Below are 72,089 nucleotides of genomic sequence, written 5' to 3'. Positions count from 1 at the left end.
GTGGCCTATGGGTCTTGTAACAAGCGTAATGCCCAGCGATGACGGAAAGGTTCGAAAGGTTGAAATTAAGATAACTAAAGGAGGTTCTGCTCGGACTTTCTCACGACCAATCACGGAATTGGTGCTTCTTCTCCCAAGTGAGTGACTTAGGCAGGAGTACCGGCTATACCTGCTATGGCGGGGAGAATATCACTATCACTATTGACTGTGCTACTGTTGAAGTCCCACGATTATAAACGATAGACTGCAGGACTCAAGCCATCTGTTTTTTGGACGTCATGTTTCATTGTTCATTTACTGCATACCTTCTTGTGTTTGCGGGTATCTCGTATCTATGGTTTACACACCAGTTTTACCTTTAACGTTTCTTCCCCTACAGGTTCAAGTTGGACTTATCTTTATATATGTAATAGACTTTGAAATCTAAAGATTTCAGGCGGGGAGTGTCATGTTACATGATATTATTTTATTATGTACTGTCTCTTTAATGTCTATCTATTTTGTCTCTTGTGGCATTCCGTAGTTTCCATGCTGCTCAGTCTCCTCCCCCTCTTTTCTGTATCAGTCATTTTAATGCTGTAATTCATGTGACCTGTGTGTTTCTTCTACCTGCATGGAAGAATCGTTCTTTTACCTGTTGTAACTTGCATTCTACGGATCATACGACGAATAAACATCGCCAGATCTTCTTTCATGTGAGTTGTGACTGAGTAAGCTATCTGGAAAGGTGATTTGGGATGGATAATCTCTTCAGGGCAATGAGCTCCATGTGCTACTGAAACCCACATTCATAGCCTTTGTAGCCGATTCAGAATAACCTCAATGTCCAGGGTAATGCATAAGAGTAGAGAAAGTTCAATATCCACACTTTACACTTCCTTTTTAAAGATTTATTTGCTGAACTTGGTAAAATAATAAAATAAGTGGTTGAAGCGGTGGAAGGGTAACGGGTAAATAGGTTCAGGTGTATTAAATCAATCCGGAAACACTCCTGCTTCCAGCTACACAGCTTTTGTCGCCACTCTAGCCAGAGTGGGTATTGCGCACCCGGATAGGTTTCTCTCACTAGCCTAGCAGCCGGAATGGCGCACGGAATATGGTACAGTCTCTGCCACAGACCTTCCCACAAATGGAGACACTTTCGGTCCAAAATCCTTGTAGCACATGATTCAGCACCCAGATCTCTCCAGATTAACTTCTTGCAGAACTTGGAACTGAAAGGCGATCACCATCAAGCCTTTCAGTAAACAGTGCATCCTTCGAGGAAGTTCAAGGCCTCTCTTGAGACACCAGCCTCGTGCTTGGTCCTCTCCAAGATAGGTCCTTCATCAAGCAGCTTCCTCCCTCCAGGACGGACAGCACAAGATCATTCTTCAAAACGTAGACCCAATCTGCTTACTTACCAACAATGTAACTATATGATTACCTGTCTCAGTTGCCACAGTATTCAAGCTACTATGTTAGTTCTTGTTATAATCAGATATGTTTGCATAGGAAAAGCGATACCAGACGTGGATTGAAGCGCTGCACACCCCTGAATAGATTCATGAAAAAGGAAACCCCTAGGGGCTTAGAGTTGCAGCAATGAGTATTAATGAGGTCAATAAAGAATATAAAAAAAAGGGGTACCTTTTCCCTAGGGGTACCTTTTCCTTTTTCATACTAGGGGTACCTTTTCCTTTTTCATAATCAGATATGTAACTCAGATCTCCATAAAGAACATACTCCTTGACAAGCTGGTTCTTGCTGCCTACCAGAAAAGAAGGAAACCATGGCTTGTGTTCGACTAGCATGACTTTCCTTTTTCTTGGGGGGAGAGGGGTGGGGGGGACTGCCGGGTGGGGGGGGGGACTCCCAAAGTTGGAGGAATTGGAGAAAATTAATACTAAATATTAGGGTTGCACCAATACCACTTTTTAAAGACCGAATACAAGTACCAATACTTTTTTTCAAGTGCTCGCCGATACCGATTACCGATACTATTTTTTTTGGGGGGGGGGGGGCGGTGTCAGTGTGTTTTTTATCTTATTTTTTATTATTTTTACAATTTAACCTTTTCAATATTTATTACAATTCGTTCTTATTATTATTATTTTTTAGCACTGTTGGGGGGGGGGGGGGCTTTAGTGAGATATCAGGGAACTCCCTTTTGAGACAGCGAATGGGACTGAGGACACAGATTCCCCAGTTCCTTTCTCTGCAGCCTCAGCTGCACTGAAGATATATGGACAGGAGACAGCAGCTCCTCTTCATACATAAACTGAAGCATCGTAAACATAGTTTACAATGCTCAGGGACACTTATGAACGAACAGAGTCAGTGTTCATTCCGAAAAAGAAAGAGCCAGTAAATTACATATTTATCGGCTCCTTTCTTCGCTCTCCATCCTGACAGATCGAGGACAGAGGGGGCGGAGGAGCACGGAGGGGGACCGGAGCAAGGAGGGGGACCAGAGCACAGAGGGGGACCGAGGAGCATGGAGGCAGACTAGAGGAGTATAGGGATGATTCATGCAGCGCTGGGGGGGGGGAGTTAAATCACAGATCTCCCTCTATAAATTTCAATAAAGCAGCTGGAAGCTTCAGGGGGGAGAGGAGGAGAAGCGGCTTTGATTGTAACCTATTTAGATTAGTGAGTCACACTATCACATGGCAAAATATGCATTATACCACATCATGTGGAACTAAGTGCAGTACATTGCAGTACCATTAATTTGTATTGGCACTCCAATGCACACACATAACTCACCAGCATCTTGCATCAGTGCATCGCAGTCCACTTTTTTTATTGTGCCAAGGTATGGTCTATCCTTTTTACTCCTATTGTGTATTGTTACAGGTGTATAGAGTGGCTGTCTAAACATGTCAGGGGCTGCACCTGAGGCTCTCCAATATTAGAAAAGTTGTCCACCACTGATCTAAGATGCTTTCTATTTGGACTTTCACCCCCAAAACACAGTCTTTCATCAAAAAGGATAGATATTTTCAGTCTTCTGGGTTCATTGCATATGTTCTGTCTGTGAATCTTAGGGTAGCTTTCTCTATAGGGCTTGCAAACAAGGACTTACCGTCAGAAGGTATAGAGGTATGCAACAGAGGCACTGCAAGAAGAAGCCTTTGATCTTTTATCTACAACAGTTTAAACAGGCCATTTAATATTCTCCACCAAACTTCACAACTTCTGGTTACAGAGATCAAGGATATGAATGGTTTCAGGACACCCTACTGAGTAGTTGTTTAAATCCTTATCTATGTGTCTTTCCATCAGGTCTTCAAAAGTCAAGCTATTATCTAGAAGCAGGTCTTGCTAACTTTATAAGTTAGGTGTTCACTTTAGAGGTTACTAAAGGGCCGTATACCCCAGGTTGAGGTTTTCAGGCTCGTTTTGTGGTTTTCGAACAAGCATTTTTTTCTCTTTAACAAACTGTGTATAGCTGGTTGTTAAGGAGTGGGCCAGGAAGCCCTCCATAGGAGTGTAGACCTGGCCAAAATAATAATTGAAGCTGTGCAGCACATGCGAATAGAAAAGATGGGTCTTTTTTGATGCACGGCTGTACAGTAAAACTCTTGGGCGGTAGGCAAACTTTGGGGGTTACACTATGGAGAAAGTTTTGGAGCTGTGAAGTTGTCCTTTAATCATTCGTGTAGGCTGCACTTGAAGGCCACCAACTTACCCTTTCATGGTTGTTTGTTCCCCTTTACTTACAAGACTGGAATCGTAGAAAAAAAATAGAAGAGATTTTAGCAGTTGTGCACGTGGGTCAAATATCGAACGGTTTAGCAGTGAGTCGGCCAGTCTGTTGTACACATGGGCTGAATGTGTACTTTTCTGGTTACAACCCCAGCCTGTCCATTGGTTCCTGTTTGTCCTATGAATTAAACTTAGCTATTGATTTGACTTCACCTAAAGCCCATTTGCCCTGACCCTTTCCTGTCATCAGATTCTGTCTGAACACTGCCTGCCCCAACCAGCCTATGTTTTTGGTTGACAATTTAGTATTTTAGTTGCTTGTGAGCTCATACGTTGTTATCAGAGGGCACACTTGGAAGGTATTAAGCTAGCCATACATGGTCCAGTTTTTTCAGTCAGAAAAAAAAGCTTAACCAATTCCCCCATAAACAAATGGAAGAATCCGCAACGCTGTGTCAATGTATTCTGACAGCAAGGAGACTTCCCTGTTGCCAGAAAACACAGATCAGAGCTGTAAAAGGGTGGATCGACTTCTATTCAACTGCAGCAGCCACACATGGATCAATATTCGGCTGCTCCGTGCTGAACTTTGATCCATCTATGGTCACCTTTCCACAGTAAAATCCATATGTTCTTGCCAATTTGTTTCTCTTTAGACATCGGCATACCTGTTCTGACCAAATCAAAGAGAACTGTGCATAGCCTTGGCTCTCTGTTAGCCATATCCTCCACGGCAATTTTGAAGTATTTCTTCTTACTGTCATACCATATGGGGCTGACACAATATTTGGAGACACACATAGCCACCTATCGACTCGGGAAGATATAGCTATCTCTAGTCCTGTCCTCAACGATGCTCCCTCGTACTGCCCCCTATCATGACGAACATGTTATTGTTACATTGTTGTTTTTGATGTTGTGTTTATATATATGTATTTCCTCTATTGAAATGCATATGTGAATGTAATTTCTTTATATGTTTTCTATTATGTATTTCTTTTGTTGTTTTTTTTTATTTTAGAATATGCTATGGTTAGTCCATCTGGAATACCCCTGATGAAGGGACCCTTAACAATCCCAAAATCCGTTGGATGTAATACTGACTGAATATATCAGCTCAATATTATATATTGTTGTTTTTATGACATTCACATTGTTGGTGTTGTTTACACCGTATAAACCTTTATATCCTTCATTAAATAATATTTATTAGTTAAACATATTGTTCAACTGTCCAAAGATAAAGGAATATTGGCAGGAAATCCTTGAATACATTGAAGTGATAACTGGAAAAAAGGTACCCAATACCATACAAGCTTGCCTGTTTCACGAATCAAAATAATCATATATTAGTTATAAGAAAACATTAATTCCACCATTGTTAAATGCCGCAAAAGTACTGATACCATAAAACTGGCTAAGCACAAGGAAACCAGACATAAAATAATGGTTCGAAAGGGTGGAAAACTACAATAAACTGGAATACCTATGTAGTTGTGACGAGGGCCAACTCAATATACACAATAAGAGATGGAGACAGTGGAAAGATTTTAAATTAACGAACCAATATTTGGGAAAAATAATAGTAGACAGTGGGTAATTAAAGATGACTAAAAGTAAAGCAAGGGACAAACCATTAGGGGATGGGGGTGGGAGGGGGTGGGTACGGTTTATATTTTCAATTAAATTAGATATGTAAAATAAAAAAATAAAAAATAAACATATCGTTCATATTATTTATTATTTGTGTTGCCTAAATAGTCCCTAAATTCACAACTTGGGGATATTTGCTTATGTGTTATGTTCTTGCCAGGGTTCTTCTTTTAAGGACAAATCACTCAACTACTCACTTTGCGACAGCCCATGGTTGTCACTGTAGACACAAAGGGTCCACATAAAGGTGTCATGACCTTGCTTTGAACTTTTTCTTAAATCAGCTGCTTATAGTCATAATGCATTCATCACTTGAATCCGCAAGGGAAGACAAAGGCTTGTCTCTTTCTAGTAACTGCAGCCATGCGTGTTTGAGACCCAATCAATAGCCAAAAGAGAGATTCCAAGTCTCCATTCATTAGACGCTCAAACATTTGTGGATTCTGTATTGTGTTTATGTACAAGCATTGTCCATTATCATTACATTACACATTGTTACCAATCTACAACAAAAGGAATGCAAATACAAAATGCAACAGCTAATTAAATCAAAGAATGTTGACATTGCTGAGACAGGTGGCAATGCACCCCTGATAAATCAAGGGTCTTAAACTGTCAGCCCTCCATCTATTGCAAAACTACAAGTCCCACCACGCCTCTGTCTGTGGGAGTCATGCTTGTAACTGTTAGTGTGTATGTGAATAATATTTGCGCTATCCCCAAAGAAAACAAACAACCAAAAACGAGGGGAGCAGCTACACAAGAATGTGACAAAAATTGGAAAAGAGTGTAAGTGAATATGTAGCGCTACGTATAATGAAGTGAATTTTGAAGAAACACTAAACAATCTACATCCAATTGGGTGTCGTGGTAAAACAATTATGATCTGTCCACACGTGAACTGATGATCAATCCACACAAAAATGAAATACCGTAATAAAAATGTCCATCATAGGTAAATATACATAACACAGTAGAGATGTCATAAGACTATATGGACCATTCCAAAAACAATTCTTCAAGCAAAATGGTGTGGATGGAGTACGCTTACCAGAACTGTTGGACCCGACAACGGATCGATCAAGCATGGGATATCCCAACCGACTGGTGGACAAAACTGTAGGTGGAAATCCAAAGTATAGGATACACCTCACTGGTGTCCCAATAGTGTCAACCAAAGGAAAGACCAATAGACCCGATAATCCTCGACTGAAGGTAGATCCAATATTAGTATCCCAACCATATAGATGGCTAGGACATCGGTAGGAGTCCACAAGGCATCTGGAGATGACTCGGTTCTGATAGGTAAAAACCCTTTCAAGGGTGGTAGAGACCAACTGGAGAGACTCAAAAAGCTTTCATCCACAAAACATGACAGAAAAGAAAAAGTAAGGGCTCCGATGGTGCAGGTCAAAAGGTAGATTTTAATTTAATAAAACTGACATACAGAATAAAGAGCAATATGGGGAGCAGTGTACCTGGCCAAAAAATGGGGAGGAATGTCTGTGTGTCTTATAGAGCGAATACTGACCAGGCACCCCTCCCCCCACAGCCATGTTAGAATACCAGGCGACCGCCTCCCGCAAGCGGAGAGAGAATATTGACCAGGCACCCCTCCCCCCACGCCATGTTAGAATACCAGGCGGCCATCTCCTGCAAGCCTGTAACTCAGCCAGAGACAGAAGATAGAGCAGCCCGAGCAGCCGAATACAGTACTGCAGCGGCGGACGCTCAGGCTGCTCCATCTTCTGAGTGACAGGCGTATGTGATAACGTTCTCCTTCACTCCAATTCCCCTAACTAAAATCTAATGGAACCAATTGCCTTCAGATGTCACCTAATTATTAAATACAGTCCAACTGTGTGTAATTTAATCATAGTATAAATACAGCTGTTCTGTGAAGCCCTCAGAGGTTTGTTAGAGAACGTTAGTAAATCTCCCCAGGGATAGTGCAGCCAGGTAGGGTCCTCCCAGCTCTCGGCTGCTGCAGACACAGCACAAAAAAACAGGACTAAGACCCCCCCCCACACCCCCCTAGCCAATTGATCCAGGGTTGCACCGATCGCCGTTAAGGGGTCAGGAAGGAATTTTTTCCCCTGATCGCTGCAGATTGGCACAGCTCGCCTGGGTTTTTTCGCCTTCCTCTGGACCAATTGGGGAGAGAAGACTCAACGAGTGACGGCTCACTTGGACAGTCTTCCACCCATCACGTCCGGCGTCTCGCGGCTCTTCCCGCATCTGCGCCAGACCAGGCCTCATTCGCGGCCGCCACAATTAGGAAAGACTGACGACAATGTGACTGGCGACAATGGCTAATCTGCGATACTCTGCGGACTCTATTCGGGGTCTGAGACAATTCGCAACAGCATTACCAGCCGTCACCAAAAAGGCCTTAAAAATAGAGCAACTTTTGAGATTCGATCGACGATCGACCATCAAAAATGTAAACTATTTAACCCAGCTCAAGCACATATCATGTGCTTTTCATCAACACAAGATCGGCAGTAAAACACCGATTAGAAATCCACGATTTCTTACTACAAAACGATCTAGACTGCCTCTTTATTACAGAAAGCTGGCTCTCAGACGACTGCAACACCATTCTCGGAGAATTGGTGCCAGAAAACTATGGCGGTGATCCACAAGAATCACATTACAATCACTAAGCCAGCCCTTCAAAATCCTCTTCCATTCATGGAAACCCTTACTCTTCAACTTCAGACTTCCCCCCAGGAGACTGTTCACATTCTCCTCTGCTATAGGCCACCTGGGCCAAAATCGCAGTTTTTGCCATCTTTAACGGAGTTCATATCCACTTATGCCCTTAACAGCAAACATCTTTTGCTGCTCGGGGACTTTAATCTGTGGGCCTACTCCGCACAGGATCCCATTGCGGACGCCTGCATCGATCACCTGGAGGGATTAGGGCTACAGCAACTTATATGCGGGCCAACACATGCTTCAGGTCACACACTCGACCTAATTTTCAGACAAAATCTGAAAATAAGCATTTTAGAAAATGAACCATTGCCATGGACAGACCACCATGCAATCAATTTCATAATCTCCAAAATTCCCCCAGTGATAAAAGCACCCAAGCCGGTGACAATACACTGGGCTAGATCTCAGAAGAAGCTCCATTCGGAACTCTTTAAATCTACCTTGGGAAACAGAATCAAAACAATCCATCCACATCAAACAGCCGCAGATACACTGGATACACTGGATGCCATAAACGCAGCCCTGCTACAGTCAGCCGATTTAGTAGCACCGAAACGCAAAGCCTGCATCCGAAAAAGAAAGTCTGGCTGGTTCAACAACCAGCTGTCGCTTCTGAAGCAAGAGCGCAGAAGGGCGGAAGCCGCCTGGAAAAGAAGCCCTGCAGAGGATAACCTCATCATCTACAAGGCAATAACAACACGATATCATAAAGAAATCTTCAAAGCCAAGAAACATCATTTTTCTATGGCGATTAACAGCGCCCTAAACCGCCCCCGCGAACTCTTCAAGATGGTCACCCAGACCATGAATCCAGGATGTCTTGAAGTCCCCAACTCAGACACCCAAGAGTTCTGTAATGAACTATCGGATTTCTTCATCAACAAAATTGAAAGAATCCGGGAAAGCATCTTGCAAAACAATACCCCCCTCAACCCCACCGTCAATCAACCACAATCAACCATCTTTGCCCTCTCTTTGATATTATCAGTAGCCAAGAACTACTCTATCACTCTTATGCAGACGATACGCAACTGTATTTTCGCATCTGCAACAAAAAGGATCATCATCCCAGTTTAGAGAAATGTCTCTCTTTGATAGAAAACTGGATGACAAAGAGTTATCTTAAACTCAACAGTTCAAAAACAGAACTCCTTATGTTTCACGCCAGCCGAAAGAGTCAACTGGCAAAAACCTGGACACCCCCGCCCATTCTGGGCCAAATCATCACCCCTAGCTCCAAAGTCAAAAGTCTCGGGGTCATCTTCGACACCTTCATGACAATGGACGCACAAATAGGGTCAGTAGTCAGTGGAGCGCACCATCTGTTGCGCCTACTACGCAGACTTATTCCATTTATCCCCAAAGAAGACGTAGCAGTCGTGGTGGGAACAATCGTGAATTCCAGACTGGACTATGCCAACGCCCTTTACCTCGGACTCCCAAAGTACCAAATCTCCCGTCTGCAAGTCGTACAGAATACGGCCGCCAGACTGGTGACTGGGGAAAAAAAATGGGAATCAATCTCACCTTCGTTGAGAACCCTTCACTGGCTGCCAGTAAAAGACAGAATTGCATTTAAAGCACTCTGCCTGACACATAAGTGCATCCATGGGAAGGCTCCGCAATATCTTTGCGACAAGATAGAACCTCACAATTCGAATCGCGTTCTGCGATCCACCGACCAAAATCTGGTCAGGGTACCAAAAACCAAATACAAGTCCAAAGGAGAAAGAAGGTTTGCTTTTCAGGGTCCTAGACTATGGAACGCTTTACCAACCAGCATTCGGTTGGAGGAAAACCACCTGACTTTCAGAAGACAGATCAAAACGCTGCTCTTTTGATGTCATGAGACACGAACAACTAGCGCCCAGAAGCGATTCAGTTCGCATGCGCCGCGCTTTATAAGTTTTTCATTCATTCAAACAAACAGCATCATGAAGGCCAAGGAATACTCCAGAAGTTTAAAGCAGGGTTAGGTTATAAAAAAAATATCCCAAGCTTTGAACATCTCACGGAGCACTGTTCAATCCATCATCTGAAAATGGAAAGAGTATGGTACAACTGAAAACCTATCAAGTCATGGGCGTCAAACTAAACTGACAGGCCGGGCAAGGAGAGCATTAATCAGAGAAGCAGCCAAGAGGCCCATGGTAACTCTGAAGGAGCTGCAGAGATCTACAGCTCAGGTGGGAGAATCTGTCCACAGGACAACTATTAGTCATGCACTCCACAAACCTGGCATTTATGGAAGAGTGGGAAGAAGAAAGCCATTGTTGAAAGAAAGTCATAAGAAGTCCTGTTTGCGAGAAGTCATATGAGGGACACAGTAAACATATGGCAGAAGGTGCTCTGGTCAAATTAGACCAAAATTTAACTTTTTGGCCTAAAAGCAAAACGCTGTGTGAGGAAAAAACTAACACTGCGCATCACCCTGAATAAACAATCCTCACCGTGAAACATGGTGGTGGCAGCATCATGTGAGGATGCTTTTCTTCATTAGGGACAGGGCAATCTTAGAGGAGAACCTGATAGAGTCTGCAAAAGACTTGAGACTGGGGCGGAGGTTCACCTTTCAGCAGGACAACGACCCTAAACATACAATAGGAGCTACAATGGAATGGTTTAGATCAAAGCATTTTCATGTGTTACAATGGCCAAGTCAAAGTCCAGACCCAAATACAAATGAGAATCTGTGGCAAGACACAAAAATTGCTATTCACAGACACTTTCCGTCCAATCTGACAAAATGGGCAAAAATGTCACTCTGTAGATGTGCAAAGCTGGTAGAGACATCCCCAAAAAGACTTGCAGCTGTAATTGCAGTGAAAGGTGGTTCTACAAAGTATTGAAAATATTGACTTTACATTTTTGGTTGTAACATGACAAAAAGTGGAAAATTTCAAGGGGTGTGAATACTTTTTCAAGGTACTGTATTGTAAGCTTTACTGGATACTGCTATTAGGGTAACAATGATTACACAAATTGCTTCTGTAGATCAATGTGATCAAATAATTAACCAAACTGTAAAGGGTATGTAAATCAACCGAACTAAGCAAACGTATCTGATTTAGTCTCAATTAATTTAGTTACAGTAAATAATTTCTTATACAGTATCTGTTCAATAAGGGCAACAGCATGTCGATTTGACATAAGTCGTTAGACCAGCTTCTGTCGGAAAGACGTCGGCCGGTTCCACTGGTCAATATTCGGCCCATGTGTACCTGGCCTTAGTCTCTGCATTATATGCCTCTTTAATTGATTCAAAGAGCTCTAGTACACTTCCCTACCTAACAAAATGGGAAACAGACCTTGGAGGAGCCCCAGACCACACCAACTGGAATAACATTTGTTTTGTTTCATCCAAATGCTCCAGGAAATACGCCAGCCTAAGTCAGAATTTGCGTCGCCGCTAATTTAAGCGTATTCTGGTAACCAGATACGCTTAAATTAGGCTCAGATACGAGCGGCGTAAGTGTCTTACACCCTCGTATCCTAAAGTGTAATTTTTAGGCTGACCGCTAGGTGGCGCTTCCATTGCGGTCGGCGTAGAATATGTAAATCACTAGATACGTCTATTCACGAACGTACGCCTGGCCGACGCAGTACAGATACGCCGTTTACGTAACACATTATCAGGCCTAAAGTTATTCCATCAATTAGCTGTAATAGTAATGTTAAGTATGACCTCCGTTCCCGCGTCGAAATTTGAAAATTTTACGTCGTTTGCGCAAGTCGTCCGTGAATAGGGTTTTACGTCATTTACGTCCACGTTGAAATTAATAGGACTGTGCGGCGTACTTAGCCGCAATGCACACTGGGATATGTACGCGGACGGCGCATGCACCATTCCAAAAAAACGTCAATCACGTCAGGTCAACCCAAATTTGCATAAAACACGCCCCCTCAGCCTATTTTGAATTAGGCGCGCTTACGGCCGCCGCATTTACGCTACGCCGCCGTAACTTAGCAGGTAAGTACTTTGTGAATCATGTACTTGCCTCGCTAACTTATGGCGGCGTAGTGTAAATGCCATACGCTACGCCTTCGCAACTATGCGCTCGCCATCCTGAATCTAGCTAATAGTGTTATTTGACTCCTAGTGCCAACCAGTTCTCAGGCACAGGCTCAGGGGAACAATGGTACAAGAGAAGATTGCTTCTATACTTGACACCCATACCTACCTAAAGTTTGGAATCCTTGGATCACATACAGTACGAGGACCAAATTTATTTATACCACACTTTGCACTCAATGTGATAGCTGACTGTTGCTCACTGACAAACACCCGTATGCACCACACAGGATTTTCCCTCCTCCTCTCTCCCAGGAAAGTTCTCCCCTCTCCCCCCTTTGATCTTTCTGAGTGACAAATCTAGTCACACCTATACTTTCTCTTCCCTGCCCTTGAGCCCTCAATCAGTGCCATTGGACTTTTCTCATTCCCCCTCATAGAGACGCTTGTTACTGCTGGAGGGGAGCACCCTCCCCCCCCTCAAGCTGGCCTTTGATTTACATCCATCTTCAACATTGCATGCAGAACAATTGTTACTCTGATGTGGCATGTAATTTACTCTTGTTTATACAGCATCTCGTCATAATTGGATATCTTCTACCCCTCTGTCAGGTTCTACCTGTTTATTTGCACTATTTTATTGTGCTTTTATTTGCTGTATGTTACTTTTAAAAATGTAATACATCATTTGTGAAACAAATACCATTGTCACTTGCCTGTCCAGTGTACACAGATCTCCTGCACGCAGTTTAGATTGTTATCAGTTAAGGATTCAGTGTCTGTTTCACATTGATCGGTCTGGACCTAAGTTGCCCAAAAGCACTGGAGATATCTATACCCACAAGCTGAATGTGTCACCACAATAGATTATATTCAAGGCATGCTGATACTCTAGAAACAATTGAAATGTGGATTTCCATGGTTGTACAAAACACATGACCACAGGGATAACCTAGGCCAGTGATGGTGAACCTTGGCACCCCAGATGTTTTCGAACTACATTTCCCATGATGCTCTTGCACTCTGCAGTGTAGTGGAGCATCATGGGAAATGTAGTTCCAAAACATCTGGGGTGCCAAGGTTCGCCATCACTGACCTAGGCTGTCAACATGGAACATTTTCCTTTGGCTGATTAATGGCTTATGCATAAGTATTTAAAATGGCCCTTCCACAGATTATAGCTGGCTGGCAATAGATGGGTAGAATATAAAATTATTGGGAAAAAAAGGTCCAAAGAAAGTCTGTTAATTTTTCTAATATTTATAGCGTGTCAAATCAATGTTCATTTTTGACCGCAGGAACAAGAAAATTTTTTTTTTTCTTAAATGGTTGAATTTCTAACAGTGAATGTGGTTTTTGTTAACCACTTCCCGACGGCCGTACGACTATATACGGCCGCAGGGTGGCTCTACTTCTCTGGGACTCCGTCTTTTTACGGCCGCCCTTTCCTCGTTCCCCGTGCACGCTCCCGAGGGCGCAGCGGGGAACTTCTGTGCTGGCTGTCTCCCTTGGACACAGCCAATCACAGATTGCCGTGAACGGCCAATCGGAGTGGCCTTTTGGTAGGCGATCTGTGCGGCCAATGAGAGATGATCTCATATGTAAACATATGAGATCATTTCTCATTGCAGGCTCTCACAATGACAGCGTCCTGTCAGGGAGAGAGGAGACCGATCTGTGTCTCTTGTACATAGGGACACAGATCGGTCACCTCCCCCAGTCACCCCCCTTCCCCCACAGTTAGAACACTATATAGGGTACACATTTAACCCCTTTCTTACCCCCTAGTGTTAATCCCTTCAATGCCAGTCACATTTATACAGTAATTAGTGCATATTTATAGCACTGATCGCAGTACAAATGTGAATGGTGCCAAAAATGTGTCAAAAGTGTCCGATGTGTCCGCCATAATGTCGCAGTCCCAATAAAAATCGCAGATTGCTGCCATTACTAGTAAAAAAAAAATAATAAAAAATAATAACTCTGTCCCCTATTTTCTAGGCTCTATAACTTTTGCGCAAACCAGTCGCTTATTGCGATTTTTTTTTTTTAACCAAAAATATGTAGAAGAATACGTATCGGCCTAGACTGAATTTTTTTTTTTTTAAATTGGGATATTTATTATAGCAACAAGTAAAAAATATTGTATTTTTTTTCAAAATTGTCGTTCTTTTTTGTTTATAGCGCAAAAAATAAAAACCGCAGAGGTGATCAAATACCACCAAAAGAAAGCTCTATTTGTGGGGAAAAAATTTTGTTTGGGAGCCACGTTGCACGACCGCGCAATTGTCAGTTAAAGCGACGCAGTGCCGGAAGCTGAAATTTCACCTGGGCAGGAGGGGGGTATATGTACCCAGTAAGCAAGTGGTTAAAATCCGTTATTTCAAAATCAAATGTTAAAAACAAAAAATCTTTGGAACGATTAATAAAATGATTGTGAGAATTTTTATATGAATTTTCAAAGACTTTTCCTAAGGTCAGACATACATGGAGCAAATTTCTATCCTGCAACCATGGGTTGATGGCAAATGCCGCTGTTTATCGCTCCGGATACAGACTGTCAGACCATGGGCGTCCGCTGAAATTTTTTCAGGGGGGGGCGCTTCAGCAGCGGCTATACACAGTCGCATTTTACCCTTTCATCGACCGCTAGCGGGGGTTAAAAGCTACCCCCCACGTTAAAATTTAAAAACACCCCACTGTGCCCCCTGCATCTTTCAATATCTCTTTGTCCTACTGTGTACCCCCTCTCCACAACTGCACCTCTGGATTTCTTTACATTACACAGCACCCTGGATCAGTGGACCTATTTCTATTATTACATTGTTATACAAAATTAAATGGTTCAACTCACCATAATGCAGAAACAGTTGGAGCCCCGAGTGTGTCACTTGCCACCATCGCCTGCCACGCGTTGCGGATTGTCACTTGCCACGTCGCCTGCCACATGTTTATCACTTGCCACGTTGCCTGTCACACATTGTGGATTGTCACTTGCCACGTCGCCTGTCACATGTTGTGGATTGTCACTTGCCACGTCGCCTGTCACATGTTGTGGATTGTCACTTGCCACTTTGCCTGCTGTCACATGTTGTGGATTGTCACTTGCCACAGCGCCTGTCACACATTTGTGGATTGTCACTTGCCACAGCGCCTGTCACACATTGTGGATTGTCACTTGCCACAGCGCCTGTCACATGTTAATTGTCACTTGCCACAGCGCCTGTCACATGTTGATTGTCACTTGCCACAGCGCCTGTCACATGTTGATTGTCACTTGCCACAGCGCCTGTCACATGTTGATTGTCACTTGCCACAGCGCCTGTCACATGTTGATTGTCACTTGCCTGCTCCAATTGTCCCTCGCTGTGTCAGGACTAGGGTTGTCAGCAATGTCAGGCAGCAGAGAAATTATTTAATCTCTCTGATTCCCGCGCTGCCTACACAGAAAGGAAGGGGGCTGCTGGGCGGGCGGTGAGAGATGATGTAATCTCTCTGCTCCCTCCCGCTTACCAGCTAGCTGATTGGTCAGCACTCGCTCAGGCTCAGACACTCACTAAGCCAAGCCGCCCAGCCCACAAGCTCTCTCACCTGACACCCCTCAGCGGAGCCGCCCGCACTTTTAGCTGGCGGAGCCGCACACTATGTCACTCGCTCCCTCACCAGCCCACCCAGCTGCCCACAGCCTGGCCTGCTCGCTCTCACCCATCCACGGCATTCACCGGCCATCCGCTGTTAGATTTCAGGGGGGCCGTCCCGCTGACAGAGAGGGGGAGGGGGGGCGAACGGGGGAGATATACAGTGCAGACAGCTCACGGCTCTCCTCTCCCTGTCACAGCGCCACGGCTCCATTTACCAGAGAACTCGGCAGCGGCGCTGTGACAGGGAGAGGAGAGCCGTGAGCTGTCTGCACTGTATATCTCCCCCGATCGCCCCCTCCCTATCTCTGTCAGTGGAGCTAGCTCTAATTTAATTTGCCGTGATGCCGCCTTGTTTCCTGCCGAGAATCATGGCATTGGCACTGGGTTCTAGGGGGGGGCAAGAGCCCTCCCTTGCCCTATGGAGCGGACGCCCATGTGTCAGACCACCCCATATAGATGAGCCTGTTTACCACTATTATCCTGTGAGTAGCCCATTATGGGGGCTTAAATAAACTGCTATTAATCTATTACACTTAGTGACGCTTTCTTCTTCTCTCTTTTAGTCTTGATGTGGGAATCCCCCCTGCCGGGCAATTGGCTTCTCCCAGCGGGGAGGCAGTCCCTGTTGAAAGAAGACAGTAATTATTGCTAGCGGCAATAGCAGCTGCTAGCGATAATCGCAGGCATGTTGTTTGTAACCAAGTTGATCAACTTGGTACATTCAGCTTGCCTATACATGGTTCGAATCTCCTGCTGAACCAGGCGAGATTCAAACTGTGTATAGCCTGCCTAAAGCCTTGTACACACGACCGAGGAACTCGACGGGCGAAACACATCGTTTTCCTCGTCAAGTTCCTTGTTAGGCTGTCGAGGAACTCGACAAGGCAAGTTTCTCCATTCCCTTCGAGGAAAAAGAAGACATGCTCTCTTTTTGGCTCGACGGGATCCTCGACAGTTTCCTCGTCTAAAAATGTACACACGACCGGTTTCCTCGGCAAAAAAAAAATCCCAGCAAGTTTCTTGCTGTTTTTTTCCGAGAAACACGGTCGTGTGTACGAGGCCTAAGGCTGGCCATACACTATACAACTTTTTTATTCAATTTCCTTTAGATTTACCTTCAACTATGTAGTGCATGGGCCTGTTTGATTGCATACAAATTGAAGGGGTTTAGGTTTGACCTCATATTATATGGTTTTGGAAAATCTAAAGGAAAGTTGAACAATAAAATTGTATAGTGAATGGCCAGCCTTAAGCCTTGCACACACGGTTCAATTGTTGGAAGGGGATTGTCTGTTGAAAAACTGTTGTCCGAAATTATTACCGTTAGTACGCTCCTTCCGACAACTGTTGTCCAATTTTCGGACAACAAATGTTGGATGACAGGCTAGTAAATTTTCGTCGGACAATGGCTCCACATCTGATTTTCGTATTGGTCAGTACACAAATCTGTCAAACAACAGTCGAAAGTACTCGGAATCAATGCTCACCAAACACGAAAGGAGCTCAAAGGGTGGCGCTCAAAGGCTGAAATTCCTCGTAGTATGTCACTACGTTCGTGTTTGTGGCACGACAATTGTGTACCGTTAGTATGCAAGACAAGATCCTGGCACACGCCCTTTTGACAAAAACCTGTGCCGTGTGTACGAGGCTTTAGACTTTTCATTTGTAATTCTATTAATTTATGGCCAGAGTGCACAGAGGTTAATTTTGTAATGTGTTACAAGGTAGATTGCTGTACATCTAGATCTAGCTACCAAAAGATTGCACTTAGGCCACATACCGCTAAATAAGACCCAAAGCTGTTCTCCAGTTATTAAGAGCTACACGGCCTTACAGAAATGTGTAGCTCATGCTACAGAAAAGGTTTTATGCCCCTTTTTTGGGGGATAAAATATTGTTAGTTGAAATTAAGACAATAATACTAATTACCAAAGTGCTCTAATTTTGGGGGGAATTTTTTTGGGGATTGACATTATGCAGCCCCTCTATTATTTATTCTGTTCTATTCAGCTCAATGTTCTATTTGCATTTCACATACCTCATCTACAATGTCATTTCAGCAAATACTCAACTAAAGCACATCGTTTGTTCTCTTAAGCTTGGGATGAAAATAAATCTGTAAAAGGTGGGAAGAAATAGTAACGGTAAAAAGACTAAAACATATCGGAGATTTCAGCTGTCATGCTAGGAGTCTGGGAATTCCATAGAGACTTGGGACTAAACAGAAGCCCAACTCATTTACCCAACTTTGTATTCTTTCTTTTCGAGGCACGGGCTGTGCCAAGTGACCGGCCATTCTTTACATTCTATTCAGCTCCTGATGTAGGCAATGTCATGTGATTCCATGTTTTCAGACCACATGAATCAGACTGGCCTTGGGAAAAGAGAGACCTCTGACCTACAAAGGGCACTTTAGGCAATTTCTTCGCAAAAAAAAAAAAAAAAAAAACACAAACGTGCATACGGTGTGAGAGGTTATGTGTACCGTCCACAGTCTCTAATCAAAAGTCTGAATATTTTATACAGAATATTAAGACTGGATGCTTGTACATCGCATGCAGACACCTTGTGACAAAATCTGCTTTCTCTACAATGAAATAAAACATATTTCCACCAGCTAAATACAGGTGGTCTAAGGGAACTTCCCTAGAACTTTCCCCAAAAGGACAGGAATACGAATCCCCCAAAACACACACTAATATAACTTTTTGGCTTCTGTGTCTTTCTTCAACATTTATTTTTTCTTGATGATAAATACAGATTTTTGTTACCTTAACCACTTCAATACCGGGCATTTTCACCCCCTTCCTGCCCCATGGCAATTTTTAGTTTTCAGCGCTGTCGCATTTTGAATGACAATTCAAAATGTCATTCAACACTGTACCCAAATGAATTTTTTATTTTTCCCAACAAATAGAGCTTTATTTTGGTGGAATTTGATCACCTCTGAAATTCTTATTTTTTTGCGCTATAAACAAAAGAAGACTGATACCCCCCCCTCTAGTTTAGGGGGGAGGCCCGTCCACATGGACCGAATGTCCGGGTCGGGCCGAGATGGGCAGGGTGCCCCGACGTCCGCACACTGCGGATGGTGGTTCTCCCCTGCGAAATGTGATGGTTGTCTATGCTTGGGCTATACTAAACGTGTCCCCTGATGCCCTCCCCTCCGTACCCTTCCTCTTTCCCCCTTTTTCGCTTGTTCCCTGTTCCCCCCCTGGCCTCTTACCCTTCCCTCCCTCCCTGACTGTTGTGGCTTTGTTGTGAAGTCATACTGTTTTTGTCTTTTAATTTGAAAGTAAAAATAAAGATTATACAAAAAAAAAAGAAGACTGATAAGCTATTTTTTTTTACTTTTTGCTATAATAAATATCTCATTTAAAAAATGTCCTCAGTTTAGGCCGATACGTATTCTTCTACATATTTTTGGTAAAAAAAAATCGCAATAAGTGTATATTGATTGGTTTGCACAAAAGTTATAGCGTCTACAAAATAGGGGATAGATTTACGGCCTTTTTTTTTAAACTACTAATGGCAGCGATATGCGATTTTATCGTGACTGTGACGTTGCGGCGGACATATCGGACAAATTCACTGATTACTGTGTAAATGTCACTGGCAGGGAAGGGGTTAACACTAGGGCGCAATCAAGGGGTTAAATGTGTTACCTAGGGAGTGGTTCTAACTCTAGAGGGAGGGGACTCACAAGGGGAGGAGAACGATTGGTGTTCCTCTGTACTGGAAACACACCATCGGTTTACACACACAGATCCACATCCCTGGCTCCAATACTGGCAATCGCGGCTGCCAAACACGTTCACCTGCTCCCGAGTGGCGCGGCGGGCACGCGCGCGTGCCCTAGGTGGCCGGGAAGCCCAGGACGTCATATGATGCCCACCCAGGATGGTAGATCCCCTCTTCGGACGTCATTTGACACTGGGCAGGTAGGGAAGTGGTTAAAGGGGTTGTAAAGTCTCTTTTTTTTTTCCTTTAAATAACATACATGTCATACTTACCTCCTCTGTGCAAGGTTTTACTACTTCACGCAAATCGCTGTACCTTTATGTCGGTACTTTGACACTAAATACCGGGGTTATGGCAGCAGCTAGTGTGTTTCTCTTTAAGACAAAAGTGGTCTTTGTGGCGGATTTGCCGCAAGATCACTTTTATCGGTGGTGGGAGAGGTGCCAACCCCCCTACCACCACGCTCCGGGGGCGTCTCTGCTGATTTTCGTCTCTGCTGCTTACCGGAGCCAATGGCGTCCGCTCCCCTCACTGCCTGGATGCCGAGTGAGGAAAAGATGGCCCCCACTTGGCTCCATAGCATTGGAGGGCAGAAGTGACGTGAAATGTCAAATTTCTTTCCTTCAACCGATTGAAGGAAAGAAAATTGTATGATGCAAAGAAAATTGCAAAGAAGGCAAGAAAATTGTATAATGCATGGCCTGCTTTAAAGATTTCTCCATCCCCACTATACAACATAGATGGATGAATCTCTCTGATGGGCCATCATATTTTAACAGCCACTGTAGCTGCATCTGATTGGATATGACCACTGTTTGCCAATTTTCAATTTGACTCCTTCAGTTTTTCAAAGGATGTAAGGTCCTATACACACTATTAGATTTTCTGCAGAATTTTAACATCAGATTTATCAAAACCCTATATCAATATAAATGGAGGTCAAATCTTAAAAGTTTCAATTCGTATGCAATCAGGCAGGCCCTTGCACTACATGGCAAAAATCTGCAGAAAAACTAATAGTGTCTATGGGGGTCTAAGACTGGAGGGGGCCAACAGAGTTACCCACTAGGCAAATTCAGCGGTCTCATTAGAAACTGGAAGAAATTCCATCAGTGTATGGCTCACATATCATTCCCTACAACACTAGTCACCTGTGAAACTGATACAGTAGTATCTCACTCGATATCTGTTACGGCTGATTTACAGAATAGCTTCTGTAGCTGCATGTGTCATTCACATGAAATGACATTTTCAAGGCTGTCTACAGAATTGCTGGAGACAAACTCAAGAAAACACCTTTTGAAAACTGTACACGAGTGACAGAACATGGAAATCTAGTACTAGGAGCATTAAGGCTACGTTTACCACTATTGCGATCCCAAAGTCGTGCGATTTAGAGTGCAGCTTTGATCCAACTTTACACTCTCTTGATCAAACTCGCATTAAAGTAGTGCAGGAACCTTTTTAATGTTGTTGATTTTTAAAGTTGCATAGAAGGGAACAGGTTTGTTTACACTACTGACTTGTCATGCGACTATGTGTCCAAGGGTCGCATGACAAGTCAGTAGTGTAAACAAAGCCTTAACCACTTGCCGACCAGCCAACATCATTATACTGCGACAGGTTGGCAAATCGTTGTAGCTTTACGTTGGTCCCTTTAACGGCTATCGGAGGAGCCCACGGCGTGTAGCCGGAGCCGATGTGCGTGACCGCCGGCCACAATGTCCGCCGGCCACCCACGATCGCTCCACAGGGAGCCAGAATGGGGATCTGTCAATGTAAAAAAAAAAAAAAGATCCCCATTCTGACAGGGGAGTAGAGAGAGATTGTCTGTTCCTAGTGTCTCCTCCTCCAGTCATTACACTCCCCCCACAGTTAGAAACACCTCCCAGGGAACACATTTAACCCCTTCATCATCCCCTAGTGTTAACCCCTTCCCTGCCAGTGACAATTATACAGTGTTCAGTGGCTATTTTTAGCTCTGATCGCTGTATGAATGTCAATGGTCCAAAAAAAGTGTCAAAAGTGTGCGATCTGTCCGCTGCAATGTCGCAGTCCTGCTAAAAATTGCTGATCACCACCATTACTAGTATAATTTTTTTTTTAAATGCCATAAATATATCCCCTATTTTGTAGACGCTATAACTTTTGTGCAAACCAATCAATATACGCTACCAAAAATATGTAGAAAAAAACATTGGCCTAAACTGAAGAAGTTTGTTTGTAAAAAAAACTTTTGGGATATTTTTTATAGCAAAAAGTAAAAAAATATTTTTTTTCAACATTTTCGCTCTTTTTTTGTTTATAGCGTAAAAAAAAAAACACCACAGAGGTGATTAAATAGCACCAAAAAAAGGACGTCAATTTTGTTTGTGTACAGCGTCACATGACCCCGCAGTTTAAGTGATGCAGTGCCATATCGCAAAAAATGGCCTGGTCATTAAGGGGGTAAATCCTTCCTGGACTGAAGAGGGTAAAGACAGCATTATATGCAATAGATGACAAATATAAACTACAATAGTACTATACTTCTCTACAGCGGCGGTGCATCCATAGTGGGCGCAGAAGCACCGCCCCCTCTCTCCCCTGCGCCGTCACAGCAATCTGGCGGTTTTTGAGTGAGGGGGAAAACTGGCGGTAATTGATGGCACAGTGGCAACAATTGATGGGCACAGTGACTGCGATTGATGGCATGGCACAGTGGCTGCGTTTGATGGCACAGTGGCGACAATTGATGGCACAGTGGCTGCGTTTGATAGAATGGCAGAGTGGCGACAATTGATGGCATGGCACAGTGGCGACAATTGATGGGCACAGTGGCTGCGTTTGATGGGCACAGTGGTGGCAATTGATGGGCACAGTGAGGCTGCAATTGATTTTTTTTTCCGTTTGTTTGCGCCCCCCATAAAAAAAATGTGAGCACCAGCCACCACTGCTTCTCTAAACACAAAAAAACAAATAAATCCGCGCTATCAAATAAGTGAGCAGCTACAAAAACCAGTGAACAATGGAAAACGACAGACAGAACATACAAATTGCCCCAGACGAAGCAAGTTTTTGTGAAACGCGTCGGGTGACTCCACTGCTGCCACACACATATTAATCCATATGTTCTTTTCTTCCACTTCCATGTAAGTGTTTCTAACCATTATTAAAAGCTCAGTGCCTACGGTATTACGCTATGTACTTCTTCTGTTCTACTTTTCCTTTATACATCAGTGTTTTGGTTTGACCGTTTGACCATCTTTACGTTTTGGACATCTTCCTCTCGTTTGGTGGTGTTGCCATATGAAGATCGGATCTTGCACTGTCACAGCCTTTGTATACATTCAGCTTTGTTGACCCTCTGGGCGAAGGCTCATTAGGGTTCAATACATTTGGTAAGCCTCTGCTTTATTGGTGGCGGGTATATCACTAGTGTGCATCACGTTCAAGAGTGAATCACCGTTGGTCTGGGAACATTCACCCAGCTTATACATCAATTAGGTTTTCTCACCATTTAATATTTGGACTTTTTTTTCAATTAAATTTGTCCTTTTTTGTCTACACATTAGTCACTTGATTTTTTTTCAAACATTTTTAAATCTTTATTATCATTTAGCGTCACCGCTTCTCTACAATGACACCTGTTACCCACAAGAATGTAGATCTTTCACCGAGAGTGAAAAGCAGCACGTCACCTACATTTTGCTACTATTGAGCCTGGTACACACTATCAGGTTTCTGTTGAACCTCTGTGTACCATACAACCACTCTTACAAGAAATCCAATTCAAAACTCTTCAAAGCTTTTGTGAAAACAGCAATTAAAAACAAATAGACAAGAAAAAGGATGGCAATACCAAAGTTTGCATCTATAAAAAGGACAAATTCACTTTACAAAAGGAATCAGTCATTTAAAGCGTGGGTTCACCCCAAAAAAAATAGTTTAACATTAAATCTAGCAGAGCCAGCATAGTAAGGGCATTTACTTTTGGCAGGTAATTTTTTTTTTTTCTCCGTACATACCTTTATATTCTGTTTTTGTCCAGGGCTTCCGGGTTCCGATGACTGCGGGACTGGGCGTTCCTATCCTTCGGTTCGATGATTGACGGCTTGTGAACAGGTGACCTGTCGCCCAACGCGCATCACCAGATGTCGGGAAATAGCCGAGCTGCGAGTCGGCACTATACGGCACCTGCGCAGTCAGCTCTACACGGTGGGCGCAGGCGCCGTATAGTCCCGACTCGCAGCTCGGCTATTTCCCAAAATCTGGTGACGTGCGTTGTGCGACAGGTCACCTGTTTCACAAGCCATCAATCATCGAACCGAAGGATAGGAACGCCCAGTCCCGCAGTCATCGGAAACCCTGAGGCAGGGATAGGAACGCCCAGTCCTGGAGTCATCAGAACGCGGAAGCCCTGGACCAAATCAGAATATAAAGGTAAGTACGGAGAAAAAAAAAAAAAAGACCTGCCGAAAGTAAATGCCCTTACTATGCTTAGTCTAATGTTAAAAAAAGGATTTTTGTACTCACCGTAAAATCCATTTCTCTGAGTTCATAGACGGACACAGCCTTCATTGACCTTAGGGTTATGCTTCTTCCTACCAGGAGATTTAGGCAGAATTCTACAGCACTTAAGGTGTTAAAAACTTTCCTTCATGCTGCTCCTCCCAGGGGGCGTGGCTCCCCCAGGCATAACCCACACCCTGCTTTAGCAGCCTCAGTTCGTAACAAGCAGTACAAACAAAGGAGGGGTGGGTGCTGTGTCCGTCTATGAACTCAGAGAAATGGATTTTACGGTGAGTACAAAAATCCTTTTTTCTCTTTCGTTCATAGACGGACACAGCCTTCATTGACCTTAGGGACGTCCCCAAGCAGTGTCAAAAAAATTCGAGGGGTGGGAAAAATAACACAGCAAAAACAGGTTACACCCCAAACAAAAACCGGAGTTACTCAACGGAGGAACTCCAACCTTAAACTGCCGCCTGTAACACCCTGCGGCCAATGGAGGCATCCGAAGATGCACTCACATCCACCATATAAAACTTTGAAAAAGCGTGGACCGACGACCAGGTCGCAGCCTTACACACCAGTAACACAGAGGCTTGGTGTCGGAAAGCCCAAGAGGCCCCGATCGCCCTGGTCGAATGCGCCATGACCCGAAAGGGGGGCGCCCGCCCTTCAGGGCATAGGCCTGAAGCACAATCCGTCGGATCCACCTGGAAATGGTGGCCGACGAAACTGCCAGGCCCTTACTGGGACCGGACACAGACACGAACAGCGAGTCCGACATCCGGAACGGAGCTGTCGCCGACAAGTAAACTCGAAGGGCCCGAACCACATCCAAAGAATGTAAAGTGGCCTCCTTCGGGTTCTTCTGCTGAGGACACAAGGATGGAAGAACAATGTCCACATCCAAGTGAAAAGCCGAAACGACCTTAGGGAGAAAAACGGCTGCGGCCGCAGCACCACCTCATCCTTACGGATGACCAAGCAGGGAGCCTTGCAAGACAAGGCCACCAGAACAGACAGACACCCGTCTGATCGAGGTAATTGCTACCAGAAATAAAATCACCTTTTGTGACAATAAAACAAAAAACCTCCCGAATGTCCTCAAAGGGAGCATCCCGAAGCACTGAAAGGACTAAATTCAAGTCCCATGGTGGTAATGGAGGGCGCACCGGAGGGGCCACCTGCCAGACCCCCTGACCCAACGCACGCACCCAGGAGTGCTATGCCAAGGGTCGCTGCAAGTAAAAAACAGCCAGAGCAGAAATCTGGCTCCTAACCGTACGTAAGGCGAGAGCCTGAACCACTCCCTGCTGCAAAGACAGCAGAATCCTGTACACAACGCATGTACGAGAGTGCCAGTTCATCTCCCCACACACAGAGAAGTAGGCCTTCCATGTATGAGGAAAAAACCTACGTGAGGTAGACCTCCGTGCAGGCAGCACGGTAGAGACCACCGAGCCCAATAGGCCTCGGTCCTTAAGCCCCTGGCTCTCAACAGCCACGCCGCTAAGGCCGGTGGCTGTGAAACAGGGTGGAAGATTGGACCCTGTAACAGAAAATCAATTCCCAGGGGAAGACGCTAGAGGGCGTCTGCCAGCAGACGCACCTGGTCCGCGTACCAGAAGCGACGCGGCCAATCTGGGGCAATCAGGACCGATAGAATCCCTACAGCTTCTACTCTGCGCAGCAGGCGAGGAAGAAGCTTCCGAGGAGGGAAGGTGTAAAGTAGGCGACAGCGACCCCAAGGAGCCACCAACGCGCCTGACGCGTCCGCCCACGGGTCCTTAAACCTGGCCACGAACCGTGGCACCTACCGATATAGAGACGGGACGCTAGAAGGTCCACGTCCGGAGTGCCCCACTTTCGGCACAGACCCCGAAACACCTGCGGGTGGAGAGACCACTCTCCTTGGCCCAGTGCAGTGCGACTTAGGTAGTCGGCTAGCCAATTCCGTATTCCCGGAATGTACCCGGCCGATAGAGCCGGAACGGACCCTTCGGCCCACCGAAAGGATGCGCGCGACCCCCGTCGCTGCAACAGAACTCCGTGTGCCTCCCTGATGATCAACCTACGCCACGGACGTGGTGTTATCGGACAGGATCCTGACCGGTCGGCCCTGTAGATCCAGGGACCACCTGGTAAGGCAAAGCTTGATTGCTCGGAGCTCCAGAACGTTGATCAGTAGGCAGGACTCCACCTAAATCCAGTGCCCCTGGGCTGACTGGGTGCCCCAAGCGCCCCTCCCCAACCGGAGAGGCTGGCATCCGTCGTGACCACTGTCCAGTGGCCTGCAGAAAAATGACTTTCCGGCCCGAAGCACCGGAAACGCCAGCCACCATACCAGGGGAGACATGATCAGATGACTCAACTGAATCTGGTAATCCAGAGATGACGGAAGCTAGTCCCATCGTGACAGCAGTTCCCTCCGTAGTACCCTGGCGTGGAATTGGGCATACGGAACCGCCTCGAAAGAGGCTACCAACTGACCCAGAACCTTCCTGCAGAATCGCAGAGATGACCGCTTCTGGGTCGGCAACTGCTGCACAGCAGATAGCAGAGTCTGAAGTTTTTCAGCTAGGAGAAAAACACTCCCGCCCCGGAGGAATCCAGGACCAGTCTCAGGTATCCCTGAGACGGAATCAACCCTGATTTCAGGACAATCCAGAAACCAGCCGAACACTCGGAGAGCCTGACACGTGATAGACACGGCTCCACCAATGCAGAGCTCGAAGAAGCTCGTAGGAGAATGTCGTCCAGACATCCCATCATAACAAACCCCCGCCGTCACAGCCGGGCCAGTATCGGTACGAGCACCTTGGCGAAAACCCACCGAATGGGAAGGACACCATTGAAAATGGTCCCCCCCGACCGCAAAGCACAGAATCTCTGGTGGTTTGAGGATATGCAGGTACACGTTCATGACATCCAAGGATGCCAGAAAAACCTGACAAAACAAAACGAGGGACTTGAGGCCCAGGATCGACCGGGCCCCATCCTCCATGGGGACACAAACAGAATGGAGTAAAACCCCGAGACCGTTCCAACGAGGGAACTGGCACAATCACTCCCCTGACCAGAAGATCCTGGACAGCCCCTGACGGAGTCAACCGGCGAACCGTAGGAGGCCAGAAGCCGGAGGGAAAAAACCTGTTTGGCAGACAAGAGAGAAACTCAATCTTGTACCCCAAGGAAAACACTTCGCAATGCGAAGCCAGTCTCCCACCCGAGACACGGGCGGGAGCAGACCTTCAGGCGGAAGCAGGTATGTCCGCAGACTTGTTAGGCATGCGGTATCCGGTGCGCTGCTACCCCGCAGCGGGGATTCAAGCACCATGTAGACCTACCCCCACCGCACAGGGCGAGCGAAAAAACGCTCGGAGGTAGGCAAGGAGGGTCCTTGTACAGGGCGAGGTCCCTAGCCCTTCCCAAACCTTGGGAACAGCATGCGCTTACCACCTGTGGCATCCTCAATGATGCCAGTCAGGGAAGACCCAAAAGGACCGTTCACCCTTAACGGTGATCACCAAGGCCACCTTAGAGGTCCTTCTTCCAGCTCCTGCAGCAGGAGCTTCGCCCTTTTAGTCGGGGCCTGCCAGGGCCCCGGCCAGAGCCGGCCTCACCGCCGAACCCACCACCGTGAATAGGGAGCGGGCCACGGCCTCCACTCTCCTATCAGCGGGATCCTGAAATGCAGGAGCCCCTTCCACAGGCAATGTGGTGGCCTTGCGCAGTCTGGACACAGGGGGGTCCACTGGCGGAGGAGAGACCTACTTTTTTTTTTTTTTAAAGCCCCCCTCAAGGGGGTAACGGGTTGCAAAGTTTTTTGACAAACTTTTTGCGGTGCATCCCATTCCTTGTATAACCTATAGTCCAAATAAGGAACACAAGGAAACACTTCAGCGATGCGTGGTAGTCTGCTGGTACTGACACGGAGGTGTCTCCGCCATATCCTCAATTTTTAGAGCCTCACGCACCGCAGAAACAAGAGCTCCAACAAATTCTTGCCAGCAACTGACTGCAGCAGAGTCATCCTCACTATCCATAAGGGTTAACACCCGCAGCCTCTGACATAACAGAACCAGAAAAAAACAGCGATTCTGTGTCATCCCCAGAAGCAGGCTTCAGGGAGGGGGCGCTTTTTTACCCCCCATCCGGGCACTAGCTGCTTCAAACCTGGCAAGAAACCCAGGACAGCCAACATAACAGATGTGGCAGGGGGAGGGGCGTTAAGGGTTAACTCAGGCATAGCTTGAGTTCCATAGTGTCAGCGCTGAGTCACCCACCCTGCAAGGCAGGACAAAAAAACCCCACTGGTCACCTCCTTGCTGCTATTGCAGAGCATGGGGGCCCCCGGTATTCACCACCCCACCCAGCTGCAGAGGGAGCTGAAAAACCTCAGGTGTGCTCTGATGTGCTGACTGTGATGTGTATTCACCTCATGGAAGATTCACAGCACTAAAACTGTAACAGCACTAAAACTGTAACAGCACTAAAACTGTAACAGCACTAAAACTGACCAGAGGCTGTGCCGAGTCATCTCAGGGAAGAATCACATCGTTACCAAGGAGATTTCCAAGACGGCCGCTGTCTGAGGTAAAAATTACCTCATAGAACACAGCAGCACTGACTGCTTTGTTACCTCAGAAAAGAATCACAGCGTTACCAAGGAGATTTCCAAGACGGCCGCTGTCTGAGGTAAAAATTACCTCATAGAACACAGCAGCACTGACTGCTTTGTTACCTCAGAAAAGAATCACAGCGTTACCAAGGAGATTTCCAAGACGGCCGCTGTCTGAGGTAAAAATTACCTCATAGAACACAGCAGCCCTGACTGCTTTGTCTGTTACCTCAGAAAAGAATCACAGCGTTACCAAGGAGATTTCCAAGACGGCCGCTGTCTGAGGTAAAAATTACCTCATAGAACACAGCAGCACACAGCAGCACCCCCCAGAGTAACAACACAGTCCCCCTAACAACACACGGGCCCCGGTGGTAACAAAGAAAACCCAGGAGGCCCCCCTTCACAGCCACTACCCAGTCAGGGGAAGGAGGGAGAGGAAGGGGAGAGAGGAAAGCAGGGCGGACCCTCAGTCGACCTCCCCAGGGAAACCACCAGCCAGACCACTTACCTGAGTAAGGGGCCACTACTTACCTGTCCTGCGACTACCCGGCTGGAGGTATCCCAGACAGAACCAACGTCCGTAAACGGCATGGCTGTCGGCCAGACACACTGTGACAAGGCCATAGAGACCGGTCATATGTGTGCCCTAGAACCAAAGTTCCCCGGCCGCCCCTGGAGCAATGGGGCCTGTCGTGGACGTCCCAAAGCTGAGCTGAGGGCCGGCACACGCTCGAAGGCCGAACATGGGGGGACTACAAGAGTCGAGGACCCAGCCTGTCACCCAGTCGGCTGTTGATAGAAGAATCGCAGGATTCAAAAATGCAGGAACAAAATAATAAAAAAAGCGAGAAAAATCGCCAGAAAAAAACTCCAGAGTCCAGGAACTCCAGAGATAGCCTTGACCTCCTGTCGTTAGGCAGAAAACAAACTGAGGCTGCTAAAGCAGGGTGTGGGTTATGCCTGGGGGAGCCACGCCCCCTGGGAGGAGCAGCATGAAGGAAAGTTTTTAACACCTTAAGTGCTGTAGAATTCTGCCTAAATCTCCTGGTAGGAAGAAGCATAACCCTAAGGTCAATGAAGGCTGTGTCCGTCTATGAACGAAAGAGAAAATTAGTTTTTAGGGTGAACCTCCACTTTAACTTCGAACCCACCTCCCCCCTCTGCTTGAGTCTCCAGAACAGTGGCAGGTTCCTCTGCCTTTACATCCTCAGTCCAAAATCTTCTCTTGCATAGGCTGCAACTTTATAGTAATTCACCATATGCTTAAAGGGTAAGTTCACCTTTACAGAAAAATCTGTGAAGGTGAACTTACACAGGACACCCTCCTCAACAGCATCAAATGGTGGATTGGCTTGCAGGCCGAGAGTCAGAGAATAGCAGAAACATACAAGCATTATCTAGAAATTGTGTTTAGCAATGTTCCCCAAGATGCTGGGAATCTAATAATAACCTTAACAAAAGTGTGGTGTATAATTTAGCGTATATGTAACATTAAAAAAAAAAAGGCAATTTATTCTTAAAGCGGATCTCCACTCTAAAGTGGAGTCCCGCTGATCGGCACCCTCCCCCCCTCCGGTGTCACATTTGACACCTTTCAGGGGGGAGGGGGGTGCAGATACCTGTCTACAGACAGGTATCTGCACCCACTTCCGGCCCTACGATACGGGCAAAGGACGGGTTTTTCCTCCGCTTCCCGTCGCCCCCCCCGTTGTATGCTGGGAACACTCGGCTCCCAGCACACAGCGGGAGCCAATCGGCGGGCGCAGCGCGACTCGCGCATGCGCCGTAGGGAACCGGGCAGTGAAGCCGGAGCGCTTCACTTCCTGGTTCCCTCACCGTGGATGGAGGGGGGAGCAGCAGGGTGACGAGCGATCGGCTCGTCATCTGCTGCGATCGGCGCGGGACTCCAGGACAGGTAAGTGTCCTTATATTAAAAGTCAGCAGCTGCAGTATTTGTAGCTGCTTGCTTTTAATATAGTTTTTTAGTGGCACATCCGCTTTAATTATCTCTATGCAGTAGTAAATATAAATAACCAACTATATGGTTAGGGAGCAAATCTCTAATCCACTCTGAGAATAACAGACGGAAGAGATATAATGTATATATACTATTAGAGGAGATATACTGTGTGTGTGTGTGTGTGTATATATATATATATATATATATATATATATATATATATACACACACACACACACACACACTATTAGAGGAGATATATTGTATATATAACTACTGTATTAGAGGAGATATACTGTATATATACTATTAGAGGTCGAATCTGGTACATATCAGAGTCAGAGATCCAATTTTTTAGTTAACCACTTGCCTACTGTGCACATACACCCCCTTCCTGCCCAGACTAAATTTTAGCTTCCGGCAATGCGTCACTTTAACTGACAATTGCGCGGTCGTGCGACGTGGCTCCCAAACAAAATTGACGTCCTTTTTTCCCCACAAATAGAGCTTTCTTTTGGTGGTATTTGATCGCCTGTGCGGTTTTTAGTTTTTGCGCTATAAACAAAAAATAAAGCGACAATTTTGAAAAAAAAAACACAATATTTTTTACTTTTTGCTATAATAAAATATTCCATTTTTTTTTTTATATTTTTTCTATCTCCGTTTAGGCCGATATGTAGGAGAATACGTATTTTTGGTAAAAAAAATAAAATAAATTAAATCGCAATAACCGTATAGTGACTGGTTTGTTATATTGTCTACAAATAAGGGGACATAATTATGATTTTTTTTTACTAGGAATGGCGGCGATCTGCGATTTTTTTTTCGGGACTGCGACATTATAGCGGACACATCGGACAGTTTTGACACATTTTTGGGACTATTCACATTTATACAGTGAACAGTGCTATAAATATGCATTGATTACTGTATACATGTGACTTGCAGGGAAGGGGGTTAACCACTAGGAGGCGGGGAAGAGGTTAAATGTGTAGCCTAGTCAGTGTTCTAACTGTGGGGGGTGACCGATCTGTGTCCCTACGTACAAGGGACACAGATCGGTCTCCTCTCCCTGACAGGACGTGGAGGTCTGTGTTTACACACAGAGCTCCACGTCCCTGCTCAGTTACTGGGCAATCGCGGCCGCCGGGCAATGTGTTCCCAGTAACGCGGCGGGAGCGCGCGCGCCCCCCTAGCAGCTTCTAATGACAGGACGTCGTATGACGTCCTGTCAGAACAACAGGGGATGCCGCCCGCCGTCATTTGACAGCGTGCAGTTGTAAGGAGGTTAAAGACAAAAATAACAATAGACTGTTTTGCAGATTTTCAGAGAGAACTGTAATATATTATGTATGACAGACTCCCCTTGTCATAGGCAGGTGGCTTGTAAGGATGAGCCGAACACCCCTCGGTTTGGTTCGCACCAGAAATTGTGAACAGGCAATTTAATTCGGACGAACATCGTTAAAGTCTATGGGACCAGAACATGAAAAACCAAAAGTGTCAATTTCAAAGGCTTATATGCAAGTTATTGCCATAAAAAGTGTTTAGGGACCCGGGTCCTGCCCCAGGGAACATGTACCAATGCAAAAAAAGTTTTAAAAAAACACCAGTTTTTTCGGGAGCAGCGATTTTAATAATGCTTAAAGTGAAACAATAAAAATTAAATATTCCTTTAAATTTTGTGATTTAGAACACGGGAAAAACTGATCGCGGCTGTAATGAATTGTCGGGTCTCGGCAATATAAATACAATTATTTGAAAAAAACTGCATGGCATTCCCGCATCGCACCTATATAAACTGAGCTCCAACTCAATGTTTTTATTTACAAATTAATTTCATCATATTTGTTTTTAAGGCCAGTTGCTGAAAGCTGCTGATAAAAAGACACTAGGATTATTGTACATAATTAAGACAAAGACTGTCACTGTCCCGTTACAGACAGTACACCAGGTATTTGACAAATTGTACGACAAGTTACTGGGACCTCAGAAGAACAGCGAGGTATTATATTGCATTATCGAGTGATAAGTAAGAAATTCCTTCACATTATTTAAATGTAAAGCATTGACCATCTACATAGTTTGAATATTGTTGGTGTGTCTAAACACAGTCCTGAATGAACAGTCCTTGGCAAAATAATTAAATGTGATAAAAGTGGTTTGTGAGGGTAGAAGAAACAAAAAATATTTTATTGCCCAAGTATTATATAAAGTCTTCTAAACTCACTTGGTCAGTTGCTTTTGATTTGCTACTATTTATACTATATTTAACCACTTCAGCCCCGGACCATTTGGCTGCCCAAAGATCAGAGCACTTTTTGCAATACTGCACTGCGTTGCTTTAAAGTGGAGTTCCACCCATAAATATAACATTACATCAGTAGTTTTAAAAAAATGTCATTAGTCCTTTCCGAATTTTTTTTTTTTAGATGCCTTCAAAGTGTTGTTGCTAGGCAGAATAGTTAATCTTCCCACTTCCTGCACCTAGGTGCTTAATGCTTCCTAACCTACACCGCACAGACTCCTGGGAATGTAGTGGGTGTAACTTTCCAGGAGTCTGTGCACTCCCCAGTCTCAAAGAATCATGTGACTTGGACAGCACAGGTGCTGAAATCTGATCTGACACTGCTTGTGCAGCACTGAGCATGTGCGAGATCTGCAAGGCTGAAATCCAGGAAGTCATACAGTCTGGCTTCATGATGCCCACACTTAAGATGGCCCCAGTCAATTTCTATTTTATAAAGTGTCTAAATGCTGTAACAACCTAACAAAACGGACCTTAGTTTACAGACTAACTTTACTAGAATACATTAAGCTTGTGTATTACAGGGGTATTTATATTTAGAAAGTGAAATTGTGGCCGGAACTCCGCTTTAACTGACAATTGCACGGTCGTGTGATGTGGCTCCCAAACAAAATTGACATCCCTTTTTTCCCCCAAATAGAGCTTTCTTTTGGTGGTATTTGATCACCTGCAGTTTTCATTTTTTTGCGCTATAAACAAAAATAGAGCAAGAATTTGGGGGGGAAAAAAAGCAATTTTTTTTACTTTTTGCTATAATAAATATCCCCCAAAAATATATAAAAAACACTTTTTTTTTCCTCAGTTTAGGATGATACGTATTCTACATATTTTTATTTATCTTTTTACCAAAATCGCAATAAGCATTTATGGATTGGTTTGCGCAAAAAAATAGTGTCTACCATGGCATTTTTATTTTTTACTAGTAATGGTGACTGCAACATTATGGAGGACACATCGGACACGTTTGGCGCTATTTTGGGACCATTCACATTTCTACAGCGATCAGTGCTGTAAATGTGACTGGCAGTGAAGGGGTTAACACAATAGAGGGCCAAGTGTCCTAGGGAGTGATTCTGTTAGAGGGCGTGGCTACAAGTGACACGTCACTGATCGCTGCTCCCCATGAGAGGGAGCAGACGATCAGTGTCATTGTCACTAGGCAGAATGGGGAGATGCTTGCTTACACAGGGATTACCCGTTCTGAAGCTCCGTGACACACGATCGCGGGACATCAAGTCTGCGAGTCCCATGGGCGCTATCACGGAGCTTGTGGCCACACGGAGGCAGATTTAAACTGACGTATATTTATGTCAATTTGCCTGTCTGTGCCATTCTGCCGACATAAATCTACAGGAGCCGGTCCTTAAGTGGTTAAAATTTAAACCATTGTGAAAGTTATGGCACATAAAAAAAAAAAAAATCTGTTTATTTTCAGAAATGAGCCAACCTTCTATGCCAACTACAAGATCTTCTGTGAGGACCATCCGCCATAGAATAATTGTAAACCAAGAGGTGCCGACCATGACACAGCTAATGAGGATCCTTTGCTTTGGAAAGAACATTTATCCTCAAAAAGATTATTTTGCACAAAAATGAAATTCATAATAGAACATTTGTGTAGAAGCTAACACAGTGTATTTTACATCAATTGTTTTCAGAGTGAATATATCTTAAGTTACACGGTTGTGATCATCTTTCACTATGTGTTCAGGTTTCAGGCAGGATAAACTCGAGGCGTTTGTCCCGTGATTTCTCCAGCTGGTGTTTCACTCCCCCAACAAACGCAACATCAGCGAGATGGATTTTGTTGAGACACTATCTGGAGATAAGCCGGTAGGCTACATCATCCATCAGGTAAAGAAACAACAGTCAACCAAGATAACTAGCCAAAGTGATGGTGAAAGCACACCAAGTACAACAGTTGTTCCGCAAAGACCAAATTCAAAGGCCTCTATCAATACTGCAGACAACACAAGGACACTTTATAGTGCAGCATTGATATTAAAGATGCTTCTATGTGACTTTCCCGATATGAAATGCCCATGGCCACCCATGTCAGATGATTTAAAGGAGAAGTCCAGCCTGAGCTTTTTAGGCTGGGCTTCTCCTCTGGGTCACAGGAGTGAAATTCGTTTTGCACTCTTGGGACCCGTTTTTAGCAGAGAACGGTCTGAAGTCCGCTCTCCGCTGACATCACTGCCATCAGTCGGGGCAGCGCATCGTCCCGACTTCCAAGTATGGATCCGCCAGGTGCCCTGATTGATGGCAGTCTCAGCGAGTCGCTGAGACGCCCGTTTCCTGCCCATCCACAGCTCATCGCTCCAATGAGCACAGAGAAGTAGAGGAGCAATGAGCTAGGGGAGGAGCGAGAACCGTTGGTGGCTCAGTTCTCAGTGCAGAGCCGCCGGGGGACAGATGCAGCATCAGTCTGATGCTCCATCCACCGAGGTAAGTATGAATTGGCCAAAAAAATAAATAAAAAAAATACTTCCCTTTTAAATGTGAGTGAAGCAAAATCTGTTGTGCCACTTGAACTGTATAATCTGATTTGCTGGATTACTGGTGCAACAATGGCCCATTATGTTGATATTCCTGATGATTTAAACAAAGTGGATGTAAACCTGAAATGTTTTTTTTTTTTGCTGTCACAATGTACAGTATAACATTTTCTATCATCTGTGCCCAGTCTTGCCACACAGTTAATCCAGCTCTGAGCAATCCTCTTATTGTTCAGTGAGATAAAACAGACTAACAGAGAAAAAACTTTTTCCGTTTCGCCCCCTTGCTGTGAGTGACAGGTTATTTACATATCTCATGCACTAGCCTGGAGACAGGCATTATTTTTTAATTCCCACCCCACTCCTTTTCTGAAGTCATGTGGTTACTTTTCTGTATTTTGACTGGATGTTGGTGATCATAGCAGAATTCAGTGTAAGTAATACATTAGTCCTGTCTGTGATTCTGTTCATGGTAACCATGTTTTTATTCACGATTACCTAATTTTTCATATAGTTCACCAACTACTGTAGACGTTTTAAACCTTTTGAGATACATGTATACATACACCTCAAAAGAAATGAAAGGAACACTTTTGAATCAGAACTCCTGGGATATTGATCTGGTCAGTTAAGTAGCAGAGGGGGAGGGGTGTATACAGAGGGGGTTGTTAAATCGGTTTCAGCTGCTTTCAAGTGCACTAAATGGGCAACAATGATACAACCTCCAAAACAGGAATGTTTTTTCAGGTGGAGGTGTCTGACATTTTTTTTTCCCTACTCATCTTTTCTGACTGTTTTTCACTAGTTTTGAACTTGGCTAGGGTCAGTGTTAGGGTTGTCCCGATACCACTTTAAGACCGAGTACAGATACTTTTTTTTCCCCCCCAAGTACTCGCCGATACCGAGTACCGATAGTTTTTTTTAATCTCATGTGACAGCGGCACATGTGTCAGTATGTTTTTTTTTTTTCATCTTTAACAAATTTGTTTTGATTTTTTTACATTTTTTTTTATTTATAATGCTCTTTTTTTTTTTTTTTTAAGGGGGGGGGGGGGGGTGGACCGTGTGTGTTTTTTCTTAAATTTTTTTATTTTCTACAATCATTTTTTTATTCTTTATTTTTTCAGCCCTGTTAGGGGGGGCTTTGGTGAGATATCAGGGGTCTCAACAGACCTCTGACATCTTCCCTTTGAGACAGGGAAGGGGACTAGGGACACATGTTCCCCAGTCCCTTTCTCAGCAGCATCAGCTGCGCTGAAAATGAATGGAGTGAAGACAGCATCTTCTCTTCATTTATAAAAAACTGAAACATTTGTAAACATTGTAAACATGTGTCCATTCGGAGCAGTAAGGAGCTGGATTTATCGGCTCCTACCCCGCTCTCCATCCTGACATTTCTAGGGGGTGGGGGAGGAGCACGGAAGAGGAGAGAAACACGGCGAGATAAACAGGATACACGACGGCATACACAGCGGCTTTCAGCTGCTTTAAAATCAGCGGTGATCGGTGCTTGTAACTTCCCTATGCACTGATCACCGCCGACAGTGCAAGTATCGGGTGAAGCATCGGGAGCATTTGCCCGAGTACAAGTATTTGGGCAAATGCTTGGTATCAGTCCCGATACTAGTATCGGGACAACCCTAGTCAGTGTCACTACTGGTAGCACAAGGCGATACTTGGACCCTATAAAGGTTGCACAGGCAGTCCAACTCCTCCAGGATGGCACATCAATACGTGTCATTGCCAGAAGTTTTGCTATGTCTCCCAGCACAGTTTCAAGAGCATGGAGGAGATTCCAGGAGACAAGCAGTTACTCTAGGAGAGCTGGAGAGAGCCGTAGAAAGTCCTTAACCCATGAGCAGGACCGGTATTTGCTCCTTTGTGCAAGGAGGAACAGGATGAGCACTGCCAGACCCCTACAAAATGACCTCCAGCAGGCCACTGGTGTGAATGTCTCTGACCAAACAATCAGAAACAGACTTTATGGGGGGTGGCCCGACGTCCTCTAGTGTGCTTACTGCCGGACACTGTGGAGCTCAATTTTCCATTGAACACCAGGAATTGGCAGGTCCACCACTGGTGCACACATGCTTTTCACAGATGAGAGCAGGTTCACCCTGAGCATATGTGACAGACGTGAAAGGGTCTGGAGAAGGCGGAGAGAACTTTATGCTGCCTGTAACATCATTCAGCTTGACCAGTTTTGGTGGTGGGCCAGTGGTCTGGGGAGGCATATCTACGGAGGGACGCACAGACCTCTATGGGCTACACAATGGCAACCTGACTGCCATTAGGTATCGGATGAAATCCTTGGACCCATTGTCAGACCCTACGCTGGTACAGTGGGTCCTGGGTTCCTCGTGGTGCATGGCAATGCCCGGCCTCATGTGGCGAGAGCATGCAGCCAGTTCCTGGAGGATGAAGAAATTGATACCATTGAATGGCCCTCACGCTCACCTGACCTAAATCCAAAAGAACACCTCTGGGACATTATGTTTCAGTCCATCCGGTGCCACCAGTTTGCACCTCAGTCTGTTCAGGAGCTCAGTGATGCTCTGGTCCAGATCTGGGAGGAAATAACCCAGGACAGTGGTCATCAACCCTGTCCTCAGGGCCCACCAACAGGCCAGGTTTGCAAGATAAACTGAAATACACCACAGGTGATATCATTTGCTGCTCATTGATTGCAGTATTCTAGTCTGCATCTGCCCAAGGTAATACATAAAACCTGACCTGTTAGTGGGCCCTGAGGACAGAGTTGATGACCACTGCCCCAGGAAACCATCCGTCATGTCATTAGGAGCATGCCTTGAGGTTGTCAGGCATGCATACAAGCACTTGAGGACCATTTTGAGTTGCTGCAATGAAGTTTCAGCAAAATAGACTAGCTTGCTGCATAATTTTCTCACTTTGATTTTTGGGGTGTCTTTCAATTAGGCCCTCTGTAGGTGGATCATTTTAATTTCCATCAAATGATGTGCCATCCTTTCATTGCCAACACATTACCCAGTCCATATCAGTATAGATATCCAGCATTAAAGCTCTGCGCAAACTGTTGGCGCTATATAAATCATGGTTAAATAATAATAATATTTTTGCCTATTGAGATCCGTTTTCAAAAGCATTTAATTTTTGAGAAATATATATATATATATATATATATATATATATATATATCCAGTCTACATATATCTCCAGTCTACATAACAGTTAAGACTCAAAGTGTATATCAATAGGTAGTCACGTGATCTGCAAGAGACCAACACACGCAAATAGCTCAACTATATCAAAGAGACAATATGTGCAATCTGCACCATTTGACACTTTATTACCATTTTACTTTTTAGGCACTGTATTTAATCTAGATTTGAATCACAGGCAGAATTGCTGCGATTCTGCCCTCTGTTCCAAATCATGGCACAACCCAAGATGCATGCTTGGGTGGCATTAATCCTAAATGGTACCCCAAAGGCGGCATGATTTTTGCCACGATACAAATGCTGCATGTAAAATTACACCTGGTTCAGGGCCAACATTTGGTCCCTGAACTTCTTTTGGTGTGACAAACTCATACAGAGCAGCCCATTTTCAAGTAAATAGGCTGACCCATGTGTGACAATCGTTTCTGCATATAAAAAGCCTTTTTTAAATTGCTAGCGGTAGCCCGCATTTCCACTATATATGAACTGGAGCAAAAACAGATTAAAAAAAAGTATGCACAAGACTCTGCGGTGAGTGAAGAGTTTTTATTGAATCAGTCACTATTTACAGTCAGTTCCAGTCACAGAAGTATTTGTTGTTCTAAATGCAGACATTATTAATCAAGAGGGACTGTTAAGCCACTAATGGTTCAATTTACACACCAATCAAGGGAAAAAAATAAGTTTCTACATAATGAACTGTACAATATTAACTTTAAAAAAGTCCTTTAACTTTCCCATTTTAATTCTCTTTCAAGCAAATTGCCAACCAAGTGTGGGCAGTGGAGGCAGACTGGGTCCCTCCTGAATGTAGTGTTGTATCATATGGCAGTGTTTGCTTGAGGTAAGTCACTTTCCAAATTTGCAGTGATGCAGAGCGATTTAGTCTCCCATGAGATTGTAACAGTAGTTTCATTGTAAAACTATATTCTGTACACAATCCAAAACCATTAAAAGGCTAATAAAAGTGGGGTTTACGTCACACGTTATAAATTAACAATTCAGACATACTAATGCTTTACACCTTTGGAGAAGAGATAGAAACAGATATCACGAAAAAGATAATTAATGCTGATAGTTGTTGGTGGAGGTGCACATGCGTGGTATTTGTTTATTAGCAGAACTAGATACCATTGGCTTTTTGGGTGCCACCAGTGATACTTGGAGGGCTTTTATCAAGACAAATCATTCAAGGAAAACTAAGATGTTTTCATTTAATGCATTACAAGGATTAGGCCTTAATCATATCTTAATCTTATTTATCCTGAGACTGACAACTGAAGGTATAAAATTAGGTAGAAAGTAGACAGAGCTCCATTTTCCAAGAGCCTTATATACCATAACCAAACATACCTCAGAAAACGTAGATAATGACATTGGGAGCTTAGAAAATACTGGGCTAGCTTGCTGTATGAGGCCGTTTCCAAGCAGCAGCAAAAGATATAGTGAATAAAAAAACACATCTAGATATTATGACCTTGACAATTTAAAAAGGGAGAAAGTCATGATGCCACACAAAAGCAGCTTGCGCTCAGGAAGCCGCGTTCAGAGCATGGATTCATCACAATGCTGCTTTAACTGACTAATAACCCTATAGCAAAAAAACACCAGTCGCTAATGGTAAAACCTACAAATCAGCACAAAAAAAATTAAAACCTATTAAAGTGACAAGCTGAGGGTAGAGAACAGTCCAGAAGGGCAGTAGTGACCCACTAGGAAATCTCCCCCCCCCCAATTCTTTATATACACTGTAAGATCTTAACTGAGAATCAGCAGTGTAGAAACTACTTCAGTAAAAGGAGAGTCCTATCCTGATGCGACCTCCTTGGGAACAAGGGCTGAAGGATCCAAAGCACAAAGAGCAAATTCAATTCCTTTTACGCATAGGTGCCACCAGTGATGAGGAGTTCATAGGCAGGATCACGGGTTCTTCTGCAGAGGACAATACATGCACACAGCATCCCCAGGAGCTACAAGACAATAGAAAAAAATGCTGAATTTGAGCTCATTAAATGTGAGGGTGGTTAATTATTGCAATCTACTTACTCGCCTAAAACATATACACAAAGCATTTATACAGGGTGACAACGTAGGAACACAATTGGAAGACATTGTCACCCTATAAAAAAGGAACCAGTACAGTACATGTATAATAGTTGCTGGATAATGGAGGTGTTACAAAGCTGAACTCGAGACATTAAAAAAAAAAAAAAAAAACAACACACAACCACCACACACACACACTTCCAGAGGGCTGCAGGATGGCCGTGCATTGTCGCAACCCAAAGCCCAGAAATGTAGGTCCTGCTGAATGTTTGCAGGATCGCAATGCACACTGAAGTTGCAGTACAATAACCCCCAACAGTCAGTGGACTCAACAAAGCCCCCCTCTAACATTTGTCAGTGGCTGCAATATTAGCCCCCAACTTTGCTGGCAGTACTATTAGCGTTAACCTCTCGACACAAAATATGCTCTGCGGTGGGGCTGCATATTTGCACATCTCCCCAAACACTTCCAGCACCAAGACTGGAGTCTCAAAGGCCCTGCAACGCCCGATTCCGGGTCACATGATCGCTGTGGTAGCCTCCGATAGGCTACCACTGAAGCTCACCCTTGTGTTTCTCTCATTGTATATTTGTGTCTCCTTGCAGAGAGAAAAAATAAATAAAAATAGAAAAGTTTTCCACCAAATTCTTTTAAAATTAGTATCAGTGCATTTTAGGTAGGACCAAAAAAAGAAGGAGGGATTCTGGGCTGACACACACACACACGCACCAATCGTTCGGAGCAGAAGAATTTATTTTGGGTTGTTGTTTGGTGGTAGGGTGTGGTTGAAAGAAAATCTCTCAAAAAATAAAAAATTCCCAGTGTATTGGTGGTCATGGTAAAATGTAACCCCTTCCACAGCAGTGACTACTGCTGCAGTAAAAGTCAACTTTAGGGGGTTAACCCCCTATTGGTGGTCATGGCAGCGAGCGTTAACCCTCCCATTCCCTTTCCTGCACTGGTGCCCATGGCAAAGAGCTTCCAGCGGCCAGCACACTGCTGTCACTGACAGGTACCCAATAGCCCACAGGGTGTGGGTGTGTGAGTATATATTATAATATATATAGCCAGCAGGCAGCATGTTGGGCACAAAAATATTTATATTGCACATACTATCTTCTGTATAGTTCTGCCACATTTGTATACGTGATTCTCAGATGTTTGAGTCACGTGTGCTTTGAATCATCCATATACCATGACAGGCTCGGGTGAACTTTGGTGAATGTGAGTATTTCTGTAACCTGTTAGATTACTGACCAGGAAATATGTTGTGGAAAATTACCCACAGCTTTTAGTAAGTTTCCGAAACTTTTCCCACAATTATAAAATGTTTATAACATTTTCAGAAGCCATTTTCATCTGTTCAAAGTAGTAGTAAATGGTTTTATTATTTTTACGTAAAAGGTAAGCATATAATAAAGCTTACTTGTAGGTAACAATTTATATCTCCTTAACGTGCACCATTTAGTCACCGATGCATTCGCTCTGAAGGAACTGCATACCGTAACTTTCCTTTAGAGCCGCGTGCTGAGGCTGAGACTCCTACACATGACTTCATTGCGGCTCCGCCAGGTTTGAGGACTCCCAAGCCTGCAAAACCTTGAAGGACGACAAGGTGAAGATGGAAGCCTCTGCAAGTGATAGCGTGCCGCTGGAGGGCTTCGTTTTAAGGCAAGTCTCGTAATGTGCCAATATGTGATGCATACTAGCACATTATAATGCCTTGCAGGGTGAAACTTTTTTCCTTTTATATAGACTTTACTATCGCTTTAACTGTTCACATAGAGGTTTATGAGAACTAAGGCTACCAAGGCATGGCATGGTTTCTGCATTACTATAGGAAGGAATGAAAAAGCCAAACCTGTTGTACAGGTTCATAACATTCCTAAATATGCGTTACTTTCTTTCAATGACTTGGGCAGAAAAAAAAATTCCCCAACCAAGAACTTGTTCTCACTTTGGGTGAAGGTTCATTTCATAGATAAATGGTTTAATGTTACTAAAAGATATTAAATAGGCTAAAAGGATTAGTGTCATTAAATATTTTGTGATTTTATTATGAACACACACACACACACACAAACCTGGGGAACCCATCCATTTTAATGTTCGCCACAGCACAGTAATAGACTGCAGGCAAACTACATGATACTTAATACATTAATGACAATGGGGCCCATTCTCTGCAGCACATTTTGCAAAATGAAGCTATAGCTGCACTTGCAAGTCACCTGAAAATACAAAACTGTCAAGCGTCCACTAAGGGTGGGGTGCCTTGATAAAGCTATATGGCCCTCATATTATAACATATAGTATATATTGCCGATACTCACCTGTATCGCAGCAAATGCTAAAGCAGCCCATATAACATACATCATAATTTCCTGCAACTTTTCCACAACTAAAGCTTCACAGCCCTGAAACAAAACAAAATAAACACAAGCATCACATGTATGTATCTACATAGATTTAAAGACACACGCCATCCACTGAAAACGTAAGGTCTTAGAACCAATTGGATTGACAGCAGTCCCTGAAGCAGAGCAGCAAACAACAACTGGAGAATGAATTTGCAGGAACACATTGGGGTAGATTTACTGAGACGGGTGCACACAAAATCTGGTGCATGGTGGCCAATCGGCTTCTATTTCAGCTTGTTCAATGAAGCTTTGGCAATAAAACCTGGAAGCCGATTGGCTTCTATGCAGAGTTGTAACAGATTTTGCACTTTCCAGTTTTAGTAAATAACCCCCCAATGTCTGGCCAGTACTTGTAAAATGCAAACAAAAAAACTGGTTCACTAGTGGGGCTCATTTCCACTTGCTTCGAAACAAGTTCTCAGTCAGGCTTTGTTAAAGCTCTCTGAACGCCAGGCAAAGCCTCGGTCACTAAATAAAAAGCTTAGCTTACAGTCCCTTTTATACCCGCTTTTGCTTTACATTGGCTTTGCTTCAAACATTATACCCCATGTAGCTTTAGTGGTGCTTCAAAGCCTCCATTGAAGTCTATAGCAAAGCTCGCTTGAAGCTCCAAGCAAAGTTTAAACAGGACTGTAAAGCTAACCATTTAAATTTAGTGACAGGAGCTTTGACTGGCGTTCAGAGAGCTTTAACAAAGCCTTTCCGAAGCCTTGTTTAGAAGCAAGTGTAAACTAGAATCTCAATATGCACATTAACCCCTTGCCGACCAGCCGCAGCAGTTATACTGCGGCAGGTTGGCACATCTGTGCAAATCGCCATAGCTAAAAGTCGGCTCTTTAACCGCTTCCATACAGGGCACTTATACACCTTCCCGCCCAGACCAATTTTTAGCTTTCAGTGCTGTTGCACTTTGAATGACAATCGCGCGGTCGTGCGACGTGGCTCCCAAACAAAATTGACGTCCTTTTTCCCCCCCACAAATAGAGCTTTCTTTTGGTGGTATTTGGTCACCTTTGGGATTTTTATTTTCTGCAAAAAAGAAGGAAAAAAAAAAAAAAAAAATGTAAAGTTTGAAAAAAAATTTTTTTTTGTTGGTTATAAAACATTGTAAATAAGTACGTTTTCTCGTTCACGGATGGGCACTGATGGTACTGCACTGACGGGCACCGAGGTGGCACTGATGTGGTGGCATTGATGGGCACTGATAGGTGGCACTAATGTATGTGTTGTACTAATGGATGCCAGTGCCAAACAATGCCTGCCAATCAGTGATGCCCATTGTGGGCACTGATTGGCATCCATCATTTGGGATTGTCATCCCTGGTGGTCTAGGGTGGCATACCTGTGGTGGGCATCCCTGGTGGTCTATTGGCATCCCTGGTGGTCCAGTGTGGGCATCCTCGGGGGTGGCTGTGCTGATAATCGATCAGCACAAACCCACCCCTGTCAGAGGAGCAGCCGATCGGCTCTCCTCTACTCACGTCTGACAGACGCGAGTGAGGAAAAGCCGATTACATCGTGATCAGCCATGATTGGACACGGCTGATCACGTGGTAAAGAGTCTCCGTCGGAGACTCTTTACCTAGATCGGTGTTGCGGGGTGTCAGACTGACACCCTGCAACAACGATCGCCGTCATAGGACGTCCACTCAGGATATTGAAACCACTTTGCCAACGTCTTTTTGCATAAGGCGGGCGGCAAGTGGTTAAGACGCTATAGCAGGCATGCCCGCTGCATGTCCCTGGAGCTGATGCACATATATGCAGCCATGTCCCCCCCACATATATGCAGCCATGTCCCCCCCACATATATGCAGCCATGTCCCCCCCACATATATGCAGCCATGTCCCCCATACCCAATGATGATGATGCGGCCGTATATCGCAAACCGCTGCCGCCGCATTAATCACCGTGCGGCGAACATTACAGGCAGCTTTCGTTTGAATAGCTGTTTTCCCTGCCACGCCGTGTAAAGGACACTCCCCCTTGCTCGGGATTGGACAGATCCGTCCAAGGGGGAGTGTCTATACATGGAGCGGAGGGCAAAACAGCTATTCAAACTAAAGGTGCCTGTAATGTTCGCCGCACAGTGATTAACGCGGCAGCGGCGATATACGATGGCGGTGGCGGGGGGGGTTTAAGTATTCTATTTAGGCATCAGGGGTATTTGCGGGAGTACAAGTACTCCCGCAAATACTCGGTATCGGTCCCGATACCGATACTGGTATCGGGACAACCCTACTAAATACTTAACCCCATCCCAGCCAGCGATTTATACAGTGGCCATTTTTAGCTCCGATTGCTGTATAAAATGTCAATGGTCCCAAAAGTCGGACGTCAATTTTCGTTTGGGCACAACATCGCACAATTGTAAGTTAAAGTGGCAGTGCTGCATCGCAAAAAAATTACCTGGTCAGGAAGGAGGCAAATCCTTCCGGGGCTGAAGTGGCTAGAAGGTTTTAACCCTTTCACTGCTGGGCTTCGCTGCTGCCCGATCGCTTGCACACCCCCCCCAACCATGCTGTCCGGGCTCTGCGGGTGGATGGTAAAACAGAAGAGCGGAGACACATCCGCTCTACTCCCTTTCTTTGTGTCACCCGGAAAGCGACGTCTGAGGTCACTTCCAGGTCAAGCTCTCGTGTCCCCTCCTCTTAGCCAGAAAAGGATGTTTTGCAATGTGATCTGCATTGCAAAACATTCAGTGGATTACAGGAGAAATGTGCAGGGTCCTGGATCCAGACCCTGGATATCTCAGTAAAGAGAACCTGTCGCCTAAAAATCATCACATAGGGGACTGAAAAAGTAATTTTGCAAAAACCCAAACGAACGTGAATACGTTGATTGCAATACACGTTACATATCGCCACGCACGCCAGAGGGAGAACAATAAGTCTAACACAAAACCTCCTCCGTAACACTAAACCGATACCTATAGGGGGCCTTTGAAGCGTCACCTATAGAAAAATGTAGGGTACTGAAGTTTTTCATTATTTCATGGGCACACATAAATTTAAGGTTGGAAGTGTTGGCTATCCATTTACTCGGCGCAACGCCGTTTTTTTTTGCATTTTACCAAAAAATGTGGGTAGTTTATTGCATTTGCCCTAAAATTCACTTTAGTGTGTTTTTTACTGAAATGTTGCCTTCCCTAGACCAGGAGTAGCCAACCAGTGGCCCGCGGAGCCCTCCGATGTGGCCCGTGACCTCCTGCTCTGGAATGGCGGGTTGGCAAGCCCAGATCGCAGGTTGCCGAGCAGCCATACCACAGCTATAGTGTTGTGAATGAAGCTGGTGGTAGAGGAAGAAAGCAGCTGCGGAGCAGAGCCCCATAAGCTGATGCTTCCTGTACAGCGCTGACTTTTGCCACAGGCGGACTCTATGGCAAAGTTCATCTAACCCACAGGATAGACAGATGCACTACGCTGTGTGCGTAAACCGCAGCACATCAGTGTGAAAGCAGTCTTAGGCCCTTTTCACATGATCAGCCCGACCCAAATCGGACCCTCAATTCACTCAATTTGTCCCTTTTCATCTGGGCGGATTGAAACTGAGGGCCTATAGAATAGCCGTGACCTGTCATCCGCCCGATCCACTCATCGTGGCCCACAACTGGTTACCAAGTTGCTTAAGTGGCCTTCGCTCTTAAAAAGGTTGGGCACCCCTGCCCTAGACCTTTACAGTAATAAAGTGTGACGTAAGAAATTGGAACACTAATTCTCTACAGTGTCTGCCTTCAGAAAATATATGTTTGGGGGTTTTGTGTAATATTCAGGCTGAAAGCGAAAGGGTTATAACAAATGACTGGACTGATCTTAATGTATCCAAAAAAAGAAATGGCTGCTGAAACATCTGTAAAAATATTTTCATTAGGCGTTACCTGGGATTTTGGAATATTAACCTGGTGTTCCATTTTTAGGATAGCAGAGGAGGGACGGATGAGGTCATGATCGCTACCTTGGCCAATCAGAACCATTGACATGAATACAGGGCAGTTCCTGGGTGATGGAGGGACAGGAGCCCCAGACTATGTTTCTGGCAGCAGATGGAAGTACAGTGCATCCAGAAAGTATTCACAGCGTTTTCCCACATTTTGTCATGTTACTGCCTTATTCCAAAATGGATTAAATTCATTATTTTCCTCAAAAGACTACAAACAATAACCCATAATAACGTTAAAGAAGTTTGTTTGAAATCTTTGCAACTGTACATAAGTATTCACAGCCTTTGTCATGACACTCAAAACTGAGCCAATGTGCATCCTGTTTCCACTGATAATCCTTGAGATGTTTCTACAACTCGATTGGAGTCTACCTGTGGTAAATTCAGTTGATTGGACATTATTTTGAAAGGCACACACCTGTCTGTCTATACAAGGTCCCACAGTTAACAGTGCATGTCAGAGCACAAACTAAGCCATGAAGTCCAAGGAATTGTCTGTAGACCAACGAGACAGGATTGTATCGAAGGCACAGATCTGGGGAAGGGTACAGAAAAATAAAAATGCAAAAGCCATGAAAAATAGCAAAAATGGTCTGGCCACCCGAGTTTAAAAGTGGAGCTCAGGGCTTGGCAGCAAAAGGGTTAAAGTACACGGCATAATAGCGCAACATCAGCATCCAAAGCTCTCCATCTCTTACCTCAGAGTACAGATCTAAGGGCCTGGTTAGACTCCCTGTACAGTTTACCACGTTGTCTCTGCAGCAACTTAATGGCACACTGTTATTATGTGTGTTGATATACCATGGCGTCTTCTCCCAGTCCGAATAGTTGTGGATGCCGCAACAGTGAAGCTGTAGGGGGGAATAAGAAGGCTGAATAAATAACAAAGGCCATGTGACAATAGACACACTCGGAACATAATTGGACCTAAAGCCTTGCCAAATAACATTTTCAAGCCAAGGCAATGAATTCTGGGAAAAAGCATCCTTACAAATATCACTTGAGCCCAGGTTCACACTGGGCTGCGGGAATGAAGCCGTGCGAGTTTCACTCCTGCTTCTCAGTCCTGTTTTCGGATGCGATTTCAGGAGACATCTGTACAGGATGTCAATGTAAATCGTGGGCCAAAAAAAAAACATATCACAAAAAGTAGTACAGAAACTACTTTTTGAAAACCGATTAAGAAGGTGTCATTGCCGGCAAATGCCGCCGATTTGACATGTCAAAACGCACCAGTGTGAACCTGGGCCAATAGTGATTTCTCAAATACCAATCACATAAGGAGGTAAACAAAGCGGTGCAAGGTACCCACAGCAACATATACCGAGCAATGCATTTGTGGTAAAATGAAAATCTTTGCGAGTTGTTCGGCACAATAGAACAGGCACTCCAGCTGTCTGACATAAGCCTTTCTATGGTTAGATTCAGGTTGACCATAGAAGCCAGTATAAATGAGATGTCGAGATATCTGCCCATCCTCACATTGCTGAACTAGTTACTACTCTCTTCATCCAAACTGTTCAATGTGTGAACATGACCAACTGCAAAATGGCCTTTCCCTATTCTCCCAGGAGTATCAAGTACAGCTTTCAAATTACCCTAGGACTTGGCACATGCAGTCTAAATTTAGCTGGTATAAAGCAGACTATACACCTCCTATACCATGAACCCACTGAAAAAATTTACTCCTTGGTGTACTAAAAAAAAAAAAAAAAATAAACTGTACCCTCTGGTGCCCTGTTATATGAACAAAAATGAGATGCATAACAAGAGGTCTATGCCGGGGTATTCAGAGACTAGGCGGAAGAAGACAGACAGTGAAGCTGACTGTACAGTGATCCTTCACATCAGAGAGACCATGTAATCACTTTACTGCTGCCAAGGAATGCAGCATTCCCTAATTATAGATAATGGCCATCTCATCAGCTATTCTATTTCAGGTCATATGAATGTGTTTTCAATTTGGGTCCAATTTAATGCATATAAATCATCCAAACTTGCATCTCAATACAGTGCCCATTGCCTCAGAATACCATTAAATCTTGCTTTCTGCAGCATATGTTTTTTTCATATTTTCACCTTCAAAAATACAAACACATTGAACAGTTCTAAGCCGAGGTCACACCTGCTTCTGGACGTAATCAATAGCCCGGCTTGCTGAGTCAGGGGAAACACCATTGTACTGGTTGAATACATTTGTAATGCTTCTATCAACTTCATCTTCAACCTGTGAATATAAATGACGTTCTGTTAAAGAGCTGTTTACCCAGCCACATATTATATTTACCAAAGGAAAGTTACATGACTTAACAATTTCACTCTTCATAATAAACAGAAGCCTTTTCTTTCCTCACTTACCTCGTCCATGGCAGCTTTGAATTTTTCACCTCAGTTCAAAAAATGTGTGTATGTGTATATATATATATATATATATATATATATATATATATATATATATATATATATATATATATATATATATATGACTTGCAGGAAACCTCAGATCCCATCATGCACTGCCTTACTGCATCACAAAATAGGGTGTGCGTTACCACTCTGGACCATGCCTCTCATCACTATACCTTTTACATTTATTTAGATCCATCCACTTTTCTACTTGTTCCTTTCAGTTGGCCATACACAGTACAGTCTGATTGTACAACTTCAGACTGTTGTACACTCTATGCAATGCAGAGAGCTGCTATGCATTGCAAGGGCATACCTGATTTGATACAAATTAGATTGTTCGGGTGGTCCTCCCATTACAGTTTTAGTAAATAAAAAAATAAAAAACTGTACAGAGATTGCGCAGATTGCAGAGTGTATGGAAAGTTTCTATACAAGTACATGGGAGGGAGTGGGTGGAGACACTCAGCTGCATAGGGCAGCCCATTGATTTCAATCAGCTGCCCTACTTGCTTCAAAGTAGCTTGTGGGACATTTTGGGGTGCTGCAGTTTGCACATTTTACTGTGTGCTTTGCCACATCTGTTGTGTTTTTCACATGATAAAGTGGGCATTTGCTTCCACGTTTGGGGTGCCCCTAACAAAAAAATGGCACCGAAAACACTTCATTTTAGGTGTATAAAAAGGTGGCCATACACTATACAATCCGATCGTACAATTTCTGGAAATCTTTAGGAATTACCAAAGCTGTACAATAGTAAGACATCAATTCAATCACTCTGTATGCAATCAGGCAGGACCTTGCGCTACGCAGTTGATAGTAGAAATAAAAAAGGAGATGGATACAGTGTATTGAGAGCTTTACAGACTTCCAGGGACACACTTATGTTTTTTTTGTTTTTTTAAACACTACAGTTCTACTCCACATAGGCTGTTAGGTGATCGCTCCGCTTCTGCACTCTGCCAAATGATCAATATGAAGGAAAAGCTGGCCATACATTATACAATTTTCCTTTACATTTACCAAAACCATATAATATGGAGGTCAAACCTAAACACATTAAATTTGTATACAATCAGGTGGGGCCTTGCACTACATAGTTGAATGTAAATCTAAAGGAAATTGAATTAGAAAATTGTATAATGTATGGCCAGCTTAAGGTACAAAGCAATTGATCAGCAGTGGAAGACACTGGGTACACTGTATACAGACAGAACAGTGATCACTGACAAAGATTGCATGTAACTAAAGAGGTGGGCAGGAGCACTATCATGGAATGGGGGGGGGGTGCATGTGCAGGGTGTGTATTAATTAGATCAGCTGCTGAAGTATTTCCTTAAGCCTAGTACACACGGCCCGAATGTCAGGCGGGATCGGCCGGTTCAAAAGAAACAGTCTGACATTCAGCTCTTGTGTATGGCAGCTGGCCCGGCTTCTGTTGAAAAAACTAGTAGTGTGTACGAGGCAAAAGAATTCTAAGGCTCCTTTCACACCTGCGGACCGTATGTCTGCTTTTTCATCCATCTGTTTGCGGATGAAAAAGGGACATACATTGGTCCCTATGAGATTGCGGGTGTCAGCGGAAGTACTTTTTTTTCACCTGTTTATAGCTGGTTGTTAAAGGAAATGTAAAAAAAATGAAAAAAAAAATTGCCAGCAAAAAAAATAAAGATAAAAAATTGCGGTAAAAACACAGCAAGCACCGCAAAAACGCTCAAAAGCAACATGCATAGGTGTGAATCGAACATAAAAAACAGAACTGACATCATGCATCTATACAAGATCTAGCCCAGATCAGTGCAAGTTACCTTGGCTCTGTAGATGTATCCAAGGACCACCACCACAACTTCAGTGATAAACACCAACAACAAGATAATTACAAACTGGAAAGAAAAGTTACACGTCAATATTAGCAATGCAATACAGTTCTATAATATTCACAGAATGTTCAGTCTTTGCAGGTTTACAGTAAACTGGGACTGAGCCCGGGACTGTGATCCGAGATTGCATTGTATGGCTGAACCTCACATTAGACTCTCACAGAAAATAGTGCAAGGACTTGTTTTTTCATGCACTAGAATCGGATCGCATGGGTGTTCTCACTGCAAGCTGTGACCAAAACTGGGGCGTCATTAACTTTGTTAAAGAGGATGTCCGCTGAAAAAAATAAAATAAAAGCCAGCAGCAACAAATACTGCAGCTGCTGACTTTTAATATTAGGACACTTACCTGTCCTGGAGTCCAGCGCAGTCCGCAGCAGAGGACGAGCGGTCGCTCGTCACTCTGCTGCCCCCCCCCCCACCATCCTCAGTGAGGGAACCAGGAAGTGAAGAGCGCCGGCTTCACTGCCCGGTTCCCTACGGCTCATGCACGAGTGGCGCTACGCCTGAAGATTGGCTCCCGCTGTGTTCTGGGAGCTGAGTGTTCCCAGAACACAACGGGAGGGGACGGGAGGTAACGTCATGCCCGCAGTTTACCCGAGACTGTGTGGCCGGAAGTGGGTGCAAATACCCGATCAGCGGGAGTTCCACTTTAGGGTAGAGGTCCGCTTTAATGAGAGCCACAGCGGTTTGCACAAAGCAATGTAAACTGCCTGCAGGGGGGGGGGGGGGGGGGTGCGATGTGGGAACCGACGCTGTAATGGCAATGGTCCCTGCATTGCATCAGTGTGAACGCAGGCTAACGGTATGAAACAAGTGTGAGCAATAATGCCATTTTCATACAAGAGTAACACAAGGAGTTCACTTCAAAGAAAGCCTGCAACATGTGCTAGCAAACATCCGTGTCTAAACATGAACACGTGCCAAGGGCATTATTTGTACCAAACTGCAGTCTTACAAATGAAAGGCCAGTGGTTCTAAAAGGCAGAAGGTTATTTGTTTTTTACTTTGATGCATTCTTACCTGAGCCACATCCTGATCCAGTGACGTGCATGAGAGTGGCATCTCTCCCAGGTCACGCTCACCTCATTGGCTCACACAGCAATGGGAGCCGTTGGCTCCAGCTGCTGTCAATTACAACCAGTGAGCCAATTAGGAGAGAGTGGGCAGCCCAAAAAGAAAATCAGGGCTGCTCTGAATAATTGCAAACCACACAAGTATAACATTGTTATATTTAAATTAACCTTTAGAATACCTTGAAAAATTCCATGGGGAGGAACAAGTGAATATAAACCTACAGATTTTTCTAAACTTGTTCACATTCGCAATCCATTTTATGCTGGCAAATTTATGAAGAGTAGTGAAGTGCTGTGCAAACAGCCAGGAGATAGAAATATAGAGATAGAAATATAGAGATAGATATATTTTATGACACACCCTTCTCTTATCAGGGATTTTCTAGTAAAGAAACAAAAACTAGATAAGAACCAAGTGTTTTATTCTGAAAACTCAAAAAAAAAAAAAAAAAAAAAAAAAACAACCTTCCGCTAACTGGAAGCAACACTTATCATTTAGGAGATTTACAGAATATTCAGCTCTTTACTACATTAGGCAAAAGAGCAGCTTGGGTATGGCGAGCATTAGATACAAAGAAGTCTTACCCAGAATGTAAATGGGTGAATTAGGGGCTCTCTCATATTTATGGTGAAAGGTTTGTGCATACTTACCGTTGCAAGACCACAGCGACTTTCCCGGATTGTGGCACAACAACCAATAAGGCCAATGATGAACAGCAGAGCACCCACTGCAATAATTATTACGCCTGGAATCAAGGTGTAAACGTCTTCAAAAAAGTGCTCATAATCGTCGTATGTAATGAAGACATAGGCTCCGACATAGCACAAGATACCTGCGGCAGCCTGCAGAGAGAAGACACAATATTTTATGTGATATATTTACTTCCTATGACAACAGAGTTACCATATTACATCATACAGAATTAACATCACCAACATGGAATACATGATCACACATTCATGTTTTATCGCAAAAAAACCAATAAAGAACTGGACTTTTTATCCTGTATTAGACGATTTCTCCCATCCTTTTACAGCATAGACAATTACCAGAACTATTGGGGGTGAAAAGAAACCTAAAAAGATAGCAAACAATTGATATATTGTTCTTAAAAGCAGAGCTCCAGCCCCCTCCAAAAATTAAAAGGCAGCAACCAAAACTGTAGCTGCTGACTTTTAATCTAAGGACACTTACCTGTGCAGGGATCCTGCGATGTCCGAGGGCTTTCACACTGAAGCGATGCGCTGGCGAGAGACCAAAAAAAATCTCCTGTCAGCAGCATCTTTGGAGCGGTGAGAGGAGCGGCATGTATACCGCACCTTCCCATTGAAAACAATGGGAAACCGCGGCAATACCGCCCACAATGCGCCTCTATAGAGGCGCATTGCGGGCGGTGGTAACCCTTTATCGGCCGCTAGCGGGGGTTAATACCACACCGCTAGAGGCTGATTCCCACGGCAATGCCGGCGGTATAGCACCGCTATTTTTAGTGGCGTTATACCACCACGCGGCTCCCGCCACAGTCTGAAAGAGGCCTAAGCTGTTCAGGCTGACTAACCCCCAGGCAGAACGGCTTGGATGATGGTGGAAAGCTTACCGAGGAGAAAAAAAAAAAAATGTAAATTAGAAGGAAAAAAAAAAAAACACACACACACACACACACACACACACACACAAACCTTTACACGCCCTTTAAGTACATAGACACTTGTTTGGTAAATAAAGTTTAAAAATAGGACGTTGACCGATTGGTGCGGCAGATATTCCTTTTTTTTTTTAAGCATTGGTATCAGTCACAAAACTTACTGATATCGCTTCAAGGGGTTGTACCTTGTAATAACCGATGCGGCTCAGCAGTCGTTGGGCTATTATTACAAACAGTGGGATGCCCCCCTCCTGCCACCTTCTCACCTGGGCTCTCCCATCCCACCGAGGAGGTCGTCACACTAACTTAAAGCGGTGGTTCACCCTTAGAGAGCACTTTTTCCCCTTAGATGAATGATCGTTTTTCCTAGGGGAATCGGCTAGTTGTTTTAAAATATGATCCGTACTTACCGTTTACGAGATGCATCCTCTCCGTCGCTTACGGGTATGGGCTGCGGGAATGGGCGTTCCTTCTTGATTGACAGTCTTCCGACGGTGGCATCCATCGCGTCACGATTTTCCGAACGTCGGTGCGCAGGCGCAGTATAGAGCCGCACCGACGTTCGGCTTCTTTCGGCTACGAGTGACGCGATGGATGCGACCGTCGGAAGCCTCTCGGAAGACTGTCAATCAAGAAGGAACGCCCGCTCCCGAAGACCCATACCCGGAAGCGACGGAGAAGATGCATCTCGAAAACGGGTAAGTACTGCACATATTTTAACACTAGCCGATTCCCCTAGACCGAACGAGCAGGAATCTAAGGGGAAAAGAGGAAAAATTAAATAAATGGGTGAACTCCCGCTTTAAGATGGACAGACAGTTTGAATCTCAGCCAGTTCCACAGGAACAGCCAAGATTCAAACCAGCCTGCAGGATTTTACATTCGATTATCGCTAGCGGCTGGTATAGCTCCAGCAATATTCACTGTTCTAGTAGGGACGGCTTCCCATTTCAACAGTGATTGTGGTTGCAGAAAATAAATTTGCACCATCTATGGCCAGCCTAAGTGATGTTAGTGCTGTGATAGCCCCCGCTGTGCTATTGTGTTCTGATATTGGGGCTGCAAGCGATGATCAGATGCTGGTTTTCCAGCATGCTGCTGGACAGAAGCCGTTTCTGTTGAACAGGCCGATATTTGGCCCGTGTGTGCGCAAGCCTACAGTCTTTTAAACAAAAACATTGGTATAGCTGTCCCTTTGTAATACAGCTTTAAAAATGAATGTACCGCTACTTGGTAAAAAATAAAATGTAAAACATAAAAAATTTGATTTGTGCCATTTTGGCCTCTGAAGCCAGATATAACCATCTCTCCTCCAATCTGTTGTGTCAAGCAAAATCGGTAGGAAACTACAGGCTCAATACCAGAGACAACACTTAAAGCGGAGTTCCACCCAAAAGTGAAACTTCCGCTTAAAACCACTCCTCACCCCTCCTTACATGCCACATTTGGCATGTAAATTTGGGGGGGGGGGGGGCTTCAGTAGGAGTGGAACTTCCTGTTCTACTTCCACCTAGGGACCGCTTAGGCGACTCGTCATATCGCCCTCCCTGTAGGCGATCACTCGGCCATGAAGCCGAAAGCTGTCACGGCCGGGTGCCCACAGTTAGAACGGAGGCACCAGCGGAAAGGAGTGAAGCTCCGGGCGGCGCGGTGCTGGACAGTGGAACAGGTTAAGTGCGTTTATTAAAAGCCAGCAACTACACTTTTTTTAGCTGCTGACTTAATAAACACAAAAAAAAGCGTGGAACTCCCCTTTAATAAATAGGAAGATTGCGGTATTCAGTACTATGGCAAAGTATAACAGAAAAAAACCACAGCTCTGCTTCAAGAGTTCTGCCCTTTGCATTCCTATTGACTAAAAACAATATTGTACACAATGTCAATGTGCCGTCCACCCCCCCCCCCCCCGATTTGATTTACAGCAGCAGGAGCTGGACCACACAGGTAAGTATTTGGAGGGGGAAGATACTGGAAGGGTTTTTACCCGAATACATTGACTGGCAATCAATGAGTTTTATCTAAATGCATTCTAACTAAAAAGGGATCAGATAAGAGTTACGTTTGCTTACATTAGGCGTGTAATCTTTATCAGCATATAGCCTGCAATTCTCTATATAGAGGGGTCAGCCCTTTTTGATCCTCTTATCTCACTGAAAACAAAGCTCTCTTTCCAGTCCTCCAAAGATAAACCAACTCACCTTCTGTAAATTAACAGAAACATGACAGCCCCCCGCCCCCAAACAAAAACTATAAATATCTGGATCAAGCAACGATCCAATCAGGTGCAGGAAATGTTTGAGACAGTGCTGGTCAATGCTCATCTATGAAAACAAGTGTCAGAAGAACGGTGGGCAATGACTTATATAGGCATGGGGCGGGGTCACCGAATGATTTCATCTGGTGATTCCACCCCTTATGATGTCACCACCCGGGGCATGATGTAACATCCGGTGACCCCGCCCCATGTCTATAAAGTCGTGTCCCTGGTCATTGAAGTCGTACTTCAATACGCAGGGCAAAGTCGGATCCACAGTTGTATGACTGTCTTGTGAAAATCGCAAGTTTGGAGTAGCACAAGTGTGAAAGGGGTCTTACTGAGCTTTTTCAAGCTACAGTGTGGCAAGAGGCCTTAGGCCCCTTTCACACGATCAGATCGTTCAGGTCCGCCTGTCAGTTTTGACAGCGGACCTAAATGGCCGCTCCGTGTCAGCGGAAACATGTCCGCCGACACCCGACAAAAAAAGAAATAAAAAAAAAGAAGGACTGATCGCGATCCGATATGGACGGATGGGGACGTATCGGGTGAGATCTGATGAAAAACGGACATGCTGTCCATTTTCATCAGATCTCCCCATAGGAGACAGCGGCGCTGCACAAGCCCCTCCCCGCTCTGTGTGGAAGAGGCCTTACACACGATCTGAAGATCGTACAACTTTTTTCGCTTAATAGTCGCAAGTAGAAATTGTATAGGTTATTAAAGTCACGAGAAGAAGAAGAAAAAAATAAATAAAAAATAAATCGTACGATCTGGCATCGTATGGGGAAAATTTTTGTGCTTGTCCGATCTTATAGTAAATCGGATGAACCATCGTGATCGGCTCTTGAAAGTAGTGTACACGATCCGAAAATCATACTATTCGTCCTCGGACGCTTGTTTTCGTCCAATATTCAGATCGTGTGTACGGGCCATTAGTGAAAGGCGCCATTACTTATTCTCAATAAAAGGAGCACCTAAGAACCTTTGTTAAAATGTTTATACTGATTACGTGATACATTGTTGCAGATGAATTTGACAGCATTATGTATTTGATAGGAAAGTTCCATATGAAACAGACTTGTTTTCTATTGGTTAAGTTGCAGTCTGCGTATTTATATACATTAATTGAAAAGTGATGACATAAGACTGTATAAATAACTAGGACAGCATGATCTCTAGACCGTGGCCGGGAACAGCAATTTGTTCTTCATAACAAAGAAATTCTACTATTCCAGAGTATAAATGTGATTTTGTAATGTTGAAACAGCCCCACTGAGTCTATACTTTATTTGTTTCTGTACTAAGCACATGCATGTTTACTCCAAGTTTAAAGTGCCCACACCAACAATTCACCCCTGAAAAGCCCATTGTTCACAAACTCCCTGAAAGGAGATAATCTCCTGGACAAAGAAGAGCTGCAGAGAAAACAAACCTGACTCCATTATGTAAAATACAGAAAAAGGAGCTCCCCAGGCAGCTCATTCTACAAAAGCATGACAGGCTTTTATTTATTTATTCACGTCTGGGGAGAGGACATGACTGCAAGCTTGTGATTGTTTTATTACATGGCGCATAAGATAGATCCTTAGTTTCTAGACGTAGAAGCAAAAACTATTGTGAAGATTAATCAATCTCATGAATGTAGTAAAAAAAAAAAAAAAAAACCTTGTGCCTTTACAAAAAGAAAAAGCAAAACAAATAAACCCCCAACTAAAGGTTAAAGTGGTTGTAAAGTGCGCTTTGTGATTGTTACCCACAATCAAGTGTTACCTGTACCATTTAGGAGATCTACACCCTGCAGCCAGTGACATCACTGGCGCATCCAATCTAAAAGTCTGCCATACCTTGCCGGAACTTCAGAGCCTTGTGCCGAAACCGAGGGCTCCCACGCGCACGCGTGGGAGTGATGTAAAGGCAAGTATTTCATATTGTGCTAGTATGCATGCAATGCATACTAGCACATAAGGCAATTGCCTTACAGGTTATCACTTTAAGATTGCACTGTCCCGATAATGAAAGTTCAATAGCTCCAATACTAAAATCATAAATAACATCCTACTATGTCCCCCTACAGCAGGAAATACAAAGGACTATAGACTCCGGCAAAAAAAGTTATAACTATTATAAAACACACTTCTAACTGCTTTTAATTGTGAGCAATCACAAACAAGCATGAACACATGAAGCCGATTGTAGAACTAAGGGGGGGTCACCATACATACATGTTATATCTGACCTATCTTTGTATAATCAACTTTAGATTTACCCAAACAATGCAAGCTACACACATTACAATCTGATTCTACAATCGCCCAACTACTATGTAGGACAAGGACCTGGTTGGATACAAGCCAATAGACTTTAGGAAGGCCACAAGACCCCTTTCACACTGAGGCATTTTTCAGGCACTAAGGCTGCATTCACACCTTGGCGTAGGTGATTTGACGCGCATTGCGGCGACATCAAATAGGCGTTTTGTCCCGCGATTTGCGGCGACAAAACGCGACGTTTTAAACATTGTTTTTTGCTGGAGGGGTGATTTTTTACATGGTCGGCTATGCCCAAACGCCGAAGCCCCCCGAAAAAATAGGATTTTTTGTACTCACCGTAAAATCCTTTTCTCTGAAGTCCATGGACGGACACAGCTCCTTAAATCTTGACAAGTGGGTTATGTTCCCTGTTTACAGGAGAGGACTAGGCAGAAACATGTTAAATAGTTAAATACATGTTACATTAACAGAGTTGAACAGCCCCGCCCAGGGGGCGGTCCCTCCAGACATAACCCTCCTCACTGCAGCTTGCAGCCTCAGTTCGTAACAAGCAGTACAAACCTAAAAAGGAGGGGTGGGAGCTGTGTCCGTCCATGGACTTCAGAGAAAAGGATTTTACGGTGAGTACAAAAAATCCTATTTTCTCTTATCGTCCATGGACGGACACAGCTCCTTAAATCTTGACAAGTGGGACGTCCCCAAGCAGTGTCAAAAAACGAGGGGTGGGAAATATATCAGTAAAAACAATTTTAACTTCACCCCAAAACAAGCAGAGCTCCTCAACGGAGGAGGTGCAACTTTAAACAGCCGCCGGCAAAAACTAGCGGCTGAAAAAAACATCATAAGATGCACTCACAGCAACCATGTAAATTCTGGAAAAAGCGTGAACGGACGAGCAAATCGCCGCCTCGCACACCTGTGAGACCGACGCATGATGTCGGGAAAAAAAAAAAACCCAGGAAGCACCAATTGCCCTGGTCGAAAGTGCCGTGACCGGAAAGGGGGGCCCGCCCTTAGGAGCATAGGCCTGTATGACGGCCTGCCCGATCCACCGAGAAATGGTGGTCGACGAGACCGCCAGGCCCTTTTGTGGACCAGACACCGACACAAAAGAGTCAGAAGCTCCGAAATGGAGCCGTAGTAGGCTGGTATACCCGCAAAGCGCGTACCACGCCTAAAGTATGAAAGGCCGAAACCTCCTTCGGAAGAAGGGAAGGTCGCGGGTGCACCATCACCTAATCCTTATGGGGGATCAAGCATGGCGGCTTGCAAGACAAGACCGCCAACTCAGAAACCCCTCTAACAGAGGTAAAGGCCACTAAAGGGGCCACCTTCTGAGATAGTGTCAAGAGAAAATCTCTCTGATGTTTCCAAAAGGAAGGTTCCTGAAGAACCGAGAGCACCAGAGTCAAAACTCATGGGGGAAGAGATGGGCCAAGAGGGGAAAGTATATGACAAACCCCTTGCACACAAAAAAAGGGGACCCACCAGGGAACGGGCCGCAAAAAGGCCACTAAAAGAACACAGCCAAGGCTGAAATCTGCCCCCAAACGGTGCTTTAAGCAATTTTTAGATCCAATCCAAGCTTTAAAAACAGCAGGACCCTGGACATTGAAAGTACGCCCGTGGACGTCACTCCATCCCTTCGCACCAAGAGAGGTGCGACGGTAGATCCTCCGGAAGAAGACTACGGTGCCCTGTTGAGATGACCGAGTCAGACAGACCCTGGTCACCTAAAGTCTGGCTTCCAATAACCATGTTAAGCAAGTCAGTGACTGTACAACAGGAGGAAGTATGGGACCTTGAGACAGGAACCTCCTGCCCTGGCAATCGCCAGGGTGCCTCCGCTACCAGGCGCCCGATATCAGCGTACCAAGGACGCCGAGATTAATCTGGAGCGATTAGAATCATCGGGATCTCCTCAGCATCCACTCTGTGGAGCGGCCGAGGAAGCAACTACCATGGAGGAATGGCAAAAAATCACCGATACAGACAACACAGGGCCACCAGCGCGACTGACGCGTCTGTACAAGATCACTAGACCTGGCCACTAACTGACACCCTTGCGGCGGAGACAAGCTGCCAGGAGATCCATGCCATGTGAGGCTCACCTCCTGCAAGGGAGCCGAAACACCCCAAGCACAAAGACCAGTCGCCCTGGTCCAGCATCTGGCGACTCCAGTAGTCTGCCTGCCGGCATACCTGATGGTAGACTGAAGCCACGGCCGTGGCGTTGTCCGGCTGAAACCAGATTGGTCGACCACAAGGAGAAGCATAGCCTGATCGCCTAAAATAGTAGGACAATGAACAGTAGACAGCACCTGGTATTCCCAGGCGGTCTTCCACCAGGCACTAGCCAGGCCCGACCCTGGGTAGCTACCGAGACCAGACACATTCAAGGAGGTGTGGTCATAGGTCCACGCAAGTCCAGCGACTCAGGGCCGACTGGACCCCCCAGTTTTGTGAACCTCCAGGTTCACAACCCGTGAGCTGGCATTCGTCGTAAACACCGACCACTGGAAGGAAGGAACAACTTCCCGGACCGAAGAGTCGGGAATCTCTGTCACCAACTCAGAGAGACTCTGACTAGGTGGCGCACAGGAATCTAATGATTTCAGAGACAAGAGATTTTTACCACCTGGACAGTAGTTCCACTGGAAAACCAGGGTGTGGAACTGGGCATACAGTACCACCTTGAAGGAGGCTATGCCAATACCTTCTCCGCAGACTGAAGAGTCTGCAATTTCTCCAGGGGAAGAAGGACCTTTGCCACTGAGGAGTCTGGATCAACACTAGATACTCCTACGCTGAGTCGGAACCTAGCATGCCCATAATTTGAACCCTGGGTCGCACACATGTAGGGCAGGCTTGCTGCCACTGAGCTACACTTTCTGGCCTAAACGTTTAACATCCACCCGAATCTTCGGAGGGTCTGAATGGGAATAACCCATCCACTAGGTCGGAGACAGAAGCTGCTCTCAGAAGAAAGTCGTCAAAGTAGCCAATGAGGCAAAGCCTCGCTGTCCCAACAAAATTCAAATAAGTGCGAGCTCCTAGCTGAAAACCCATGGTGCTGACGCCAGATCAAAAGGGAGGGCCACAGGCTGACAGAGACCCTTCTCTCATCACGAAGCACAGAAAAAAACACTGTGACATGTGCAAAACGGGACATGCATGTATGCGTCCCTGATGTCAGGACATCCCCCGGATGAAGCGCAGCTACCACCGAACAAATGGATTCCATGCGGAACTACCCGACGTTCACAAAGGTATTTAGGGCCTGAGGCCCATAGAAAACCCCAAAACTCTCGTCCTGCAGGAAAGGTAAAATTACCTTGCAGCTTAGCAAATCCCACACTGCCCAAGGCAGACCGACGTGCCGGGAGGGGAAGACACAAGGACAGAACTTTGTTCTGTGGATAGGAGGAAACCCTATCTAGTACTCCGAAGAGACCACCTCGCAGACCCACTAGTCGGAGAGCAGGGAGGTTTCACTGAATTGTGAACCTGCAAGCCGCCCCTCCCACCTAGAGACAGGGAGGGAAGGCTATATACATTGGCAGGATTTGGGTGCCGGCGTGATCGGCTTATGCACCCAGGGACAGATTAGTCCCCCAGCTGGGCCTTTGACGGCCTGGGAGGGTTGCCCCTAAATAATACACACACATAGTGTGTATGTATATTATGTAGGTGTATGCACACATGTCTTTGGAGGAAACCGGAGTACCCGGAGGAAACCCACACAGACACAGGGAGCGACAATGCAAGCTCCAGGCAGATTGGCGTCAGTGTGCAGATTCGAACCAATGACTCTTTTGCTGCCAAGTAATGGAGTTAAGCACTACACCACCGTGTGCATAAAACCATTCTGAAACAGACGCCCTGGATAACAAGGGCGCAGCATTCAATGAAGCATCACAGACCTATATGAGATGAGGCCCTGGACCAGCTGGTCCGCTAGGCTAATAACCTCAGGAGAGAGTCGGTGCTCCTCCACTGTCTGGTGCAAAATGCTCACTCTGTGAGTTGTATACAGCACTAGGGGTCAGGACTACTCCAAGATGGCTGCCGAGCGTTCAGAACGCGGCCACAGGAAAAAGGCCAGCACAATGTAAGCTGCGCCATAGCGTGGCTACGACAAAATGGGCGCCAATGGGAGTTTTCAATGTAATTGAAAAATCTCCCAAAAAATAGCGCCAGCGACCACTGAGACCCCAGTGTAGTGGCCACAATAGGCCGCAAGCCAGACCCCAGCATGGTAAACATGGAACGGGTCAGTACTTCGGATCTTCTATCAGTCAGATCCATACAAGTAGGGGTTCCCGTCCGGCGGTGAGGGACTACAAAAGCCCTCAGTGGCTTTTCTCATTCCGCATCTCAGAAATTATCAAAGAAGGGCACAGAAGGAAAAACCTACACAGCGGTCTGATGTGTGATCCAAAAAAGACCGAGCCCTCAGCGGAAACCCAGCTGCACTATGCAGCTTAGGAGAGTCCCTTGCAGCAGTAAAAAGCGCACCCATAAATGCCTTATTCTGCCTTTTTTTTTTTTTTTTTTTTTTTTTTAACTAGGTACCTAGTCCATGGCTCCATAACAGAGCATTCCCCAGGGGATAACGGGGGAAGGGGGCACTCTTACCGCCCGCCCGCAGTCCACCCCCACCCTGGCACAAACTGTGTCCAGGACTAACAATAAAAACTCTGTGGGAATCACAGGTGCCAACACCTGCTGCCACCACTAGCATGTGGGGAAGGACCCAGATACTGACTCCAATATTTACATATAGTGTGTATTATAATATGCACACCTGTCCATACAAATAGACAAAAGCTCCTAGAGCCCTATTCAGGGCCTCTCACCCACTTGCTGCGCTGACCAGGGGTAACCAGGGGACTCCCTCAGGAGGAGACTGCACAGCGCTGCCTGTGAGGAAAAGAACCGTGAGGTAACTTTTGCAGGGACCTGTGTTTAAACAGGAAAAGCCTCATAGGGCTGTTTTATTTAAGGACAAGTCACAGATACAGCATAAAAGGCAAAACCGTTACAGGTGTCACCAATCAGTCAGCGTCTGCTGAAGTATAATCATAAACATCTGTGCTCATCACAAGGCTTTTTACCTCACAGGAAAGCCCAATACAAAAAAGAAAAAACACAGGCCAGATAACACAGTCCCCTCAGGAAGGCCCCCTCCCCCCTGACAGCGGCAATGTTAGCAATGCAGCAAGGGAAAGGAGCAGGGAAGTAAGGGGAAGGGACCCCCGAACCCCAGGAATGCCCAGTCGTACCAACCCACCGAAGCAGGAGGGACTGTACTTACCCGTCCGAGCGAGGACTCGCTGACGCATTCCTGACAGACCTACAACCGCAATGGAGGTAGCTGTCGGCCCGGTCCACTGTGATTGAGGCAACACCACAGCTCAGTCATATGTGGACCTCGGAGCAAAGCTCACCGGCCACCTCAGGAGTCATGAGGTATGGCGTGGCAGACCAAGCCTCTTTGCAAAGGTGTGCCCACGCTTGCTGGTCGGACTGAGTAGACTACAAGGATCTATAATATCCAGCCTGTCTCTCAGCCAACAGTTGAAAGAAGATTCTTCAAGAAAAAGTAAAGTAAAATAAAATAAAATTTCTCCTCAGGGCGCTGGGCCCAAAGGGAGCCATACGTCCTTCTCCTTTGCTAGGCAGAACGAAACTGAGGCTGCAAGCTGCAGTGAGGAGGGTTATGTCTGGAGGGACCGCCCCCTGGGCGGGGCTGTTCAACTCTGTTAATGTAACATGTATTTAACTATTTAACATGTTTCTGCCTAGTCCTCTCCTGTAAACAGGGAACATAACCCACTTGTCAAGATTTAAGGAGCTGTGTCCGTCCATGGACGATAAGAGAAAAAGGGTCCAGGACTTGTTTTGAGCTTCAGGCGTTTCGGCGTGGAGATGTGAACAATCTCCATAGCTGACCATGTAAAATCACCCCTCCAGCGTATTAGGGGCTGCTGCGGCGTCGCGCTTCAGGCGTATATACGCCTAGGTGTGAATGGAGCCTTTAAGGGCTAAAAATAGCGCCTGAAAACCGCCTCCCCTGCAGCCCAAGTGTGAGAGCCTGAGTGCTTTCACACAGGGGTGGTGCTCTTGCAGGACGTTGGAAAAAGTCTTGCAAGCAGCATCTTGGGGGCGGTCTAGGAATGGTGTATGCCTCTGCCCACTGAAATTCGCACGGCTGCCAAAGTGCCTGAAAAGCGCTTTGCAGGCACATTTAACCCTTCCTTCAGTCGCTAGCCAACACTAGTGGTGCTTTACCGCTAACACGGCCGTGCTGTGTGTGTGTGTGTGTGTGTGTGTGTGTGTGTGTGTGTGAGAGAGAGAGAGAGAGGGGTTTTATATTATATAGTTTTGGTGAATCTAAAGTACTGGTAGTCTAATGTGTATGGTGACCCAAATATAAAGGGCCCACTTGATATATCAAACCTGGGAAGCCCTTGTACTAAATGGCGGTTTGTAGATCCAAAGAAGCTGAGAGCTTAAGCGGAACTAAAACCATCAATTAACAGTTTCAAAAATCAGTTACATTCCTGGAATTCCAGAAATACCAACTGCCACATTTGCTTGTTTCCTCAACCAAACTGTCACACCAAATGAATGACTTCATATAACCTCATAACTGATCACATGTGCAGAACAGAGGCCAAGAAGGCGGCTTCATTGGCCAAAATAAATAGAAGGGTTTAAAAATAGCTTATGAGCCTCAGCCTAGGGAAAACCAAGATATGTGGCGAGACTTAGGCCCCTGTCACACTTGTGCGACTGCAAAGTCACATGACAAGTCGTTCAATGATAACCATTAATATCTGTGCAACTTCAAAGTAGTACAGGGACTACTTTGGTCCGACTTTCATGCGAGTTGAGGTCCATAGACCTCAATTTTACACAGGCATTCCCTGAAATTGTGCGATTTAAGTCGCGCCAGTGTGAAAGGGGCCTAAGGGCGCATTCACATCTATATCTGGATGAAAAACAGACAGCAATAATTCCTATGGGGCTACCGATGATCGTCTTTTTCCATCCGATCAGGGATGTGGTCTTAATCAGAACAAGGCTGCATCCATTTTCGTTTAGACAAATCTGAACAGATTCTGTCCATTTACATCTGTTTTTGGGCAATAAACACTTTTACACTCTAGTCACCTCTGATTGGTTTCTGCAAAAACGTAAAAAAAAAAAAAAAAGGGGGCTGCAGACAGATCTGAAGTGAAGATGGACGTGTGAAAACTGAAAAATGTGACTAATGACGCCGGTGTGAAAAGACCGACCCACACTAGAACACACGTCCCCACGCGTTTTGGTTCCCACACTTATTTCAATGGGCTGTAAAACATACCAGAATTCAGAAAAATTAGTGCAAGTATTACTTGGCACAAGCAAAGTGGTAAGCACTTCCATCTAGCAGCACGAGAGTCGCCGGTTCAAATGCGCTGTCCTCCCACACTCCACAGACATGCTGGTAGGTTTATTGGCACTAATATAGGAATGCGAGTTAGGGACCTTACATTGTAAGCTCCCTAAGGGCAGGGACTGATATGAATGTACAATATATATATGTAAACTTCATGGCACAATATACAAGTACCTAAAATATATTCTGCAATTGTGAGTCATGTTTGGGGCGCCATTAACAATCAACGTCACCCGTATGTTTCCAGCAAGGGCAGCGTGTTGACGTGCAGTAAACCTGTTCCGGCTTGAACGGCGCCAAAGTTAACATTTGCACCCGAGCGATTTGGATCGCAGGGAAATGCGTGTTTGGGATGCCATATCTTAATGGCACCCAAAACGTGGTGCAATTGTCAAGCAGCAAAAAAATGCAAATGATCCTGGCCCTGTGCCAAGATTTGGTACATGAGCTTCTTTGGAGCAATTGGAGGCCCATTCAAATTAATGGTGCCACTGCAAAAAAAAAGAAGATTGAATCTATCTCAATCACACACACAGGGCTCGACAATATCCGGGCGCCCGGTCGCAATTGCGACAAAATAGTAACCTGGCGCCCAGGGAAGCTTAGGCCTGCAGAAGGCGGCCGGTAATGGAGGCCAAGGCTTTGCGGCTTTCTGCAGGCCTAAGCTTCCTTATGTGATCTGGCGCCATCTTGTGGTGGTCGTTGACATTACAAGTAAAACAGCAATTCTAATGTGTTTTTCACTGCCATCTCCTTCCCTCTAATTAGAGCCCCCAAACACTATATAATATATATATATATATATATATATATATATATATATATATATATATATATATATATATATATATATATATATATATATATATATATATATATATATATATATATATATATATATATATTCACCCTAGAGAATAAAAAAATGACGGTCGTTGCAATACTTTGTCATACTGTATTTGCGCAGCGGTCTTACAAGTGCACTTTTTTGGGGGGAAAAGAATACACTTTTTTTTATTAAAAAATAAGACAACAGTAAAGTCAGCCCAATTTTTTTTATATTGTGAAAGATACATTTTACGCCGAGTAAATTGATACCCAACATGTCACGCTTCAAAATTGCGTCCGCTTGTGGAATGGCGACAAACTTTTACCCTTTAAAATCTCCATAGGCGACACTTAAAAAAATTCTACAGGTTGCATGTTTTGAGTTACAGAGGAGGTCTAGGGCTAGAATTATTACTCTCGCTCTACCGATTGCGGTTTTAATACCGTTTACATATGCAGGCGCTACACACGAATGCGTTCACTTCTGCGCACAAGCTTGGCGGGACGGGCGCATTTTCTGGCTCCTAACTTTTTTAGCTGGCTCCTAGATTCCAAGCAAATTTGTCAAAGTATGTATGTATGTATGTATGTATGTATGTATGTATGTATGTATGTATGTATGTATGTATATATATATATATATATATATATATATATATATACATATACATATACATATACATATACACACACACACACACACACACACACACACTAGAAAAAAAAAAAACTTACTGTACATGCACACAACATTCAGGTACTGTAATTATATGGAAATAATCAACGGAGAAAAACGCAATCAGAAGAAAACGACCCTGAAGGTGGTGGCAACAAACAGATGTCATATACAAGAACAAACGTTTTCCTTTGTTGTTGGAGAAAGTTTGTACAATTAAATACCATTGTGGGTTACATCACGATACACACCGCCGTGCAAAAACCAGATGACCCTTCTCCTTCCAGTTTTCCATCATTGTGGTTGGAAAGAAACATCAATTTGACCCCATTAACAAGAAAAACTAACAAACGTTCTTAGAACAAAAAGAATAAAAATAAATTGCTGTATGTTTACGGTCAGCATAAAGCCTCATACACGCGATGAGAAGATCGGAGAAACGATTGTCTTTCTTTGCATGCTGGTCTCACATAGAAAATGAAAGGTTATTATAGTTAGGAAAGTTCTTGCGGGACAGAAGACTTGGGAAGTGTTGTATTCTGTTTCTGAGCATGCGCAGTCTTGCTCTTTTGATGGATTGTGGGTGAATTCTGTACGTATTAAACAAAAATCATCGGAGAAAAAAAAAAAAATCTGCGTTTGTCCCTTCTGATAATTTTACACAAAATGCCGCGATTGGCTCTTGGATGTGTTGTACTATTGATCAGATTATCATACAATCGCTCCACAAGCGGTATTTTTCACCTGATTTTCTGATGGCGTGCGCTGGGCAGAACGGCTCGTACGCACTAGAAGAAAACTCAGTTTTTGTCTGAGGAAGGATCGTATGATTTTCTGATCTTTCGACAGCCAATCCCAACCTTCCGGACTAAAGTTTCTAAAAGGGACGAACTTTAAAAAAAAAAAAATCTTGTACGGGAACAGAAAGGAGTTTTGTTTAACTTGTACCGTTTCCAAACAAAAAAAAAAAAAAAAAACAGAAAAAAAAAAAACAACACACACGAAAGACTGCGAATGATCAGAAAACAAACAAAAAAAGCTTTTGTCGTACAAGATTTTTTAGCATGCATTTCCTTCTATAGTTCCGACTTGCTGTGAAACATCGAGGAAGATCTGACGATCGTTCACCCAATTTTCTTATCGTGTGTACCCCACTTTAGGGCCCATACATCTGACAGATCATTTTTTTTTTTTGCATGCTAGTCTCATATCAAAAATTAAGAAGAGTTTACCAAGGTTACAAAAATTCTCATAGGACAGAATAAAAATTGGGAAGTAATGTAATGCGTTGTACCGAATAAAAGAAAATCAGCCAATGGGGTATGGTGCGAGAGAAGTTGTCATGCTTGTACAATCAAAGCGTCATGATTGGCTATAGAAAGCTCTGTACCCACGATCAGATTATCGTACGATTTTCGGATCATGTTTATGGGCCATAAGAGTGACAGTGTATTTAAAGCACCCATGCAATGATGGCACCAGGCTGAGCCTTCCACTACAATCAGATCGGATGGTGTGGTCTGGGGACAGAACACACTGGGTCATCATACAACGACATGAAGCAAATCAGCAGACATGTATCCTGGTCAGGCTGACCGACCTCCCCCCATACACTCCCTCAGAGCCGTGTTCAATGACAACGGGTGATATGGCCGCCACAGCCCCGGTCTACAGAACACAGCCCGCCATCCCTCCACACTCACCCAGAAAATAAGGTTCAGGAAGACCAGGACGGTCTTGGAGGAGATCACCCCGCACTGCCCCATCTCTCCGATCACAAGATGGCGACCTCACCGTGTGACGCAGCTCCCGGTTCACACGGGCTCCCAAGGCAACCGGCCCCGCCCACCGCCGCGTACAGCCGCAACGCCACGCCGCTTCCTATTGGCTCCCTAGTGGCCGCTAATTACCATCTTTGATGAGGGAAAACCCTCTCATTACACACGGTGTGTGTAGTCCGTCATAGCTGAGGTGAAGCGCTACCTGCTGACTACTCTGCTAAGATGGAGGGCTCGGTTTCACTACTACCCACTTTATTCTGTTATTCATTACCCACATTATATCTATACATATGTTCAATTCACAAAATGTAAAAATAATAAAACATCACGTGTGGGGAAAAAAGGCCAGACTAGGCCCAGTCAAATCATATTTGTTGGCAGCTTTGCCCAGCACAGTCTGAACACATAGACAAGGCAATCTGTCCTATGTGGTTTCATTTTATGCCAGCACAATAGTGAAAAAAAGAGGCAAAGACACATGTGAGCGGTGCATTGTGACACACTACACAACCAGCATAATGTACCGCAGTACATAAATCTGAATAAATTGTCATTTTGTGATGTTTCAATAAAGTTAAAAAAGATTGTTAACAAACACGCAATGGCTCTTCACAGTGCAGCTCAGTGAGTTTACATTATACACAGGCCTGCTGCTGTGAATGGGCCCCGCGGGCTAGTTCACTCCACAAAAACGTCCTCCAGATGAGTTTATGCATGCACGCGTTTTTGACACGTTCCAGTGTGTTTTTGATGTGTTTTTGATGCCTTGCATGCGTTCCATATGCTTTTTTATCTTAAAGTGGAGATTCACCCAAAAAATATTTTTTTAACACTAGATTGGGCCTAATTACGGGAAGCAGAATCGGGTGTTTTGTTTAAAATCAATGCAGTACTTACTGTTTTACAGATAGATGTTCTCCGCCGCTTCCGGGTATGGGCTGCAGGACTGGGCGTTCCTATTTGATTGACAGCCTTCCGACCGTCGCATACAGCGCATCACCAGTTTCCGAAAGTAGCCGAACGTCGGTGCGCAGGCGCCGTATAGAGCCGCACCGACATTCGGCAACTCGTGACGCGCAGTATGCGACTGTCGGAAGGCTGTCAATCAAATAGGAACGCCCAGTCCCGAAGACCATACCCGGAAGCGGCGGAGAACATCTATCTGTAAAACGGTAAGTACTGCATTGATTTTAAACAAAACACCCGATTCTGCTTCCCGTAATTAGGCCCATTTTTTTTTTTCCGGGTGAACTCCCGCTTAAATTTTTCCACTGTACTGAGGCCCGGGGGATTTTTTGATGCGTGTGTGTGCATTCCAGTGACTTTTTGAAGTGTTTTACCATGTTCCAGTACAGTTCTGTGCAGAAAAAATACAACATGTTCTACTTTTTTTTCTGGAACTGGAATGCACTGGAAATACAATTACTGGTGTGAATTATACCATAGAAAACCACGTAACCTACTTTCTATGCATTTTGGATGCAGAAAAAAAAGCCCTGGAAGGCATGTGGTGTGAACTAGCCCTGATGGTTTCTTTCACGCGGACATCTAAAAAAGACAACGGGCCAGATTCAGAAAGAGATACGACGGTGTATCTCCTGATACGCTGTCGTATCTCTGAGTTCCGACGGTCGTATCTATGCGCCTGATTCATAGAATCAGGTTACGCATAGATATCCCTAAGATCCAACAGGTGTAAGTGTCTTACACCGTCGGATCTTAGGCTGCAATTCCAGGCCAGCCGCTAGGTGGCGCTTCCGTATTTTTACGCGACGAATATGCAAATGAAGAGTTACGCCGATTCAGAAACGAACGACCGCCCGGCGTTTTTTTTTTTACGTCGTTTGCGTTCGGCTTTTTCCGGCGTATAGTTACCCCTGGGTCTATGAGGCGCAGCCAATGTTAAGTATGGCCGTCGTTCCCGCAACGAAATTTGAATTTTTTACGTCGTTTGCGCAAGTCGTTCGCGAATACGGATGGACGTAATTTGCGTAAACGTCGAAAGCATGACGAATTGCCGACGTAATTTGGAGCATGCGCACTGGGATTCAGTCGCGGCCCGCGCATGCGCAGTTCGTTCGGCACGGGGACGCGCATCATTTAAATGATACACGCCCCCCTACCCGCCAAATTTAAATTCCGCCGGGGAATTTACGCTACGCCGCCGCAACTTTACAGGCAAGTGCTTTGTGAATACAGCACTTGCCTGAAAAACTTGCGGCGGCGTAACGTAAATGAGTTACGTTACGCCAGCAGAAAGATCTGCTGATATTTCTGAATCTGGCCCACTAGATGCAGTTTACATCAGTTTGCACATCCATCTTCAGTTCAGATCAGTCTACATCTCTTTTTGCATCCATAACGGTCCTGCAATGTATGTGATGATTTCAAAGCTGCAACTGCTGACTGGAGCACCAAAGAGAAAAGTCTTTGGGGTGGCAGTTGTATGGAAGAAGGAGTCTTTGGGAACGAGAAGGTAAGAAAAGGCCCATACACGGACAGACTTTTTGACAACAACGGTCGGACGGATGTGTTTTATCGGACAAACCGACCGTCTGTATGCTCCATCAAACAATGGTTTTCGGTTTTTCAACAGACAAATGTTCCCTGTGCATGCTCTCAAACTTTCCAGCAACAAATGTCCAATGGAGGATAATCCGATTGTGTGTACACAAGTCCATCAAACTAAAGTCCAAAGTACAAACACGCATGCTCAGAACCAATGCTAAAGATCAGACAACAATAGCAGAAGTTGTGCAAAGGGTGGCGGTAAAGAGCTGAAAAAACATGTGATTTGGTGAATGTTGGCTGAAAATGTTCTGCCGTGTGTATTCAAGTACACGGCCAACGTCCCTTCGGAAAAAATCTATGGAAAA

The 72,089-nt window shown here is 44.7% G+C and overlaps 1 protein-coding gene across 1 annotated transcript; it reads right to left on the bottom strand.

The window, feature by feature from the left end:
* Window positions 1–39,066: 39,066 nt before the first annotated feature.
* Window positions 39,067–69,266, bottom strand: TSPAN3 (tetraspanin 3). Its single transcript, XM_040343112.1, has 7 exons — window positions 69,136–69,266; window positions 52,960–53,151; window positions 51,161–51,235; window positions 49,072–49,173; window positions 47,645–47,797; window positions 42,920–43,003; window positions 39,067–40,509 (listed from the first exon to the last, which is right to left on the bottom strand). The coding sequence occupies exons 1-7, from the start codon at window positions 69,196–69,198 to the stop codon at window positions 40,417–40,419; spliced, it is 762 nt and encodes a 253-aa protein (XP_040199046.1). The 5' UTR covers window positions 69,199–69,266; the 3' UTR covers window positions 39,067–40,416.
* Window positions 69,267–72,089: the final 2,823 nt, after the last annotated feature.

Source organism: Rana temporaria, chromosome 3 (assembly GCF_905171775.1).
Source record: "Rana temporaria chromosome 3, aRanTem1.1, whole genome shotgun sequence".
Taxonomy (NCBI): Eukaryota; Metazoa; Chordata; class Amphibia; order Anura; family Ranidae; genus Rana; species Rana temporaria.
Note: the sequence above shows the minus strand (reverse complement) of the source record. Positions and strands in the feature narration are given on the sequence as shown.

Excerpts from the sequence above, each read along its gene's own strand:
- TSPAN3 (XM_040343112.1), bottom strand. The coding sequence starts at position 69,198 with ATGGGGCAGTGCGGGGTGATCTCCTCCAAGACCGTCCTGGTCTTCCTG. Across the intron at positions 51,236-52,959 it reads GTCGCTGTGGTCTTGCAACG|TTTGTAATTATCTTGTTGTT; the intron begins GTAAGTATGCAC and ends TTTTCTTTCCAG. Across the intron at positions 43,004-47,644 it reads CCTTAGATCTGTACTCTGAG|GGCTGTGAAGCTTTAGTTGT; the intron begins GTAAGAGATGGA and ends GTTTTGTTTCAG.